Here is a 72089-nt window from a genome sequence, read left to right on the forward strand (position 1 = left end):
TTGTCTTATGATTGCTTGCTTGTTGTAATGTCAACCTATGCACATGTTATGTTTGATGAAGTGCTAAGCCTATGAATCCTTGCATTTTACCCATCTCTTATCTATTCAACAAGATTTGTAAGATATATAAACCAACTCGAGTCTTGTTAGACCATGCATAGAAGTGAATAGGAGGAAAGTAAGTCGACTTGTAGGTGTTGTACAATCTAATCGATTCGGCTCCGGGACCCAACTCTTCCTATGAACCGTAAGACATAAACCAACTCGGTTCCTCTACAACATTAATTGATTGCAACTTTGTAAACATGTTTGTATGATCAACAACCATGAATCCCCTATGACCCCATGATATCCTAGCACTTTTAATCATTTGTTTACATCTTCCTTTAATTGCTTGTTTTACTTTCCATTGCTTTTATTAGATTAGAATCTACAAACCCAAATCAATTGTGACACTAGCATAAATTGAGATAGATAGACTTAGAACCCAAAACACACCGTCTCGTGGATCGACCTCGACTTAACCACTAACTAGTTGTTTGTTGAGAATTATAAATGTGTTTGATTGAGAGCCCCAACGACACTCTCGTCAGAATGTTCGAGTCAAATTCCGATTCTGATTCATCAAACGACAATATTGTTGATCAAAATAGGCTTTCCGATTAGCAATGGGAAGCCGAAGCCAATGAAAGATCTAAGGTTATACAAAACCTTATAGCCCAACGTATGTGAATAACATTAATAGAAGAATTCGTCAACCAAATCCTCCTCCTAGACGTCGTAGGAGAAACATTGAGTGGAATCGTGAAGAAGGTCATAACCAATTGTAGAATGACTACTTTATGGATCCGATTTATCCCGAAGAGCTTTTTCGCCGCAGATTTCGCATGCACAAGCATTTATTCATGCGCATAGTTAATGCTCTATCCGCCAATGATCGCTTTTTCCAACAAAGAGCCGGCGGTAATGGGAGACCTAGTTTCTCACCATTACAGAGATATACGGTTACTTTAAGAGTTCTAGCATATAGTACGTCTACTGATTCAGTAGATGAATATTTGCATATAAGCCATACATCCGTAAGGGACTCTCTCAAATTGTTCGTCGAAGGTGTAATCAACTGCTTTGGGAACGAGTATCTACGCATGCCCAAACCTCAAGATTTAGGAAGGTTACTTCATATGGGGCAAGATCGTGGATTTCCTGGTATGTTGGGTAGCAGACTACATGCACTGGGAGTGGAAAAGTTGTCCCACAGCATGAGCGGGACAATATGCCGGGAGAAGTTCAAGGCCAACAGTCATTTTGGAAGCGGTCGCTTCATACGATTTATGGATATGGCATGCCTTCTTCGGTACACCAGGTTCGCTTAATGATATTAATGTTCTACAACGTTCTCCACTCTTTAATGACGTTTTAGAAGAATCTGCCCCACCTGTTAATTTTTTTATTAATGGTACGGAGTATAATATGTCATATTATCTTACTGATGGTATATATCCTGGTTGGACAACATTTGTTAAAACAATTAATGTGCCACAAATTCAAAAGCATAGGTTATTTGCAGCTCGACAAGAGAGTTGTCGAAAAGATGTGGAACGTGCCCTACAAGCTCGATTTCCGTTCATCAAACGCCTTGTCTTCTTTGGGATCGAGCTAATATGGGGAAGGTTCTTATGGCTTGTATTATTATGCATAATATGATAGTTGAAGATGAACGAGAAAGTTATCTTAACTATGAAAACATAATCGCAGAGTTCAAAGAAGATAATTCGACTTCAGCTAGTGATGATCCGTATGAATATCATCGTCTTAGAAGATCGCCTCAAGAACGATTCATAGAAATTCATGGCGAGATTCGTGATTGTGTCACTCATATCGCTCTGAAAAATGATCTCATTGAGCATATTTGGCAAACCTTCCGTAACTCGAATTAGTTTAGAATGCATTTTATTATTTCGTAGTATTTAATGTTTTTAATACCATGTATTTTTTAATTATGTATGCGGTTTTTGTATGTTGAATCATGTTTTCAATAAAGTTTATTTATTGTCAATAAAATTTTAACTCTTTTTTTTTTAAATGTACACTATAAAATTAATTTACTTAACATATTTGAGTAGTTATTATTTTATTAAAATGACAAAAATAACTTAATTGTAGTATGTGGTAAATGATTGGAAATAACATAATTGTAAAAGTAAGAGGGAGGTTTTGGTGGGGTAGTGAATGTGGTAAATGATTGGAAATGTTGAAAAGTGGAAAAATGATTGAGTTGGTGACCTAGGTCGTGGCTTTTTGCTTAGGAGGGTGAAAGTGTGTCAAGATTAATAAGGTATGATTAAGAGAAAAAAATTTGATGATCCAATTAAGTCGACCTTCTACTTGCGATGGTTTGAGTATGGCCGTATACCACTAGGAAGATACAAGTGGAGTAGTGGACACATTCAGAAATTGTTTTCTTCTTCTAACTAATGATGAGTATTTTATTGCCTAACCGTGCTTGTAATAACTTCTGTATTATATTATATGTGGCTATTTTAGCATTAAGGCACAAGTTGGTAAATTACAAACGTTAACAAATTCTTAGCCACATGGTTAGTTTCTCAATCGAATTAGTCTTGCAATAAAAGGGTATATTCGTCTATTCTTATAGACGGGTCAAATACAATGAAAGTGGTGATATTTTTTGTCGTTACCACCTTACTTGTTATTTATCCTATTAAAAAAGTGATATTTATTTGGCCCATCTTTTATTATAGACGAATAGAGTTCATCTATAATGAGAATTTGTGTTCTCAATAAGTGATGCTAACATTTTTAACCCTTTGGTTTTGTATTTCATGATCGTTTGGTGGTTGCTCGTCACATAATAATTTCGTACCTATTTACATAATAAATGTACCCATTTTATCTTTAATCATGATGATTTGTACATATTTTATTACATTTAGTACTACTTTTTCTTAAAATTATAAAATAATCTCTCAATTAACTTAATGAGAGACCGTCTCTCAGGAGACCTACTAACTAAAATTTGGGAGAGACGGTCTTTTAATAAGTTATTGAGAAACCAGTCTTCCGTACCCTTTTTATTTGTATTTCATGACCCTTAAGTTGTTGATCGTGACATAGTAATTTCGTACCTATTTACATAATAAATGTACCAATTTTATCTTTAATCATGATTTGTACCTATTTTATTACATTTAGTACTACTTTTTTCTTAAAATTGTAAAATAATCTCTCAATTAACTTACTGAGAGACCGTCTTTCAGGAGACCTACTAAAATTTGGGAAAGACAGTCTTTTAATAAGTTATTGAGAAATCAGTATTCCGTACCCTTTTTATTTGTATTTCATGACCGTTTGGTGGTTGATCGTGACATAATAATTTCGTACCTATTTACATAATAAATGTATTTATTTTATCTTTAATCATAATTTGTATCTATTTTATTACATTTAGTACTATTTTTTCTTAAAATTGTAAAATAGTCTCTCAATTAACTTACTGAGAAACCGTCTCTCAGAAAACCTAGTCACCCTGATATCAAACCCAAATACCCAATCATCATCCCCTTAAACTAAAAGAATAAGAAATCTCCAAATTTTCCCGCCTAAATGAATTTGGCTATAATTGGACTTTCTTTATATCAAATCTGTAATTGGACTTTTATTATATTATATCTGTAATTGGGTTTTCATTATATTTTTGTCTACAACTGGATTCTACTGAACTTTCCCTTTTCCACCGATTAATACAAAACATTAATAATTAATAATAATAAATTAAAATTGAGTTAAACATCAGGTTTTATAATTGTTACTACTTTGTATTATCTTTTTCTTTAATATTCCTATCAAAAAACCGCGCATTCGCGCGGGATCTATACTAGTATGTATTAAACATTTAATTTAATCATATGACAAATTGATATAATCTCAAAAATTCACAATAAAATAGGTCTTACGTTTGAATTTCTGATGATTTGTTTTACGTAATTTTCTCTACCCTCTATATTGGTACTCACTTGGTCCCTCCGTCCCAATTAATTGTTTTCTATTTTTATTTTAGAGGGTATCAATTAACTGTTATTTATTTCTATATTTAGTAAATTTAGACAAGTGGATAAGTGTATAATTCGGGTTTTTCTAATGGACACATGTTAAGGTGTTAATTAGGAAAAGATTTGTATGAATATATCATGAGAATTTGAAATGTGTTCTCATATTTGTCATACTTAAAAATTATGTATGTAAATATTTCTCATAGTATCAAACTATCATTTTAGATTAATTTGTAATAGGTAACAAATGATTAGGGATGTCAGCGGGGCGGGTATAAGTGGGTATCGCCCTGTATCCGCCCCAGTTGGGGCGGAGATGGGTAGAGCTTTGGCGGATGGTGGGGCGGGTGTGGGTACGAAAATTGTACCCGCCATGGGTCATGGGGCGGGGATGAATTTTGTATCTTACCCACCTAATACCCCGCCTACCCGCCAATCATTAAAAAAACTAGTAGGATTATGATAATTTTATAAATCTTATTTAGTTATAATTAAGATATAATGTTAATAATAACAACTATTTTATAAAGTTTTTTACTAACTTTTTTGGTGAAAAAATAAAATTATAAAGATAAATTAAAAAAATAGAAATTAATAATGATTAAACCAACTTTTACGAAAAAAAATTATAGATTATGGTGTACCGGGTTAATGGGTAAGCGGGGCGGGTACGGTTTTATATTTCCACCCGTTGGGGCGGGGATGGTTTTGCAAACTTGTACCCGCCACGGTGGTGGGGCGGGGATGGGTACGAGTTTTTCTTTGTGGGTACGGGTACGGAGGAGCCTATATCCACCACCGCCCCGCCCCAATGACATCCCTACAAATGATCAAGACGAATGGATATTATTTAAAGTATGACATACGGAGTATCTTTTAGTATAGAAAAAAAAAATTCGCGAATTTAAGGTGGTTATTTCAGAAAATATTTATCTAAACGAATAATTGAATACTAGTTTAGATCCCGTGCAATATATGCACGGTATTTATAAAATTTTACTTTTTAGTATACTCCGTATTATTTATGGATTTAAATTGATAATTCACTTATTTTTTATGTTTCTCATCACTTTATTTTAATTTGAGCAATAAAAATTAAAATTGTAAAAAGTCATAAAATGAATATTTTAATGAAATTTTTCTTTTTACCGAGAAATTAATGACGTTATTTTTAAAATATTTTTACTATTAACATTTTTTTGTGCAACTCCTTGTCATTAAAAATCAATGAATTTTTATGTACAATTATTTTTTTTAAAAAAAGTATATATTTTTTTATCATACAGTATAATAATGGAGATACATTTATGTATAATGTGAAATAATATAGAATGTTTGAAATATTAAATTTATTAAAAGATTGTGTCATTAAAAGATTGTGAGATAATATATACTAAAAATAGTACACTTTATTTTAGGAAATATTATTTAGGCGGGAAAATAAGAGTTTCGTCTATTCATTTTAGTAAATAAGGGATCCTCATTATTAATAACAAATTAAAATAGCATATTATATATAGCAAATTAATATGGCCCCTGTTTATTAGTCATTAGTCATTGGAATGGAATCACATTCTACGTGAACTACATCATTTCCGGTCCGTTCACTTAAGAGAATCCTCTCGTTATCATAATACCTAACTACTCAAAAATCAACTAAAATCATTTATACTAAAGTTATCTTTTAGCAAATATACTCATACTCATCATTTCATCAAGAGTCTAAGAAATGGACACCTGCATAAAATAAGTTAACGCAATATTTACCATCCAATTTATAGCCCACAGAAATAAAATAAACAAACTTTAATTAATAAAAAAAAAAGTGAAAAATAAATACCACAACTTTTCATACAACTTCACGGATGATATATGCTCATCCAACTTTATGTACCCATAGCCCATAGGAAAGCTAAAAGCCTAAAACTTTAAAAAAAAAAAAAAAAATATGTTGAATGCGTTTAGGTTATCCTCAACCGAAGAGATTTTATTTCAATGATTAAAATGGATGTACTAAAAATAGAAGACTCAAGTTTATATTTCTCATTTGTTCTATGTTATTGACCTTATACCTTATTTGACATATAAAATTAAAAAGATGGGGAAGCAAAATGTCTGTGGCCTTGACGGAAAAAATATATACATTACTAATAATGTCTATTTAAACAATTTAAAGATAAGTTAGACGTTTGAATATCAATTTTTTTTAAAAAAAAAAAATGATGCTTTGGAATCAAGAAATGATCAAAATATGGTTTCATTGTAACGAATTATTTAAAAAAAAAATGGAAATTTCCCAACCTTATTTAGGGAAAAAATCATTTACCTATGGAAATTTAGAATTTTTATTTACCGTGTCGGACATCGATGGAGCCAGAATTTAAAGTCAGTTGTTCAGCAGAAGCGAACGGATAATAGTAGTATAAAATAACCTTGAAAATATTAGCGAAAAACTTCAAAATTTTTGTATACCAGCGAAAGCGAGTACCCCTATACATTAATATCGACACACCACAAAATATTGATAATTATATGGATCATCAACTCGTTAGTAGTGCACCTTATGATCATGTTAATTAGACATTCAACGACTTTATTGCTATATAGGCAAGGTTGTCAGAATTGAGACCCTACTCGGAATCAAAGATGGGGTGAAGAATCAGATCGGAGGATTGAATCAAGGATCGTAAGATTGTAGAAATAGTTTGGATAAACAAGCTTTTGTAAAATTTTGGTATAAATTATGATGTAATGTTTAAAAACTATTTAATGACATAACAATCTGTATAATCATATCAATTTATTACATATACCTTTATTAGAGTTGTCAGTACAAAAGAACAACAACCTCACAAAATTAGAACACAAATAAGCCTTTTACGATGCTGAGTGATCCTACCAACGATCTTGTACATACGATACTTACAATCCTGCTGGTTTCTGAACGATCTTACCACCAAAACAACCCTCAAATTTGAATCGTCTTCCATTTGGATAGCGATTCTAACAACAATGGCTACAGGCCGGTGAGCAATTCCGCGGCTTTAAACCTTGAGCAAGTTTGCTTAAATCCATCTTACATCTACCCTTTTCGATAATAAGTTTTCAGTAAACCGATTTTAATACAATATTTATTTTTTCAAACCTTATTCTTGGAAATTTTAGAAATTGTATTATATTGTTAGTGTCTCTATCTTTGGTATCAACGCTCAACACACCAAAAATATCGACAATGACATGGATCATTAACTCATTAGTAGTGCACTTTATATGATCAAGTCATGGGTTGCTATAACAACATCCACATATTTGATGTTCATTGTCTCTTAGCCTTCTACATCTTATCCTACTATATATAAGCCTCATTTCATGACTCTTTATCTTATTATCAACATATACACTAAAAAGAATACACTCTATAAGCTAGGAATACACACTTTTAACACTTCTTGTGCATCAAGTTTCTCCATCCAAGCTAGGGTTTAACAAGTCATGGCTCCACCAAATGGAGAAGCAATAACTTTAACATCCTTCTCAAGCCCTTCACCCAAAACCTTCTCCAAACCACAAAGGCTATCCCAAGACAACCTCAAGAGATCGATCTCAGACATAGCTTACGAGTTGAGCAAAGGGATCGACACAGAGCTAGCAGAGGAGTCGAAACCACTCCCAGCTATCTCAGAAGCAGAAGACGCGAAGTGTGAGTGTTGTGGGATGAGCGAGGAGTACACACCCGAGTATATAAAGTGTGTGCGCGACAAGTTCTTAGGTAAATTGATATGTGGTTTATGCACAGAAGCAGTAAAAGGAGAAACGGAGAAAAATGGAGGACAGTGTAAGGAAGCCCTAGACACTCACATGAACCATTGTGTGAGGTTCAATAAGCTTGGGAGGGCATTCCCGGTATTATGCCAAGCCGAGGCTATGAAGGAGATGATGAAGAAAAGCTCTAAGGTTCGAGCCAAGTCGTTGAGCCCTCGAGAGATGAAGGGGTTGAAGATGGATGGCATTGCTAGGAGCTCGAGTTGCATGTCCTCCATGATGAGTAGTCTTGCTATACACGACTAACTTAATTATTTAGATCGGATTTCAATTGTTGTCTTGTGTTACATACTTGTATAATACAAAAATGTTAAGCTTAATGTAAATTATAGCTAAGGGATGACTTTTGGTTGTTGATACTATATATCCAAATCATTTTTAGCTTCTCTTTAAGGGTTTTTCTCTTGATTAACACAATTTCTTCTGTTTTACTCGACTTTGATGGTACCAAGTTTCAATATCACAATTTCACATATACTCCGTAGGTGTTATGTACTTATTTGTGATATATGAGTTTCAAACCCGGATTACGCATGCCTTTACATATACAATTTGTCAAATTAGGTACACTATTATGAGCACTGAGCAGCTATTGTACTCATGTAGGCCAGAAATTTGTATGTGAATTGTTATTAAAACTCAGTACTATAAGTTTATGCTCACTCTCACATTTAGTTTACTTTTTTAATTATATACACGTATTTTAGAATAAACACCCCTGACCTCTTAAGTAAGAATTTGGGAGAAAAATAGACGTGTATGCAGGTGTTGAAAATATAGTATCATTATAGGGGCGAAGATATAATTAGAGAATATTTGTTGTTGTGTCGTGGTATGGAGGCCACTGAATGAGAAACGAAATCGCCCCGACTACGGTACAAATCGATATAGGCGTCGTCCCCCAAGGTCACACAACACTCCTAAGAGTTGTGTACTCAACCATTAGGAGTTGGAACTCATATGGTATGCTCAAAATTATCATAGAGAAGTAGTAGAGATATGTGGAAGATGTATATGTCAAATGACTACACTTCTCATATTTATAGTGATTAATTAACATCATAATCACAAAGATAGTGGCATAACTCCACCATAAACATGGCAATAAACATGGAGTTAGTGGCTATAATTATGCAAGTAGTTGTGAGATGCTTTTACGAGGTAATGGAAGACATCTCTCTAATACAATGTATTTAGACGACATTGCTAGCCTTAGCATTACTTCCAACAATCCCCCACTAATGCAAAGGATAGACAAAAATTCTGAGCATATTAATAAGGATTGATGCTTAAGCATTAGTATAACACATAGTGAAATGGAACAATTCTTTCATCACCTAGAGAGTGAACGAATCTTGAACTCCTAGACTCCGGGGTAAATTCCAAACACATATCTCACCTTAAGTTCCAGACGAGTTCCGCGATACAATTCAACAAATTTATGGCCAAATGAACCTTGGGATTCTCACGAGTGCTCTAGAGAGATAGCCTATTCTCTCATAGAAGGAGGCCAATCCTTCACACTCACGTAGGTGATTCCAACAAGTCTATCTCCATATAAACCACTCACGCATGAGCTATAGAATCATTAAGAGCTTTAAGGCTCAACCTCTCAACATAGCGGTTAATCCATCAGGTCCTTCTCAATAAGACCACCCAAATAAAGGGATATAGATTCATTAAAAGCTCTAAGGCTCAACCTTTCAACATTGCGGTGAATCCATCAAGTCCTTCTCAATAGGACCACCCAAATAAAAGGTGTGGACAGCGGGCCGCCCACGGGGGCGCTTGGTGAAGGGGCTCGAAAACAAGCGTTTGCATTTGTATGGAGTCGCCACCAATTTTTATGGGAAATTGGAACCGTTCGAATACCTCGTGTCATGTCAAGACACAAAGTAGTGACATGAACACTAAGCAATCGTTACCCTTAGCATTCTATGTCTAGAATGACTCTCGTGGATGCCAATGAACACGGGTGCTCACGGAGATCTGGAGTAAGGGGTGAGAGTACGTATTAGGAAGCTCTTTTGATCGAACACCTAATCCCGCCCGCCTCGATAGCGGCCTCTACTAATGATTAGGGAAGTTATTCGTACTTGATATATCGTCGGCTATATGCATGTAATGCAACATCCATAGATTAATCCTAACATATGAGAATTTAACTAAGTCGGTTGACATGTAATTAGCATACAATTGGGTCGAAGTTGGAATTAATGCTCATTTACATGTGAAAACATACAAATGATGGAAGAAATACAATAACTATGAATTACAATAAAGAAAATTACATTAATTACAATGGATAGGCGATTTATGTCGAAAATACCGCTAAAACGGATGATTTGAGAAAAAGAAATAAAAGAAAAAAAACAAGAAATACGAACAAGTCGGAAGGTGATAATACGATTATTAGTTGATTAATACGTAACCTAGTTAAACTACGTCAAAGCAGAAAAGGAGTTCAGGGACAGAATTCACCCTGGAACAGGCGCAGCAGGCACTGCGCCCTTTGGAAGAGGCGCGGCGATTCTTTGCGTCTGTTCAAAGTGAGTGAGTTCTGGCGTGAAGCTGAAGCGCAAACCGTTAATGTCAATTGATGATTTTAATGGATTGATTACGATATTAGACTCGGATGAAAGTGATTAGCAGATTATTTACATATGATTAAGGTCACAAAACAGCAAAACATGGATGAGACGGAAACGAGACGGATTAATTATGTGAAGGGTCGATGTTAATGAATGATTAATTAAACTAACTAACTAAACGAATTACACTAAACATGATGAACGACGATGAATTAATGATCAAAACAGGTGAAAATATATCAACAATGAATTTAAACTCAATATGAACAATTGAATTCCTAAAACTCGAATTGAATTTAATGACGAAAACCCGCAAATATTGATTATTAGGGATTTGAGTCGGATTTATGACGATTTAAACATGTTAATGATGATGGTTAATACACATATGAATTATTATGATACTATCATGTGAACGAATTAACAGACTAACAAAACAAAAGAAATCAATTTGATACGAATTACAGAGGACGGAGGAAGAAGAAAAGAAGCAGGAACTGCGGCGGCCTCACGAAGAGCGCGGCAGCAGTGCTGCGCTCCTTCGAATAGGCGCGCAGCGGTTGCTGCGTCTTTTCTCGACGTCGTCTCACCGGAAATCCGCGAAAAAGGTTTTAAAGACGGTTTTAGAAATCGGTTTTAACGGTGATTTCGACATAAACCTTACAATTGTTATGCAATAATTAAAATACAATAAATAAAAGAGAGATTAATACACCCTCAGACTTACATGTTGACGGAACGAGAAGAACTAAGAAGATCGATTAGTGAATGCTCGACGCGAATGCAAGGAAAGAGTGCCCTCGAAAGAGGAAAACGATTAAAACAGATTGATTAATTAGATTGATTGAGTGTAGTGGTCAAATTGGTCGGTCATGCAACGGAGAGGCTGGTACCCGGAAAGATCCGAGCTTACGTGGTCGGAAGTCCAAGCACGTAGGCGCCAATTAGTAAGAACGAAGTCTAGAATGCAAAGGGAGAAGAGAAGGGCGGACACTCGCGTGAGAAATATGAGGAACGAAAGCTCCTATTTATACTAATCACGTGAAGGAGTAGGGTTTCGGAGACTCTTTGGAAGTGAATCTCGGAAAGATATGAAAAAGATACGTAAATCATGCAAAGAAGGGCTGGGAAGAGGCGCGGCGACCACTGCGTCTCTTGGAAGAGGCGCAAAGACTGCTTTGCGTCTATTCCCGGAGGTTTTCCTCGCTTAAGAAAGATTTCGCGTTTGAGTTATGGTAGGACGGAAATAATTTGATTATCTTTTGAATATTACGGGATATTATTTGCCAAAAGATAAAATTTGAGAAATATGGAATAGAAACATCTGGAACATTTCAGAACATTCGACTCGGGATTTAACAACTATCGAGAAAATGGAGACGGTTTTCGACCGGACTCCGAATGTACTCTAATTATGCCAAAACGACCGTATCGGCACGTAGATGACATTTAAGAGGTTGACATTAATATTTGAGCAATCACTTGACGATAATCTTACTGAATCTGTCACTAATCGTTCGCGAATCAAACATGCGGCCCAATCATCAGGGTGGTTTGCGAGGGGTGCGAAACGAGGTGTCTACTGAGCCCCCACTTTGGCGAGGCTTGGACAAGGCGAAAGTCAAAGTATAACCATCAGTTCAATCGAAGATTACAACCTGACGACTATGGCGGCGCGAGGCGCTCAAGGGGTCGAGCCAAGGACCTATCGTCGGGAACATTTTAGAGTCCGTCGACTATCGGGGAGGGTCGTTTAAAGTCCGTTAGACTACGTAAGGAGGCTCTTGACCATAAGAAGCGATCATACCTGAGATTTGATCGAACCTTGCGGGGAAATAAAAGAGATATTGAAAACAGCAGGACGTCGGTAGAAACTGCTGGGGATCCGCTTGCGTCGGTCTCAAGCGAACTCTGGCGAAATTTGGAGGTTGAATCTGCTTGCGTTGGCCTCAAGCGGACTCTTGGTTGGAGAACATGCCGACGACTAGGAACATCTTGATCGTCGTGGGGGAAAACCTTGAGTGAGCAGTACTGCAAAATACTACTGCGCTGGGGATAGACGACTAGGAACATCTTGATCGTCGTAGAAAGAAAGTCTTGAGTGAGCTGATCGCAAAATACTCTCTATTTGGACATAAAAATTGAGCAATCTTTGCGAAATATCTGCTGCGCGGGATAAAATGATCTTGGACAATCTTTGCGAAATCTTGTCGTATACTGGATAAAACGTGGGCCGGAACGAAAGAAAATCGTCGAAACGGACCCAAAATGATAAAAATGTCGTCGAGGGAGAGGCGCACCAAAGATGGGCCCACGAATAACGAACTCATAACGGATTTTTGAAAACCCGCAAGGAGGGAACAAAAGGAAGAGGCGCAGCAAGAGCTGCGTCTCTTGGAAGAGCGCAAAGACACTGCTTTGCGTCTGTTCCCAATTTGGCGGTCTCGCGTAAAAACGCGAAAGTCGGAAGGTTTATGTTCATTTTATTCGAAACATAAATCACTCCATTCTCTCTCAAATCTTCACCATTTTCGTCGAGGTTGGATTCAAAAGCTTGCTTAAAATATGACTAATCGAGGTATGTGCTTTAATCTTGCATTAATCTTCCATATTTGTCGAATTTTGAGCCACGAACATTAGGGTTTTCGACCCTTTTGATCGAAAATTTGGGGCTTTTCCCCCAAATGGATTTGTCTTGCCAAATTGATGCTAGAAATGGATAATAGGTAATGTTAGGAACATAACCATGTATTTACTTTGAATTTTCATCGAGTTTTGAGCCCTTGAGCGAATTTTGAGACGGTTTCACAGCTAGATCGTAAATTACTTCGAAAATGGCCTTAGGATTGCCCATTTGTGATGAAACTTGATATTTGGGATCCTTGGGTGATGGGTAAACTTTCTACCATCTTGGAATTTTGGTTTGTGACAACTTTTTCAGGACACTTTTTAGGGCATAACCGCCATTATAGCGAAATGCTGCCGAATTTTCGACTCGAACCCGAGACTAGGCCTTGACTTTGACTTGACTTGACTCGACTCATCACATGAGTGATTGAATTGGTGGGAACACGGCCAAGGATGGATTTTGATTTTCGAGAATTGCGACGAAAGATCATCGATTAACGAGAGCCATTTGTCTTTTCAGGAGGTTGAGGCGGCGGGCATCGAGCCCCCAGAGTATCCCGAGACCCTTGAGTACACTGACGCTACTGGGAGGACGACGATCTCCGAGTTGCGTGACTTTGACGTGGGTTTGTGACGGATCTTTGGCCTAGATGATGGCAAAAGACATCGATTCGGAGGGTGAGTTCCTATTTTGCATAGTTTTCGTGTAAGAACACATTTGATTGAATTTGTTCAATTTTGCTGAGAATTTTTTTTTGAAATGCAGGTCGCGCCATCTCGGTTCGTGGCATTATGGAGGGTGGCCAACCGGCTGCGAGCTACCGCCATCGAGGCACTCATCGGTGGTCGGGGTCGTCAGGTATGAACCTCACTTGACTTCTTTTGATCTTTGGTTTTTCAGTTTTGTTTGAATTGATTGACATGAGCCAATTTATTGTTGTCCACAGGCCGATCGTGAGCTGGAGCAAGAGTTGACCCAGTCTCGGGAGGAGACGGCTCGTTTGTCGAGGGAGCTCGAGTTTCGGGACGCCGAGATCGCCGCTCTTATGGCGAGGGTTGCCGAGCTGGAGGGTGCACAGCAGTAGTCTGCGTGGTTTTGATTTTGAACATTTTTGGACTTGTTTTGGGGCGCAAGCCCCCAGTTTACTTGGATTTGGGCTTGTTTGGGGCGAAGCCCCCCAGTTGTACATTTGGACTTGTTTGGGGCGAAGCCCCCAGTTTGCTTGTACATTTGCTTTTTTGTTGTATATACGACGGCCTGAGTGCCTTTTGCTGTTGGGTTGTGTTGGTTGTACCTGCAGGTTAGCTTTTGAACAGGTTTGGTAGACAACGGTTTATGCCGTCATTCTGCCGAAATTTACATAGAAAATCACGCAACACATACATTTTTATATACACATAGGGCCTTTAATTAGCGCAAAATGAGACTCAAAAGGAACGCGAAAATTCAAAAATTTTGCCGGAAATGACCGGACGGTAGGGAGGGTTACCCCCGAAAAAAAAAGAAAAAGAGAAATCTGTAAGTTAGAAAATGGAAAAAATTAAGAAAATGAAATGACTAAGTAAAATGTTGAAATAAAAAAGAATTAAAATGAAAACTAAAAGTGTGAGAAAAATGGCGGAAAATGTCGATGTCGCCTCGAAATGCGTGTCCGCGGATTAAGGAAACCTGAAGCATGGTAAATTTCTCGGATTTACCAAAATAAAATCCCGTAGGAATAGGAAGTTATTTGTTTATAGAATTAGGAAAGATCCAAACGCGGAAATCACAGTGAAGTGAGGGGGGGAAGGCGCGGCATGAGTGCGTCCCTTTGAAGAGGCGCAGCAGGTGCCGCGCCTGTTCCCAAGCAGGTCGGTTCTGACGGATTTTTGGAAACAGCAATTAGTATAAATAGAAGCGTCGACGAAGCTTTAAATCATATAATTCTTCCGTCTCTCCTTCGTCGCCTCACATAAAAACTCTCAATAAACTTTCAAGAGAAAATTATCATCATGAATACTTTGGAGATTCGCTTGAAGGAATGGACTAATGAGTTTTCGAACATTGAGAAGCACGATATGGGTGCTTATAACCATGGGTCTTTATTGAGTTTGAAACTCATTAAGGTTGTAAAACCGTTCTTGGATGCTTGTCTTGATTATTGGGACCCAAATTATCATGTTTTTGCGTTCCCAGGAGGTGATATTTGTCCTTTTAGGAGGAAATTGTCGCTATTGGCGGGTGGGACCCCGAACATTTACCTGCCATCCCTTCTACTGCTCAAGGGTATAAGAGCAAGTTTAGAGATTTGCTTGGACTTACTAGACTTGAGGTAGATCGCTTAGTTACCCCGAAAGGCGTGAGAATGTTGGACTTCATAGACCGATTCATCAACAGGGCCGACCCTACTGTTTCTTATGTTGCTAGGAGGAGAGCATTTGGCTTCTGTTTGCTTCATGTATATGTCTTCCAGGGACATGTTGATGAAGATGTGAGAGGCGATCCTCGTCTTCTGGGCCTCATTGAGCAAATGGAGCTGCGCAGGAGCCCAGCTTGTCTATGCCTAGGGGAGATCATTTTGGGTTTGGATAATAGGAAATCCAACCGTGATCTGCCGTTCTTGGGAAGTCCCGTTATCCTAACAGGTAAAGACACCCTTCTTTCTTTTTTTTTTTTTTTTTTTTTTTTTTTTTTTTTTTTTTTTTTTTTTTCGTTTTTTTTTTTTTTTTTTTTTTTTTTTTTTTTTTTTTTTTTTTTTTTTTTTTTTTTTTTTTTTTTTTTCGTTTTCCTTTTTTTTTTGGCGGGTGTCTAATACCTGTTTTTTGGTAGGTTTGGCTTATGGAACGGCTCCGATTGCTCGAGCCCCCAGTTCATGCACTTTCCTATCATGCCCGTATGATTTCGATGAGGACACGGCTGTACATGGTGGACTTCACCCGGGTCTGCGATTATTGGAAGAACAAGCTGAAGAATGATGATGGCCCGCTGATCAGGTGGGTCGTTCCGTGGTGGCACCTCAAGTCATCACTTTGGAGTGTCTTCTTTGGATCCTACTAGGTCCGTGCGCATTCCTGGATTGGAGTTTATGGTATGCATCTTCCCTGAGAGATTGATGAGACAAGTCGGGTTGAAGCAGATGATCCCTAGGCTTGACACCGTTCCGCAAACTGCTATGGCGCTTACTACAGAGAGCCGAAGAGAGTGGGCTATGAAGTGGGCCCAAAGAAACATGTGGTTCTTGAGCTTCTCCGCCAATGCCTTGTGGGTGTCGGACTCTTATCTGAGGTGGAGGAAGGCTGCAACTTCGGAAGAGCGCGAAAAATTGAGGAAGCGCGAGCCCGTTGACTACAAGGTGCGCGAGGGAGAGAAAGAGAAGGAGAAGCATCTGACAGAAGGAGAAGAAGAAGCCGGGTTCCAAGTCATTCATCCTTTGAAGAAATCGAAGACTACTCTGTCGCGAGAGATGGTGGTTGGCAAGAATGGAAGAGTCGGGCCTCGAGAAAGACCGTTGGTGATTAGGTCTGAAGTGGTGCAAGAGCGCCCGGCTCGAGGTCGTGACAAGAAATATGACAAGAACGACAAGGGCAAGGGAAAGATGGAGGAATAGCCCAAGTCTTATTTATTATTTAATTATTATTATTTATTGTTGTAATAAGAGAGGAGGGATTTTTAGAATCCTAGCCTAATCTATTTTTATTATTTGTCGTATTATTATTATTAGAAATTGAATGAAATAAAAAGGTTAAATGGTTATGAAACCGTTCTGATTTTCTTTGATTATTCTTGTCGAATTTCATATGCAATGCAAATGTCCTTCTATTTACATTTTAAATATAATGGTGGGTTGAATCCCGTGAAGGATTGCCTACGTATTCACTTAGAGAAAGCGAAATCAAACCCTTGCGCGTAGTTCGAGTAAATGTAAAAGAATAATTGTTCGAAGCAAGAGCTTGTAATGAACATAGAAAATAAGCATGAGCTTTTGCTTACTCGGGAGGTGCGAATTTAGTTTGTTTGACGATATGAGGATGACAAGTTTGCCAAGATGCAAGAGCATAGTGACATTCAAATGGGCCAGGGGCCGTTTATTTAGTGCCACAAGAGCGACACGTAGGTTTACGCGAGGCGCGTTTTTATCCTATTCTAGGCATGATATCGTTTCAGTTGGTCGAGATTTGTGGGGTTTGAAAACTCGTTCCCATCTAGGTCTGTGATTCTAACCGCACCCCCTGGGAGTATTGATTTGACTAGATATGGTCCGGCCCAATTAGGTTTGAATTTTCCCCTTGGGTCGACAGGTAAAAGAGCTCTGACCGATTTGAGTACTAAGTCTCCTTCTTTGATGTTTCTTGGCCTAACCCTTTTGTTGAAAGCTCGTTTGATACGTGCTTGATATGTTTGGACATTATGTAAGGCACGAAGCCTACGTTCATCCAGGAGGATGAGTTCTTCGTATCTATCCCTTTTCCAATCGGCTTCCGGGATTTGACTTTCTAGCGAGAATACGCGGTGATGGTATTTCTAGCTCATTTGGTTGTACGGCTTCCATGCCGTAAGTCAAATAGAAAGGAGTAGCCCCGGTGGGCGCCCTAGCGATGTACGATACCCCCACAAAGCGAAGGGTATTTTGCTTGGCCAATCTCTGTAATTGTCGGTCATTTTCTTGAGGATTGTGACGACATTTTTGTTAGCCGCTTCTACCGCGCCGTTAGTCTGTGGTCTATAGGGCGATGAGTGATGATGCTTGATCTTGTACTTGGCTAGCAATTGTTCGGTTTCGGCTTGGAAGTGGGACCCATTATCGCTAATGATTTCATGTGGGCAACCATATCGGCAGATGATGTTGTTTTGTATGAATTTGGCTACATTTTTGGCCGTAAGAGCAGTGTAGGAAGCCGCTTCTACCCACTTGGTGAAGTAGTCAATTGCCACTAAGATGAAACAGTGACCTCTGTTCGGTGGGGTTATTTTCCCAATTATGTCAATTCCCCATGCGGAGAATGGCCAAGGAGATGTCATCGTATAGAGCAACGAAGGAGGGACATGTTGTACGTTCGAAGATTTGTGATTATGGCAATGTCTCACATATTTGATGCAATCGGATTCCATTGTGGTCCAATAGTACCCTAGACGTGTGATTTTCTTTGCCATCATAGGTCCACTCATGTGAGGACCGCATTCTCCGTCGTGGACTTCTTCCATCACTTTTCGTGCCTGTGAATGATCAAGGCAACGTAGGACTACACCAAGAGGTGTTCTTTTGTACAATTCTCCTTGCATTAGGATGTATTGGGAAGCTAGTAGGCGTATAGCGCGTTGTCCCCTTTTGTCCATGTCTGGTGGATAGGTACCATTAAGCTTGAAGTTCAGGATTGCTTGGAACCAGGGTTCCTGTGCGATTTCTTCTTCATCGGTAATTTGATGGACATAAGCCGGCTCCGACCGTCGTTCGATACACAAAGGCATTTCCATCATGTAATCTGGCATGTTTATCAAAGATGCAAGTTTCGCAAGAGCGTCTGCAAATTGATTTTCTTCTCGAGGTAGGTGTAAGTAGGTTACGTGATCAAAGAATTGAGCGACTTGGTCTATTCTAGCCTGATAGGGTGCTAGGCTTTCACTTCGGATTTTCCAGGATCCTGTAACTTGGTTGATGATCAGTGATGAATCTCCGTGCACTCGGAGGTTTTTGATGCCTAAGCTTACTGCCGCTTGTAGTCCAATTAGACAAGCCTCATACTCTGCGGCGTTGTTCGTCACCTCGAAGTCGAGTTTGACAACAATCGGTGTATGCTCACCTTCAGGAGAAATGAGCAACACCCCTATCCCAAATCCTCTTAGGTTTGATGCTCCATCGAAGTATAGGTCCCAGGAGTCTACATCTGTTTGAAGTATATCCTCGTCGGGAAATGACCAAGTATCTATGGTTTGTGCGTCGTTGATGGGATTTTCTGCGAAGAATTCGGCGACGGTGCGACCCTTTATAACTTTCAGTGGCACATATTTGAGGTCAAATTCCGAGAGCATCATGGTCCATCTTGCCAGGCGTCCGTTGAGGACGGGTTTCTCGAAGAGGTATTTGACTGGATCCATTTTGGAGAATATCTTGACGGAGTAGCTAAGCATGTAGTGACGTAGCTTCTTCGTTGCCCACACAAGAGCGAGGCATGTCTTTTCGAGTTGTGAGTACTTGCACTCGTATTCCAAGAACTTCTTACTTAGGTAGTAAATAGCTCTTTCTTCACTTCCTACGGTTTGAGCTAACATGGCGCCCATGGCGGTTTCGGTTACCGTGAGATACAAACCAAGAGGTTGATCTTGTTGTGGTGGCATGAGCACTGGTGGTTTAGCCAATATCTCCTTGATTCTGTCGAACGCCTTTTGACAATCGTCGTCCCACATGGTGTGGTCTGTTTTCTTGAGTTTCTTGAAGATAGGCTCGCAAATCATCGTAAGTTTCGATATGAATCGACTTATGTATTGCACTTTTCCCAGGGAATCGACTTCCTTTCTGTTTGAGGTTGTGGCATTTCGATCAGAGCTTTGATTTTGGAAGGATCTATTTCTATGCCTCGTTGGCTAACGACGTATCCTAGGAGTTTGCCAGACGTCACCCCAAATGTGCATTTCTGAGGATTGAGTCTCATGTTGTACTTCCGTAGCCTTGCGAAGAACTTGCGAAGGTTCGCAATATGTCCCTCTCTTTCCTTAGATTTGACGATCATGTCATCTACATATACCTCGACTTCTTTATGCATCATGTCATGTAGGAGTGTAGTCGCGGTGCGTTGGTACGTAGCTCCGGCGTTGATCAATCCGAACGGCATTACTGTATAGCAATAGGTTCCCCATTGGGTGACGAACGCGGTCTTATGCATGTCTTCCATAGCCATTTTGATTTGGTTATAACCCGCATATCCATCCATGAAGGATAGTAATGCGTGGTCTGCAGTATTGTCCACTAATATGTCGATGTGAGGTAGAGGAAAGTCATCTTTTGGGCTTGCTTTGTTTAAGTCCCTAAAGTCAACACAAACTCGGATTCTCCCATCCTTTTTGGGTACGGGTACTATGTTAGCTACCCAGTCAGAATACTCGGAAACTTTGATGAACCCGGCTTTGAATTGTTTGTCAACTTCTTCCTTAATCTTTAGAGCCCACTCTGTTCTCATTCGTCGAAGCTTCTGTTTCACAGGTTTGAAACCTGGTTTAATCGGAATCCTATGTTCGGCGATGTCCCTGTCGATCCCTGGCATGTCTTTGTAGGACCAAGCGAAAACGTCTTTGAATTCATTTAGGAGGTCTATGAAATCGGCCCGTTCGGTAGAGCTCAAGGTAGTCCCTATCCTAAGTTCTTTGGGTTCTAGTTCAGTTCCTACATTGATGGGTTCGGTGTCCTCAATTACGGGTCCTCCTTCCCCTTCCTGTAGTATTTCTTTGGCTACGTAGGGAGGTATTTCGGTCAAGTCTGGGTCTTGGTCATCCTCAGTATCATCATAAACAGAATTGCACTCAAGATAACGCAAAGAGTAGCGAGAACCGATTTATTCATATTAAGATTCGAGTAAAGTTGAAACAAAGAAGCCAACTGATCCATGGTCGGTGGCGGTAAAGGGACGATGGTGGGGCATTTCCCGAACTACCGTGGCTACTTGAAAATAAGCTAGGAGAAACGAAGGGAGTGGGGATGACGACGGGAGTAGACTCTCTAATGACTTCTCTAGACTTTGACTCGACTCGACTCCGACTCGATTCCGATTCGAACTCGTCGTCTTCTCGGTTCTTCTTTGAACATCTCTCCTTCTCCGGTGGTGAGCTTGAAGAGTCTTCCTTGATTGTTGGTCCATTTGATTGATTTTCTCCATCCTTTCGCTTTGCTTTGTGTCGATTTCGTGATCAATGCGGTGGGGTTGAAGCGATCGTCTTGAAGTATCGTAGTAATGATCTCATCCTGCGCGGCCTTAACAAATCGGTCCTCTCCAAACAGGAGGCTCACAGCTTGCTCGTCTAAGCAAGGCGCTTGACGGGTTTTGACGGTAGGAACCGTTTCTGGAGGGATGAAGTAGCAATCGTGAAAGATCTCGATTCCGGCTAACTTCCTCTCGAGGTAATGCCAAGGTTCGGGAAATCCATGAAAGAGTTCCGAACTTCCTTCTTGAACGAAGTATCCATTCAAGGTAGGGAGATATGGCCTCATTTGGACTCCTACATACTTGCGATTTTGGACTTGGGCAAGCATTTCGAGAACTTCTTCTGTTGTGGGTTTGTACCCTAGTCCAAGTGGTATTCTTAATGAGTTGCCTTTCTTGTATGGCGCGAAGGTGTTCTTCCGAGTCGGGTTCAAAGGCATTCCAGAGAAGTATCCCTGATTTTTGAGTATGTGGTTGACTACCACGTTGGAATAGGGATTATAGTACAAGGGTGCCAACTCACTTTCTATGACATTTACACTTTGGAAGCCCCCAAGTTCGTATACGGGATCCGCAAGGACTTGATTATTTGATTGCTTCTCGATTATGGCCTTGATGGGTGATGAAGTGATCGTCACAACTTTGCCATTTAGTGGGATCTTGATCTTTTGATGAAGGGTGGATGTTACCGCTTTGGAAGCATGAATCCAAGGCCTTCCCAGAAGTATGTTGAATGAAGCTTCGATGTCCACTATTTGGAAGTTAACCTTTCGTTCGATTGGTCCCGTTGCTATGGTTAGGTTAGCAAGTCCTACCACTTTTCGTCGTGTACCGTCATATGCACGTACACCTTGATTTGTAGGGGTCCAGTCCGACTCTTTCATGCCTAGTTTGTATGCCGTTTTGAGGGGTATGACGTTGACCGCGGAGCCATCATCTACCAAGGTCATTGGCACATTTTTCTTTAGACAGATGACAGTAATGTATAGAGCAAGGTTGTGACTGGCGCCGAAAGGTGGCAAGTCTTCGTCTGAGAAAGTAATAGGATTACTTAGCTTGGGTGATTCTTGGAAGACCAAGTTGACTACATCTTCAGGAGTAGAGTTATGTGCTACATTTAATTTGGCCAAAGCTTGCAGTAAAGCTTGGCGGTGTGGAAACGAGCTTGCCACTAGTTGCCAGACTGAAAGATCAGCCTTGGTTCTTTGTAATTGCTTGAGCAAATGATCAGTGGGGTCGTCTTCGTTGTCATTTGGTGTGATGACATTGGTTGGACCGTTTTGAGTGGTGTTTTGATATGGGCGACCCGAACGAGTTAGGTGATCCACATCTTGGTCTTCACCATTTTGGACTATTTCCTTTACCAAAGAGTTTTCAATGAGATATTCGTCTTCATCGTCATCGGCCCAAACTCCATTGATTGCAGCTAGTTCTTTCATCCTCATGATGTCACTTTCTAGTTGTATGATTTGATCGACTAGTTTGTCGACCACGGCGACTACTTCTTGCATAGTGGCATTTGGAGAGAAGATCAATGGTACGCGCTCTTTAGGTGTTGCATTGGGATTGCGCAAGGTCGTTACCATGTTTTCTAGTTCCCACACTTGTCTATCTACACTCCTTGCCCATGCGATGAAGTCGGAAATGGTAGGGGAGATGGTAGAGTAGAGTCTTTCTTTCTCAATTGCATGAACTTCACTTTCGGTGGGAGAAATGAGGTGTGAGCAATCTAAGGTAGATTCGTCACTTGTAATCACTAGAACTCCAAGAGGATTCTGAGTGTTGTTGGGCTTACCTCCTGGCGGGATTGGAAGTCGACCATCTTCAATCATATCCTGTAGCACGTGTTTCAACTTGTAGCATTTTTCTGTGTCATGCCCCTTGCCCCTATGGTATTCACAGTAGGAATTTTCATCCCAGAATTTGGACTTCCTTTCGGGTTCGGGAGTAGGCCCAATGGGTTGGAGTTTACCTTGCTTCATTAGCCTTTTTAGAGCATTGGAGTATGTATCCCCAAGGTTTGTGAACTTCCTTGGTGGGCTAGTTTTCTTGGAAGGCTCGAGAAGGTTAACTTCGTCGGTCTTGCTAGTAGAGCCGTATGAACGACTTGTGGACCCTTGATATCCTCGACCCACCGTTTTGGACAAGAGTCCTTTGCGGATGTCATCTTCAATTCGTGTCCCTAGTACAGTTAAGTCTTTGAAGGTCTTGATGTTTTGATATCTCAAATGGTTGGCATATATGGGCTTGAGATTATCCACGAACTTTTCCACAAGAGTGGCCTCATCCGGGCGTTCAACTAGTTGAGTACTAGTCTTCCTCCACCTACTTAGGAAGTCGGTGAATCCTTCCTTATCATTTTGGGTAAGAACCTCTAGAGTGCGCATGTTGACTTGGATCTCAGCATTATCCGCATATTGTTTTGAGAACTCGATGGCGGCGTCCTCCCATGTAGCGACCTTTTTGTGATCTAAAGTGTAGAACCATTGCTTTGGGATGGTGTCAAGAGATGAAGGAAAGATCCTTAAGAACATCTCGGGTTTGATGCCTTTGATAGACATGTAGTCCTTGAAAGCTCGGATGTGGTTCAAAGGGTTCTCATGTCCTTTAAACTTAGGGATATCCGTCATGCTAAAGTTAGTGGGCAATTTGGAATTGACGGCTTCATACTTACGATTGTTCTCCCTGTAAATGTCATCCCCCTTAAGGTACATCAATTGCTCCTCTAGGTATTGGAGCCTTTTCTACTGCGGTTGTTCTAGGACAGGATTCTCATCTTTAGACTCGTCATCGGAGAATTGTAGCACTCCACCTTTAGGGGGAGGTAGCTTTCCCTCTACATCAAAGATACGGCCTTCGATAAGCTCAAGGCGGTCATAGGTTTGTTCTTGGGTAATTTGCATTTGGGCTATCGCGGCTAGGATTCGATCATTACTTTCTTGGATTTCTTTGGAGGTTCGTTTCATCACTTGACCAGGCATCTTGGAAACTGGATAAGAGATCGGCGACGAATCAAAACACGATCGACCATTCCATCACACTTGCTAAAAGAGGAAAAGACTTGACTCGTGAAGTGGGTGTGTGCCACTTGTGTTGAGTGAGTTTTGAAGAAAGACGAGGTCTTTGAAAATGTGTGTCCTAGCCAACTGTAGTGTAGTTGTAGGAGTGGACTCGAAGTGAGGTTTGAAATGGGCTTGTGGCCCGAATTTTGACTTGACAAACGGACAGAGTTTTGACCGGATTTTGTGCTAATTAAAGGCCCTGTTTCGAAATTCTTGATTGAAAACGGGTTTTGATTTTTTTGAAAATTCGTCATGGTTTTGTTTAGAAATGGTGATCACATAAGGTTTACACATTTATACAAGCATTATAACGGGATGCTGAGTGCATTTAGAGGGGTTTTGGTTTAAAGGGTGGGTTGCCATACCGAACCATCAAACCCGAAGTCTGTGGAGAGGCTCGTGCCAAACAAGAGTAAGGCCGATTCCTAGTCCATTTCCTCAAGTAGTGAAGGCCCTTGATACAAACAAGAGTAAGCATCATGGTATGGATGACGTCAATCGCTATCCATCTTTAGGCCCAAATAAGAATTAGGACCGTTTAGACGGGACGATTGGTCGAATGGGTTGGGTTGGGCCTAGGAAGGCCGATTTAAACGGTCTAGGAAGACCGAGTTATGAAAACCGACAATTGTCTTGTACAAACTATTCCCTAACCTTGTTCAAGTTTCACCCTTGCTACACGTAAGTGTATTATCCCCAGCGGAGTCGCCAAACTGTGGACAGCGGGCCGCCCACGGGGGCGCTTGGTGAAGGGGCTCGAAAACAAGCGTTTGCATTTGTATGGAGTCGCCACCAATTTTTATGGGAAATTGGAACCGTTCGAATACCTCGTGTCATGTCAAGACACAAAGTAGTGACATGAACACTAAGCAATCGTTACCCTTAGCATTCTATGTCTAGAATGACTCTCGTGGATGCCAATGAACACGGGTGCTCACGGAGATCTGGAGTAAGGGGTGAGGGTACGTATTAGGAAGCTCTTTTGATCGAACACCTAATCCCGCCCGCCTCGATAGCGGCCTCTACTAATGATTAGGGAAGTTATTCGTACTTGATATATCGTCGGCTATATGAATGCAATGCAACATCCATAGATTAATCCTAACATATGAGAATTTAACTAAGTCGGTTGACATGTAATTAGCATACAATTGGGTCGAAGTTGGAATTAATGCTCATTTACATGTGAAAACATACAAATGATGAAAGAAATACAATAACTATGAATTACAATAAAGAAAATTACATTAATTACAATGGATAGGCGATTTATGTCGAAAATACCGCTAAAACGGATGATTTGAGAAAAAGAAATAAAAGAAAAAAAACAAGAAATACGAACAAGTCGGAAGGTGATAATACGATTATTAGTTGATTAATACGTAACCTAGTTAAACTACGTCAAAGCAGAAAAGGAGTTCAGGGACAGAATTCACCCTGGAACAGGCGCAGCAGGCACTGCGCCCTTTGGAAGAGGCGCAGCGATTCTTTGCGTCTGTTTCAAGGGTGAGTTTGGCCGTGAAGCGAGGAATCGCAAACCGTTAATGTCAATTGATGATTTTAATGGATTGATTACGATATTAGACTCGGATGAAAGTGATTAGCAGATTATTTACATATGATTAAGGTCACAAAACAGCAAAACATGGATGAGACGGAAACGAGACGGATTAATTATGTGAAGGGTCGATGTTAATGAATGATTAATTAAACTAACTAACTAAACGAATTACACTAAACATGATGAACGACGATGAATTAATGATCAAAACAGGTGAAAATATATCAACAATGAATCCCAGAAACTCAATATGAACGAATTGAATTCCTAAAACTCGAATTGAATTTAATGACGAAAACCCGCAAATATTGATTATTAGGGATTTGAGTCGGATTTATGACGATTTAAACATGTTAATGATGATGGTTAATACACATATGAATTATTATGATACTATCATGTGAACGAATTAACAGACTAACAAAACAAAAGAAATCAATTTGATACGAATTACAGAGGACGGAGGAAGAAGAAAAGAAGCAGGAACTGCGGCAGCCTCACGAAGAGGCGCAGCAGGTGCTGCGCTCCTTCGAATAGGCGCAGCGGTTGCTGCGTCTTTTCTCGACGTCTGTCTACTGGAAATCCGCGAAAAAAGGTTTTAAAGACGGTTTTAGAAATCGGTTTTAACGGTGTTTTCGACATAAACCTTACAATTGTTATGCAATAATTAAAATACAATAAATAAAAGAGAGATTAATACACCCTCAGACTTACATGTTGACGGAACGAGAAGAACTAAGAAGATCGATTAGTGAATGCTCGACGCGAATGCAAGGAAATAGTGCCCTCGAAAGAGGAAAACGATTAAAACAGATTGATTAATTAGATTGATTGAGTGTAGTGGTCAAATTGGTCGGTCATGCAACGGAGAGGCTGGTACCCGGAAAGATCCGAGCTTACGTGGTCGGAAGTCCAAGCACGTAGGCGCCAATTAGTAAGAACGAAGTCTAGAATGCAAAGGGAGAAGAGAAGGGCGGACACTCGCGTGAGAAATATGAGGAACGAAAGCTCCTATTTATACTAATCACGTGAAGGAGTAGGGTTTCGGAGACTCTTTGGAAGTGAATCTCGGAAAGATATGAAAAAGATACGTAAATCATGCAAAGAAGGGCCTGGGAAGAGGCGCAGCAGCCACTGCGTCTCTTGGAAGAGGCGCAGACCTGCTGCGTCTATTCCCGAGGAGGTTTCCTCCTGCTTAAGAAAGATTTCCGCGTTTGAGTTATGGTAGGACGGAAATAATTTGATTATCTTTTGAATATTACGGGATATTATTTGCCAAAAGATAAAATTTGAGAAATATGGAATAGAAACATCCGGAACATTCCAGAACATTCTGACTCGGGATTTAACAGCTATCAGAAAATGGAGACGGTTTTCGACCCGGACTCCGAATGTACTCTAATTACTGCCAAAACGACCGTATCGGCACGTAGATGACATTTAAGAGGTTGACATTAATATTTGAGCAATCACTTGACGATAATCTTACGAACTGTCACTAATCGTTCCGCGAATCAAACATGCGGCCCAATCATCACCGGGTGGTTTGCGAGGGGTGCAGAAACGAGGTGTCTACAAAAGGATATAGATTCATTAAGAGAAATATCTCAACCTCCATCATTACGGTGATATCATCAAGTCCGTCTCACAAGGACCACCCAATTTTGGGCTATAAGACCATTAAGAGCTATATGCTCAACCTTCCAAAATAGTGTACATGTCATAGGAATGGGATGTGTACACAAGTATGAGTTATCTATGGCTTCGTTAGACCACCCTTGCATAACAAGTTCCGGTATCCACCACAAATTCCTCAACTAATAGGCTTTTGCCCCATTCCCCTCGACAATTCTAAGACTTCTTTCTTTCTTAGTCCATTAGCTTAAATATGCTTCACTCAAATTTCACCAAGATAATAATTTGGGAGCGTATTATTCTTAATCAATGACACGGCTATCGCAACCCTATCAAAGATAAAACCTAACGGTCTCAACTAAAATGTAGCAGAGGCAGTCGAGTATCGAATCCACAGGGAGGTAATGTAATTATAGCTGTCTAATTCTAATCCTATGGTAACAATTGGGGGGTTGTTTGAATTTGGTTCTAAACTACGAAGGTTGAAAGGAAGAGAAATAAAGTAAAGAGCAATAAAGGCAATAAAATATGATTGAACTATCAAGAGGAGAGGGACATGTCGGGAATTCGGTTCACTACGGTAGTCCTGTGACTCAGCTGTAAATGATTCAGACGAACTAATGTGAGACGGATGTTGAAAGGTCCTTTCGGTCCACTTTCTATCCTAAAATACCACTAACTTAACTTTCATCCTCGTTAGGGTAGTCTACTGTTTATAGCAGGCCTATTTAGTCCAATCTTTCGATCCAGGATTAATTTTAGCCAGATTAAAGGGTGACATAGAAGCGTGCACTCAACTAGGTCGGATAAATACAGTTAAATTGCTATAGTGACAGAGTCTCGTAATCAATTCGTCTAATTCATTCACTACATCGTCACATTTCTACCGCAGATCCCCTAATCCCAACATGAAGGGGGTTTAGCTACTCATATCGGTGATTAAACTAACAGCAATTAAATTCCCAGCAGAAAACATCATAAATAAACAATAAATTGCAATAAGGTAAATTAGGGCAAAAGAAATAATAACACAAACGAGAAATTAAAGCAACCAAATGATTAATTATTATTAAGAAGGAGAAAGGAATTACAATCCAAGCGAATCCGGCGTAAAGGACACAAAATCCGAGTGAAAATAATCCCGAAATAAAGTAACAGCGAAGAGGGAAAAAGCAACGTCGCAAGGTTTACAGTAGAGTGTTTGATAATATGAAAGATAATCCTAATTAACCTAGTAAAGCGTGCTTAAATAGCAAAGCAAAAGAGTTTAGCGAAATAAAACATCACGCGGGCTAATTAAAGCTCAAACCCATCAAAACCACTCGATCGAGTGGTTTGAAACCACTCGATCGACCAACTCCTCAGCCAAAACAGCTCGATCGACTGAAAAGTTACTCGATCGAGCAACAGCTCTTTCTGCAGCATAAGGATCGAGTACAAAGTACTCGATCGACCACTTCTTGGATGTAGAAACCACTCGATCGAGTGGAAAACAGCTCGATCGAGTGACTTGACTTCATTTCAGCTCAAGACCGCATCTAAGTGCCTCGTATTGCGTGCCACGACGCTTCCGAACACAGTATCTCACTCAGGAAAATCCCGTCTCCTCTAAATGCATGCAAAAAGGACGAAAAAGGGTACGATTCCACTACTTTCGCGTTCATTTCTACAAAATGGACAAAACGAACCAAAGTAGTCAATTCGGGGCAAAATATTATAAAAACAATATGAAAGTGCATAGAAATACGTGTTGAAATAGGCTAAAAAGACTATACATTAGGCACGTATCAATCAACTTTCTCAAATCTGCATAAAATGTGTAAATCTACAAGTCATTATACACATTATTTTAGCATTATTAAGTTGATGTTAGCATTATGCTAAAGATAAACATTAGGCAAAACTTCATGCCCCCACAATTAAGTAGTAGCTAATAATAGCTTCACAATAGACAAGGTTATAATAGTCTTCTCAATAGACTTAAAACAAGATCACCATTAAAGGTGAAAATGTATAGTACTCACCATAAATCTCACCTTGTCGATCGTCATTACCTTTTGGTCGATCCAATATCTTTCTAGATATCCAACATAGTGCAATTCTTAATATTGCACCTTAGGCACTTCACCAAATGTGAATGATTACTTTGGTAATGAATACACAAACAAAATGTACTTAGCTGCATAAGCTACATTGAAGCAACTATAATTATACATATTAGACTTCTCACAATAGTCAAAACATGTTCTCTTATAACTCATTAGCATCATTGTTCTAATTAAATATAGAGCTCCACTCTCATGTCGTTTAAAAGAACAAATAATCTTCTTTATTATTTTCTCTTTCTAATAAATTGACATAGAATAAAGCATACACGTAGTGTTTGTGATTTTGCACCCAAAATCATATTATTTACTAAAAGCTCTATATACATCATAATTCTTATATTAGAAAACAATGATTCTCGATGATTGTTTCACTTATATTTACTCTTTGCAAATCCACAATATTTTACAAAAAGAAATTGACTTCTTACAAATATAAAATCAATTATCATAATCTCATATAGTATGGTGTAAGCAAAGTGTAACATAAATAATTGAACCTTACGCAACCATTATTTATTGACATAGCCATTATCCAACAAATTAATACTTCTAATTTTGGTTCAATTAGTCACGTATAAAATATGCGATTATCATTTTCTCTACACCCCCACAATCAAAGATATACATACTCTTCACAAATTATAAGATATCAACTCTAAACTTGATGAATAAATTTATCAAATAAGTTGAACGTCTTCCCCCACATGTTGTCACGGCGCCACAAATTAGTGACAAACATAATCGTTCAAAATATACACATTATTCATTCATTCATCATCTCAACTTTTAGATATCACATGATCATTGACAAATAATATTCTCCATAATCTACTTTTATTAAGCTTTGACAAATAATCATTTTCAATTTTTGTCACACATGTCCAAGATACTATATCAATTTAAAACAAAATATTTAATCCCCACATTTGGTTCATGACTCAAATATCAATTTTAGTTTGTCTCATAATCAAAACTAAATAACCAATCCAAATGTATGAAATATTTTGCTTGATAAACATATTGTACACATAACAATATCTTGGACACTTAATCATTCTAGCTACTTGTCAATCAAAAATCTTGGAACAATTTCATTCACATGTTCTTGAAATCAATTATCAAAGAGTAATTTTGCCAAGATTATAGACATATCATACCAAATAAAGTAGTAGCTTAAACATACGAACGATTAAGGCATATATAATTTGACCAAACCTTCATATTTATCATCATAAATATTTTAAAGGAAAGTTTCGAGAACATACCTTAACCACAAGAATGGAATTGAGCAATAAAATTATAGATAATACCATTCTTTTATAAGTCTTCATAAAAACTTTCAGCATACTACCATGGCATTGTTGTCCATTTTAACGATGGTAGATGACCGAATCTGCTCACGGCTTCAACTACAAAGTTGTAGCCCTTCTTCTTAGCTTTCCAACGCCATCTTACACGCCTCAAAGAAAGCTCCAGAGACCGAGTTATGGCCAAAATACCAAACTGTTGTCTCACCCTCCGCGGCCTGACTCTTATACACGAAGAACAATATTTTTGGCCAATAGAAATAATTCCAATGACAAAAATAATGAACACAACAACAATAATAGCGATAAAATTTCGTTTCTCAATTGTGGGAAATATAGTATCACTATAGGGGCGAAGATATAATTAGAGAATATTTGTTGTTGTGGCGTGGTATGGAGGCCACTGAATGAGAAACGAAATCGACCCGACTACGGTACAAATCGATATAGGCGTCGTCCCCCAAGGTCACACAACACTCCTAAGAGTTGTGTACTCAACCATTAGGAGTTGGAACTCATATGGTATGCTCAAAATTATCATAGAGAAGTAGTAGAGATATGTGGAAGATGTATATGTCAAATGACTACACTTCTCATATTTATAGTGATTAATTAACATCATAATCACAAAGATAGTGGCATAACTCCACCATAAACATGGCAATAAACATGGAGTTAGTGGCTATAATTATGCAAGTAATTGTGAGATGCTTTTACGAGGTAATGGAAGACATCTCTCTAATACAATGTATTTAGACGACATTGCTAGCCTTAGCATTACTTCCAACAGCAGGAGAGTACATGGTAAGCAAATGGTGAACTTTTTATGCTGTCGAACGTCTCCAACAAATTACCTTTAGAAAGGAATGAGTAAAGTATGAACCTTATTATTTAAAATCGGCTGAAAACCGGTGCTCGTAACAATGGTACTCAGAACTAAGCTGATAACTCGTCAGCCGTCAGCGGCAAATCTACTCTTAACCATTGTTGTCAGAATTTCGATTCTATGATTCAGCGATTTTACGATCTAAAAACGCTCGACCAATCCAAGATCTTATGATTCTATTATGGTTGTAGAATCTTACGATCCTATTCATTTGAAAATTCTAGAGGTTGAATCATAATACGATCCTACGATCCGATTCAATTTTACGGTCTACTCCATCGAACAAAAGTAGAATCTCGATCTTAACAACATGGCTCTTTAACACCCCTTAAATCAACCAGTGCTCGTAACAAATAAAAAAACAGAGAAAGCGAGAGAAGTTTGCCTTTAAAATAAACAGGAAAGCAGTTTTCAGGTTCATGTATGTCTGCCTAGCTGCATCTTGCACGATAAAGTTAACCAAGGTTGAATGTTGCCAGATCCCAACCAACAAGGCAACAAGGGACAAAAGATCATATTAGTATCACATACTAGCCTAAATAAGTACTTGCACTCCCTACTAGACTCGGTACAAGAGTCGGCAGACTATTAAACAAACGACCAGTTCATAAACATAAAACAGATGCAATGCGCGTTTTCATCTTCGTTCAGCACCTTCCAAGCCACTGCTCTTTCATATGATACTGGACGACCCATGCTTGAGAGGCATATACCGCCTTGAAGACATGCAAACCCCTGAAAATGTGTCGTAAACATTCAGTTTTGGTGAGTAACCGACAAAAAGAGACTGTAAACATGTTAGACCAACCCATAACTACCCAATTATCATATTAGACCGTCTCATATGAGAATTTGAATAATTGAATAATAATTGAATAATGAATATGTAAGGTATGGGTTGGTACTTGGTATCATACAACTCACTGAAGAACATTTTAAGAGGTGACACAATTTTACAAACCTGTTGTAGAATCTGTGGAAATTCCGTGCAGAGAGTTTTTCGACCATGGTCATCCAGAATCTTCTCTAGGGTTATGTCTTGTAGGGCAACCAAGGTCGTTTCAAGCATGTCAAGACCTGCCTGATTTCCAAAGGTGAAAACGGGCAGAGTCTGCGAAGGTAAACAACACCAATCAAGCAATGATATTAGTGAGGTAAAAACAAATTCATAACAATACATACCAGACAACAATTTCAGGATGTATGTTATCTGTCATTAACATATAAATTACCCAAGTGAAAGTAAAGGCTAGAAGTACATGTTTGAAAGACATGGTTTCTTCTATAACCAGAGACATTGAGTTCTATTTTCTAAAAATCCCTGATACCACATTGAGTCATTGACTAGAATAACACCGCTTTTGGGTGTGGCCTTCATGGCATTCATGGTCGGTCTCATAACAACAACAACAACAACAACAACAACAGAGCCTTAATCCCAAAATGATTTGGGGTTGGCTGACATGAATCATCCTTTAGAACCGTCCATGGGTGAACGCACACCTCAAAATGCGAAAAAGGAGCGAAACAGAATACAAAGTCAAGGTAAACTTATAGGTTTTAAAATCGAATTCCGGATTTCATTTATAAAAACTTAAAATTTAAATCGAGAATAAAGATTACAACGATTTTGAAAACCGAAGTAGAATTTAAGGATCTGGAATACCTTAAAAGTAAACGAAGTAAAATATATAAGAAAGTGGTTGGTAAAAAGGTGTAATAAAGGAGAGAAGAACAAATAATTTTTTTAAAAAATTAAATAAAAACAAAATCTGTCCAATAACATCAAAAACTAAAAATCTACATGTATCCTTTCCCTCCATTGTGCCCTCTCCGTCACCATCCTCTCCTCAAGCCCCAGAAATCTCATATCGTGCTCTTATCACTCTCAACCATGTCTCTCTCGGTCTCCCTCAACCCCTAGGGACCTTTTTAGTTCTCCAAGTCTCCAGACTCCTAACTGGAGCGTCCATAGGTCTCCTTCTCACATGGTCAAACCATCTTAGTCGATTTTCCATCATCTTGTCCTCTATTGGCGCCACTTTTACCTTTTCCCTAATCACCTCATTCCTTAATCGATCTTTCCTTGTATGGTCGCACATCCACCTCAACATACGCATCTCCGCCACACTCATCTTTTGAACATGACAATGTTTCACGGCCCAACACTCGGAACCGTAAAGTAAGGCAGGCCTAATTGTCCTGCGATAAAATTTTCCCTTTAATCCTTGGGGCATATCTTTATCGCATAAAAACCCTGAAGCACTCTTCCATTTCAACCATCCCGCTTTAATTCTGTGAGCCACATCACCATCTAACTCCCCATCTTTTTGAATAATAGATCCTAGATATCTGAAGAAATCCGACCCCTCAACAACAGTTGCAAAAGTTTTGTGATGTCCAACTTAAACAAGTCGCACTTTATGGACATGAATTCAAAAGCTTTGTTCGAGTTGTGGAGGCAGACTTCGGGAGCTCACAATTTAGTATGAACTATGAACAGATCTAATGAAATGTGTCTTTAGTTGAATTGGATGGAAATGTGATTCATACAATTGAAGGAGTTTAGTTGAAGTGGAAAAGTGTCACATGTGAGCACAGCATTGCCCAAAGAATGAAAATAAATTCTATAACACGACTATTAAATGGCACCGGGTGTCCAAACGTGAAACAATGGTATATAGATAAGAGTAACGTGGCAAACACACGTATGTGTGGCCATTACAAAATGATTGGTTCAGAAATGAAAATAAGTTACGCCAACACTCCCAAAGACATATATGACTGAAGTATAAGAATCAAATATAAGACCATATATTATGTACCACCTCAAAGATAGAGTAATGGATGAAAAAGGAAAATGCACAAAGGAAGAAAGATAGACTTGACGTAGTTTACCTTTAAAGAACAACACAGGATAGCATCCGAGTGTTGCCAAAGACTCTTGAGAACAGCATCACCACCTTCACCAGCTGATTTGAGTAGCTCCACGCCTAAGAAGCATCTATACATAAAAGACAAACCCACTCAGCTACACCATAAAGTGTCTACCCTGATATACATTTGTAAATTATGATTTATGATAATCTACCAAAGAAATGCAAATGAATTATTGAACTAGATATCACTAATCATTCTAGGTTAAATTCAGCACAAAATCAATTAATGTTAAAACTTAAAACTGTTGGAGAAGATGTTACAACTGCTGGTTGAAGAAAGCTTTGTATAATTTCCTGCATTGCAAATATGATTCCAGCTTTATGCAAGATCTCATTACGTTATTATATGTTTTTCTTCTCAAAGTAATGTCACGGAATACAGGTGTTCTTTTTACATAACTTAATTGACACTGACAATCTTATCATTGACAATGATCTTTTTCAATTACTATGATACACGTGACTCGTGAGTTGCTGGGAAAAAAAAAAGAGTATGGAAAAAACTAGGAGCAAACCTGTAACTCTGGCAGATCCAACGAGCTAAAGTGTGAGCTTCCGGATTGCCAACAGATGACCTAAGTCCAACTTGAGAACCCATGTGAGGCGAGAGTGCCAAAGCCACCCTCTGAACTGAAGATATAATGCTTCGGACATACTGTCGAGCCATAGAGGCCATATTGTCTTGCAGATGACTCTCAAATGCGAACTGGAAGGCTATAGTCATCACAGACCTCATATTACCACCTGAAGCAGATTGATCTGATGAAGATTTATTTCCAGACAGACCGCCAACATCCAGAGCAGAAGCAAGATCCAAGGTCCGATTTGGGCTTGAGGACTCCTGATATAGTTGAATGACACAACAAATTAAAAATTGAAGTCAAAATTTGATTCATCTCAGATCATCACAGCACTAAAACTGACACGGACAAGATTAACAGATCACAAATTATTGTGTCGGTCTCATAATAATATTATCAAATAAGTAAATAACTATATAAGTGACTCATTTCAGATTAAATAGGTTAGTTATTGCTTTGGTTAGTGGATTAATAGGTATCTGAGTGGGTTTTATAGTGAAATGGGCTGGTCTCATACTAAATTAACATACCGTCTTTTAAAAGTTTAACTGAAGACAGATACATATAAAAGGGAAAACCTTTGCAGAATCAAGGGGGATAATGCGGAAGCCAGATGGTAGAAGAGGAGCATCATCAGCAAACGAAGCATCAATTGGAGCAAATATAAGTTCTGCACACGTGCCAACAGCATTCTCATCCATTCCACTACATAACTGTCAAGAGAGAGAGAGAAAGATACTTAGATTTTAACCCGCACCTTTAAGAAAAGATTTCAAATTCATAATATGGTGATTGGTGAAACAGAATGACATGCATCCCAAAACGTCAAAAATCAAATATACAGATAGACTACTGACTAAATATATTCAAAGGTTGATGTCATATATCCTAACCCTAAATTCGCAGGCCAGCTCGGGCCATTTTGGTCATTGTCACAATATACGGGTTCATTCTGGCAAGGCTTCGCATGTCGAGTTTGCAGTACAGGTCAATATATACAGGTCCAGTGACAATTTGCAACCATACATTTTTAGCCCTAAAAAGAGAGAACATTACAGATAAGCACGCTTACTTGTAACAGGAACATGTCTCGTGGCATCATAGCATCTTCAGGACAACTGACAAGACCTTCCAGCTTGATTACCTCCAACAGCTAATGGTAAGGGAAGTATTTAGAATCAAAGGTAAAAAAAATTCAGATACTAATAGATGAAAAACATTTGTTACAACTACTACCTCTTCATGTTCAATGGTATGAGCCAACGGAAGTATGACTTGATTACCAAAACCTCCAACTCGTATTCCAGGAAGGCTACAAGGACTAATTTTTGCAGTTGCAGCTAAGTAGCCATCGATATTGCTGTCAGCCCACTCTGATCTGTGTTCCCTGAGGAATCTAAGAAGTACTGCTGGGGGAACGTTCTGGAGATTTGATAGTATATTAGTGCCAAGATCTTATCAGAAGTTAGAAACAAAATTCAAAATAAAATGAAAGGACTATATAAAAGTTAAAATTCTAGCACTTGGTCCTTGTCTGTTAATAAGAAAGTCATCTGACTTGCAATCAGAGAGTAGACACAAGTGAAAGAGGGGATCCACAAGGGTGTACTAAGGGGTTACCAATGAAGGTCTTGGGTACCCCCGCCTCAATGACTTAAACAGCTAACAGAAAAGGTAACATGTTTTAGGGAGGAAAAAAAAGATTCAGTGCATTTATGAAGACGTTAAAAGAAAAGAGGTTGGTATTCTCAGAGGACCTAGCCAATACTTCCGACCATTCCAACCCCCATAGATCATTTAGCATTTAGATTTTATAAACGCAAAGGTGCTTCTTCATCAGAAACTCAAACTAGCCAAGTACTATTACAAGTTTACAACATATCCTTACAAGTAGCACAACATCTGTCCTTGTCCCCAAATTATGGTTAATAATGCTGAAGTGGCTTGTGTCAAAGTACACAGAAATTCGTCATCCTTAAACTAAATACATTATTGCCTCGCTCCTACCACAATGAAGCGACATATAGAAAAATTCCTGCTGTAAATTACCTTGCCCACCATATATTCATCTTCAAAGGAGATTGAAACTAAGAAGCCATTTACGAGGATACATGTGACATTACCATATGAAATGGATGATCTGAGCCCTCAGCAAGGGACAGTAGATAATAACCAGAGACGTCCATTCAAAGAGAGAGGTTGATACCCCTGATGCACCAAGTTCCAGATAACCAGCATGTAATCTAGATATATAAAGACAATACAGAAGTCCGTAACAAATCCAACAAGCAGACGCACACTCTGTTCCTTTGGTCTACTTTGCATGATTGCTTCCACTAAGAGATAGTATGAAGTACGCTGATTACTAACTTCAAATCATCTTCACTTCCCTTTGTAACCAAAAATCAAAAGTGAGCTCCTTTTCTCCACTTCTCAGCCCATGGTCTATGGTTTGATAGATATTGTGCCCGTTTATAAGAACGCTAAAATGTCACGACTGTCCACAGTAATCGCACATCTAACTCTCTTACATGACGTACCACACTTTTCATGAGTTCCAGCTGGAATTCAGAACTTCCAATCGTACATTGCAAGAGAACATGCGGACACACGGGGAGGCAAAGATATCCCAAACAGGCAAACAGTCCAGAATACCAATTAAAAAAGGTTATCATTCATCAACAAACTAAGCTCCTACCAAACAACGACAACCCAGCTTCCGTGGGGTTGATGCTAAAGTTATATTTGGCGTAACCTTCTGAGATATAACGACATAATTACCTTAGTGCCTTAAAAGAGGAGGCAGCATGCAGCCTTATGCCCTTATCTCTAGTCTTTATAGGTTGTTTAGGATGGCCATAAGGAAAATTGCGTACAGAATTACATCAACCGGCTTATACTTAACAGGAAAATAAGCCAAACAGTTTACTTAGCCATTTTCCCTTGACCCATGGGAAATACGCTTAACGGGAAAAAGGATAAAGCACACATTCGGCAATTGAAAAATGCCTGTTTGTAACAATTTGAAATAAAAACGTCTTGTTTCCGAGAAAATCAAATTTACCTGTAAAAGCATAGATGCTTTAGCACACAAGACAGTGTTGCTCACAGCTGGAAATCCATTAGCATATGTAAGGTTCAGGGACATCAGTTTGTCAGGTGATGAGTTTACAAGAATGGTGACATCATCGATGCCATCATTTCCAATCGTTGACCATCCTTCATCAGTAAACCCATTTAGTGCCTCGTTGAAACCTCTGGTAAGTTCAATAATTACATCAAGTGGTAAGACATCAATGGAATAATATTGCCAATGTGATGGCTAAAGCAAAACATATTCTCACCTACTCAACCTCTGGCTGAGAACACGCAGAGCTGCAGGTCGCCTGCCCCAGTTGGACACAGTAGGTTGGGAGATTTCTTGAGCAATCTGTCTCAATAGACGCAGTGCCTACAGTCCGAAGAGAACAATGTGAGAGAAACATCGAGTAAACCTGACTCTGAACTTCTGCAAGTGCTTTTGATTATCACAATGAACAATTCAATTGTTTGTTACTCTCTAATAACATCTCATAGAGCTACGAGAAACCTTAGAAATTTCCATTGTTTGGTTAGTAACCTGGGTTGGAGGGAAATGGAGGGATGTATTTTTCTTCCTATTAACAATTTAAATCTTTCTAAACAAAGGAAAGATTTGAAAGGCAAAACTACCCCCTCATCTTACTTTTTTTCCCCTTCCCACCCAAAACCTCCTTTCCTTCCCACCTCAATTTGTATCCAAACAAAGGGTTACAAGAAAACACAAGGATATAGAGAACATCTTACCGCCATGGTTGTTTTCTGGGCTACTACAGTTGATGATTCATACAAAGGGCGCAAAACCTCTGGCACGCTCCATGGCTGTTTTATAGATGGACGAGCTATACCTGATTAGTAAATGATTGCATTACCTAGCATCTTATAAACAAGAATTCTAAAATTCTAAATCTTCTACCTCAAGGTCCATATGGTCAACAATGTGTATTATTGAGCCACCCCCTTCACAAGGCCTTATAAGATATCCACTTGGCAGCATCTCTGCTCTAACAAAGTTCTGCACAGCAGGCATGCTTGGACCATTCTGAGTATTGTTAAGTGACCTTTCACAGACCTATAAATGAAAGCACATAAAAGAACATTGACTAGGTTAGGTCAGCGCATTAGAGTTAACAGAAGTCAAAAAGTTAAGAAGAAGAGAAAACCTACCACCAAACTACCATCTTCCATAACAGAGGTATACCGAAGCAACCAGAAATCACGGGCAGGAGCCAATGTTGTTGGGGCATAAAGCTGAAAATGACCATATATTTCAATTTAGATGCCACACATACACTATACATGAAAAGGAGAGTAGTCATTAACATAAATAATTTTGAAGGACAAATGACTAAATGGGTAACTGATCAGGCTAACCTGCATGTAAAGCAGCTCAATGGTTCCACCATTTGCAGTGGGCAGCACGTTAAGCACATCCACAGCTCGGCAATCGCGGAACCACGACGGCCTATCCTTGAGGATTTCTGCGACCTGTATCATAATTTGTTTGTCATTTCAGTTTCAAGTGACATGAAAACAGAACAGAATGAATCTTTTAAGACAGCAAAACGAACACATACCCGTGTAGGTTCAAGACCCACAAGGCCGCAGGCTCGTGCTGCCACTCCAGTGCAACCATAAGAAATAGCAACGATTCCAATGGAATCCGGACCAGGCTACACATATCAGCAGACAAATTAGCCATAATTCCGCCCAATATTTCGCCAATAATTTTGCATGAATAAACATTATTACTGCCAAATTAACACTATGTCAGAATTTCATGTTATTTCAAAAATCAGTTAGTCTAGGAGGAGACTGTCGCGCATATGAGACCAAACAAAATACACATATATTCCCCTCTGGCTAATATGATTAACGAGCTGGCTGCTGGTCTCACATTATGAAACAGTCTCATGTAAGTTTTTATCTACTAAAATTCGTATGCATCAGTATTAGAAATACATAAACTCCACATAATCTTTTCCACAAGTTCTAACCTTTTTCCTACTTTAGAAAAAGTTAATGAAAATCTCCACTTTCTAATTATATGATTAATTAAGTCAATTACTAGCAAGCAATGGACCACATAGCAGTTCTTTATAAGTTAGGGGATCAATAAAGAATATAATGTACCTTCATTCCAGGCATTTGGACCCACTCTACAGCAGTTCCAGTAGCCTTTGAAAGAAACTCTGCTAAAGTTTCTTCTGCAATGGACAAAAGTCTGGGAAGAATGGTAAAAGAAAAGCACAAAGTCATGAGCCACACACACCCAACAAATAAGTTCACAGTGAACGATGTCTTTTGGAAAATGACACAACAATCAAATTATTCCTCCACTAAATTACCCTGCAGGACTAGCATCTCTTGGAGGATGTTGTGGTGTCACATGCTGACCACTCGTCACCACTGATTCACAGCTTGTGTCTTTACTAGCAATCCCAGCCTAAACACCATAAAAAAAACATATATAAAAATTAGCATAATTAATACTCCCTCCCATTCAATTAATTGTTTACAGTTCATTAAAATACTTCTCACAAAAGAATAGTAACGTAAACAGCTAGTTGAATGGGAGGGAGTACTTCTCTAAATCTTCTTTAAACTTGTACACTTCTTTACTTGCAATTTTTTTCTATTGCCAAACTATTTATCAAGAAACTTGGTTTTTGTCCAAATTCAAAGTATAATGATCTTAATATCAAGTTTAAGGAACTTTTTTTATCAATTACTCTATACTTCGTACTTTGATCAAATAGTTCAGCACATAACAGAAAAGAATAATAGATCTGTTTCAGCCGTGGGATCGGAAAGCAAAAACATATGGACACATTTTAGTAAAGAGTTAGGTCATAAGACTCATAAACCCATTTTAATATTTAATTATTTTACAACATCTAAGAAAGAACTTTCGGCTTTCTGCACTAGCTATCCCAGCCTAAACATTATAAAACAAACAACATACACCGAAATTAGTATAGTTTATACTTCTTAATCCCACCTTACAACTTCCTACTTCTTAAATCATTTTTTGTTTTTTATGTTGTAGAATGAAGTAACTGTAATAGCCACACTAATAAGAACCGGGCGTTTACTATCATGGACTTTGGAATTTTATTTTATTTCAAAGTATGATGTTCTTTTTAACAAGTTTAAGGAATCTTTTAAATCAATTACATCGCTCAATTGTTCAGTAAATAATTTATAGATTGTTGGGTATTGCCGAGGTTGCTACAAACCATGTAAGAAAATCAAACCTACTATAATTATCACTTTATTTTAGACAACCATACAAAAATACTTTATTTTAGGCAACCTTAAGAAGATAAGTTATATTCCTGGGTTGTGCACATTTTTAGTCCCAAGTTCCAACATAAGTTGCTCTCTATGTTTTCGGGTTAGAAAGTAGATAAACTATGATAACTTGGAGTACTGAAGTATATTTAACCACTTCATCAGAGTAAAACTTTATCAAAGTAATTAAAAAAAGGCTCACTTTTTGAGTTTGCTGGCGAAAGTAGCCATTCTCATACACAAGGTGAGAAACTTGCTTCTGCAACCTATCATTTTCCTCCATTAAAAGCTTATTCATTGCGGTCAGCTTCCTATTCACAGCTTGAAGCCGTGATGCCTCTTTCCTCTGTTTCTCCCTACATCTGCCTCACATTATAGCACAAATATTAAATCTCCCGAACAAAATAGTCTTGGCAAACGTTTTAGAAGACGTAAATATCTTAGACTCCATCTCAACTATTCTCAAGTTGTGGACATTGCACAGTTGTAAGTTCGAAGTGGACTGGGAGGAGAAATTTAATGGAAAATGATGGGAAATTTCGAAATTTTTCACCTCCCATAAAATCTTGAATTCCACATTTTGACTCCTACATAATTGTACTCCCAAGCTTTACAGTGATCTTACTATTTCACATAATGTGGTGTACATTTATAAACTCTCACCAAGAATATGTTGAAAAAAATATAAATGAGACGGAGTACTAAAAAAACAGTTTGTAAGGCGGTTTTACACTATTATTTGGTAAAACGGATACCACTAACATGTAAATGACCCATATATGCTGAAAGGTGATTGTCAAAAGGTTCCGTTTTACAATATTCTTGTGTAAGGCCGTCTTACACAAAAAATGTGTAAAAAAAAACAATTACATAAAGTTATTTTTCAAAAAGAAAAAATGATTTATAATGTAGAAAACTATAGTGTCATTTTGAAGATTGCGTAAAATCAAATTAAAAGATCATTGTTAAGAATCAAGAGGAGCGAGTATACTTTATGACAACAACATACATTGACATAATAATTTCATAGAAAAGGATCACATGAACATATACAGAATACAGAGGCAGCCTCACCAGTGAAAATTATGGATTTCTAGTTAAATTTTTAGACTTTTCTCAAGGTTACTCCATTAAAATACTAATTTGCACTCTAAAATTTTCGATCTATAATAAGCCTCCTAACTTCGAATCTTGGTTCCGCCACTAAACAAATACAAATTCAATCCATACATAAAGCTGAAATATGTTAAGATAAAATGATGAAGATTACTACCTTCTATTTTGAAACCAGACTTTGATCTGCTTAGGCTCAATGTTAGACAGTATAGGGCATTCCCTAATTAGCTGCTGACGACGAATCGAACTCGGTTTAGGACATTCATGATACACCCTCTCAAGGGCTTCAACCTGCTCAGGTGTATACCTTACATACTTACCATTATCATCCTTGCAGGACATTGCCATCCTTCAATATTTCACAACTTTCACCTAAAAAGTGTCTTTTTTCCCACTTTCTCAGACACAATTCCTCAGACACAATATTTCACAACTTTCACTTCTCAGACACAATTCCTCAAACACCTGATATGCAACTTAACAACTTCACTAAAAACTTGGATAAAAATGTGTTTTTTTCACTGTTTTTTTGGGGATTTTTGTATGGTAGGGAAATATGGAGACAATGTTAACTATTTACTGCTAACATAAGATGAAGCAGTGTTAAACACAAGGTAAAAGATTGTTTTTCACCAATATTTTGAGATCAGAGCTAAAACTATGAATAGACTAAACAACTAAACAGTGCCCAAGTACATATTTCTCAGAAATACTACAACAGTAATACAGCTAATGATCTAAAACCTCCATAAATAGTTAAAAATCCAACCTTTTTACTACCCTTTCACTTTCACCTCCATAACTAGAAAACCCATTTATTATCTAACTGGGTAAATGAAAAAAAACTGGGTATTGCATAAATTGAAGGTAAACCAAGGGATTGAAGAAGGGTTTTTAAAGATCTAGTGGTTACATCAAAAAAGTTAACAACTTTAATGGGTTTTGTGATAGGCTGAAATTGGGAAATAAAGTAAAAATTTAGGGATACTTTTGCAGTAAATTTTGTTGTTAGTAGCATCTTATAGTACTAGTACTAACTGGTATGCTGCCATTTCTGGAACTTCATTGCATTAACCAGATATTTGACTTGATCGAACGAACAAAAAAATGGACTGAAACACTGCATTGATGTCGGAAAGAGAGTAAAAACTATAAAGTGGATGAGAGATAATGGCGTTAAATTGGAAAAGTTACTTTAACTTCCAAGTGATACAACTATACATATCATAGAACATGGACTCATTTGAGTCATTGTATTGGACCGTCTTGTTTCGACGTTCACTTAGTCTGAAACTTAAAACGGACATATTATTTTATTGTTAAATGTAATCATAATGGTACAGTTAGTGATTAAAGTATATAACTTATTTCTCAATCACTAAAACTTGGGAGAGACGGTCTCTCACTAAGTTATTGAGAGACCGATCTTTCGTAACCTTTTATTTGTATTTCTCTAAACCCCGTCTTATGGTTGAGACTCAACTATTATATTCCACTTCGTGAGTTATTGGAGCCTGCCAGCCTTATAACCTGACACTGGCTCTAATACCATGTTAGATGAACCATCTCAACCAAAATTTTAAGATGATGTTTGAGGTCCAACTATTATATTTATATCCTATACGCCCCCTCACTCGAATGTCCATTGGACTTGAAGAGTTGTTAGTGCACAGACTCCCCCATATCATATGCTGAAATTCCACTTCGTGAGTTATTGGAGGCTGTCAGGATGTGAACCCGTGACCTTAGATCACACTAACTCTGATACCATATTAGATGAATGTAACACCCCACTTTTTAAAGTAGCCATTATAAATACAAAAGGGGTGTACAAACTGTACCATTAGATATTATACAACGGAACCTTACAGTGATATAAATAAACTATTTTATAAAGACATTACTGCCGTACTTTCCCTAAAGAAAATACAAGGCTAATTTACAATATGGTACAAGTTTGTCTTATTACATAATTATCTCCGAAAAGTAAAAACTGTCAACATCGTCAAAACTCACCTCTTCATATTCCCAGCACAGAAACCTGAAAAAAATTTATAAACATAACGGGATCAGCCAACCACAGGCTGAGTATGACTCCAGTTGCCTCCACCGGCCTTATGTCAATTCTTTATTCAAAAATAAATTTTGGTCCCTCGTACCACACAGTATCATACTTACTAACTTAACAGTGTATAACAACTTTAACTTACCAGAGACATAATATTCAAACTCCTTTCGTCTTATCCTACTACTACATATACACCTTATATTAAAGACGGTATACCATTACTGAAGAGATATAGACATTACTTTTTTTCTCATGGGTCAACACTCCCTTTTTACTATGAGCCAACGCCCTGGAGCTAACGCTCCCTTTTTAATATGGGCCAACGCCCTGGATCCAACGTCTCTAGTACCAACGTTGCCCCTTTGTATATATGGAGCCAACGCTCCTACTGTGTACACAGTTTTCATTCCCCTGTAATGTCATCTCAAACCAATAATCATTTCTCGAATGCTACAATTGGCCAATTATGCAATATGACGACAATAACCTTATCTAAGTTATATATCCATAAGACGGTAACTAAAATAACATGTGAGCAGTATAACATTCATAAGATGAAATTAACAATAAAACCAATATAACCAATTATTTCTAATCTCTTATTTCAAAGGTAAACAATAAATTATATCGACAAAGGGTCCTGAAATCATAACTTAATAGGTATATAAGATAATCCGATGAAAAATCAACACCCTTGTTTTCCTTACTTTATCTCTCGTTTTGCGTAAAATGAGATTTTGATTTCTTTCAATTTTTTTTTTATATATATACATGCATAAAGACGGTGGAAGTATTCTTGAGGTGACACCCACCCAAGGCATGGGGTGAGTCACAATCTCACGTGTAAATCCTCCAATTTTCCTTTTTTTTTTTTTTTTTTTTTTTTTACACATACGAAAAATATTACGGTTTACGATAAAAACTAGTCTCAGCTCATATATACCTAGTAAACTTCTTAAAATGGAGCCGTTTTTACTTATATAGAAATATATAGGTACTAGTTTAGTCTATAAAATCTATAATAGTTTCACTCTTTATATAATTATAATATAACCTATGAATATTATACTCGGGTTATTACATTATACCCTCCTAAAAAGAAGTTTCGTCCTGAAACTTAACATACCTTATCTAATGGAACAGCTGGGGATACTTGCTTCTCATTTCTAGCTCGGTTTCCCAGGTTGCCTCGGTATCATCATGGTGCGACCATAGAATTTTAACCATTGGAATAACTTTGTTACGAAGAACTTTCTCTTTTCGATCCAATATTTGAACCGGTTGTTCCTCGTAAGTAAGGTTTTCTCTGACTTGTATCGGTGGCATCTTGATAACATGACTAGCGTCAGGAATATACTTCCTCAAAAGTGAAATGTGAAACACGTCATGGATCCTTGATAGTTCAACGGGCAGAAAAAGTCGATATGCTAAATCCCCAATTCTTTCAACTATTTCAAATGGTCCTATATACCTTGGACTTAGCTTTCTCTGCTTCCCAAATCTTATTATTCCTTTGGTAGGTGACACTTTAAGAAACACAAAATCGCCCTCCTGAAATTCTACTACTCGTCTTTTCAAGTCAGCATAGCTCTTTTGTCGACTTTGTGACGTCCGCATTCTTTCTCGTATAAGTCTTACTTTATCTGTGGTCTCTTGGGTCAGATCCGGTCCGATGATTCCGGATTCATCAATGTCACTCCAACACAATGGCGTCCTGCACTTTTGTCCATACAAAGCCTCATAGGGTGCCATACCTATGCTGGCGTGATAGCTGTTATTATAAGAAAATTCTATTAACGGTAAATGTTGCTCCCAAGATCCTAGAAAATCCAAAATACATGACCTCAATAAATCCTCCAAGGTTTGGATGGTTCGTTCCGTTTGACCATCAGTTTGGGGGTGAAAAGCAGTACTGAAGTTAAGTTGAGATCCCAAAGCTGCTTGAAAACTCTTCCAAAACTTGGCTAAGAAGTTGGTATCTCTGTCAGATATAATGGTTTTGGGAACTCCATGCAGTCTAACTATTTCCTTTATGTACTTCTTAGCTAACTGTTCCGAGTTCCATGAAGTCTTTGTTGCTAAAAAGTGTGCACATTTGGTTAATCGGTCGATAACCACCCAAATCTCATTCATCCCTTGAGTTGTTACGGGCAGTCCTGTTACAAAATCCATGACAATTGATTCCCATTTCCATGTAGGAATATCTAAGGGTTGTAAAAGTCTTCCTGGTCTTTGATGTTCGATTTTTACTCGCTGACAAGTCAAACATTTTGAAACAAATTCCGCCACCTCTTGTTTCATATTACTCCACCAAAAATTTTCTCGAATGTCCTTGTACATCTTATTTCCTCTAGGATGAATTGAATATCGGGAATTGTGGGCTTCATCCATGATTCTTTTCTTGAGAGTTGCCACGTTGGGTACACACAACCGTTTCTGAAACCAAAGCGATCCATCGTCCTGGATTAGAAAACTTGGTGTTTTTCCTATTAGTATATCCTTCCGAATTTTCTCTAATTGCGGATCCTTTCTCTTTTCTTCCTTTATCTCATCACTTAAGGTTGAGGTTACTTTTAGAGCCGCCAAATGCCCGATTAGATCTCCCATAACCATTTCAATATCTAATTTGGTTATGTCATTTTGGATATGGGGTTGCTTTACCGTAAGCATATTCATAGTGGAAATTGACTTTCGACACAGCGCATCGGCTACCACATTAGCTTTTCCCGGGTGATATTGAATATCCAAATCATAGTCCTTAAGAAACTCAAGCCATCTACGCTGTCTCATATTTGTCTCTTTTTGGGTAAAAAGGTATTTTAGGCTTTTATGATCAGTATATACCCGACATGAAATTCCATAAAGATAATGTCTCCAAATTTTCAAAGCGAAAACGACTGCAACAAGCTCCAAATCATGAGTGGGATAATTTTGTTCAAGGGTTTTCAATTGCCTAGAAGCATAAGCAATTACCTTTCCGTCTTGCATTAGAACACAACCTAGTCCTTGTTTGGAAGTATCACTGTATACTTCCAAGTCATCAGTGCCATTCGGTAGGGTAAGTACAGGTGCAGAAGTGAGTCTATTTTTCACTTCACCGAATGCTCGATCACATTTTTCACTCCACTCAAATCTCATACTTTTCCTGATTAGGTTCGTAAGGGGTTGAACAATTTTCGAGAAATCCTTTACAAACCGACGATAGTATCCCGCTAATCCTAAAAAGCTGCGGACTTCCGCTACATTCTTAAGAATAGGCCAATTTGTAATTGTATAAATCTTTTGAGGATCCACCTTTATCCCTTCCGCTGATATAACATGACCTAAGAAACTTATTTCTCCTAACCAAAATGCACATTTCGAGAACTTGGCATATAATTGGTTTTTTCCTTAAAGTTTCCAAGACTGTTCGCAAATGGTTAGCATGATCTTCTTCATTATTAGAGTATATTAGAATATAATCGATAAAAATGATGACAAACTTATCCAAGTAAGACCTGAATACCCTATTCATTAGGTCCATAAAAACTGTTGGAGCATTAGTGAGTCCAAAAGGTAAAACTGTGAACTCGTAGTGTCCATAAGGAGTTCTGAAAGCGGTTTTTTGGAATATCCTCCGATTTTATCCTTAATTGATGATATCCCGAACGTTGCAACTGGTCAAAAAGGTCATCTATACGAGGTATAAGATATTTATTCTTTATAGTGACCTTATTAAGTTCTCTGTAATCTATGCAAAATCTCAAACTTCCATCTTTCTTTTTGACAAACAGTACCGGTGCTCCCCAAGGTGATGTACTAGGTTTTATGTATCCCTTTTCCAACAATTCATATAGTTGTTCCTTTAATTCCTTTAGTTCTGCAGGGGCCATTCTATAAGGAGCCTTAGAAATTGGTGTACTTCCATGTACTAATTCAATCGAAAACTCTATTTCACGGTGTGGGGGCATTTCGGGGATGTCTTCGGGGAAAACATCTGAAAATTCGTTGACAACTACGATATTTGTTATAGTTAGCTCAGACTCAGATGGGTTTGAAATGTCACATAAGTAGCCTTCACACCCTTGGCGTAACAACTTTAGAGCTTTTAACAACGATATGATCTATTCCCCTTATGGGCCTGATTACTTCGAAAAAGTATTTTCTCTCCATCTGTTCTCATAATTGTCACTGATTTCTCATGACAGTCTACTATCACATGATTCTTCCTAAGCCAATCCATTCCCAACACAATATCAAAATCTTGAAGGTTAAACTGGATAAGATCGGCTAGGAAGCGATTCCCTTCTATTATCAAAACACAGTCTCTAAATAGTGTGGTACATGATACTATTTCCCTTGTGGGTAGACCAATTGGGAGTCTTAGTTCTTGGTTTTGGGGTTTTAAATGCAACCTTTTACTTAGAGAATGTGATACAAATGAATATGATGCTCCAGTATCAAACAAAACATTAACAGGAGTAGAGTTGAGAAAAATGTTACCCGTAACCACGTCGTAAGAAGACTCCACCTCCTGGGAATTTATTACATACACCCTTCCTCGAGTTGGACCCGATTTTTGAGCTTGATGTCCTTGCGGTTTTTTAGGTATACGTGCATTGGAAGTAGTGGCACTACCCGAATTAAATAGTTTTCAATTGTGGACAATCGATCTTTCTATGGTGTGGGCTTCCACATTCGTAACAGCGCGAAGTAGGATATCTGCATTGAGTAACATGATGATTATTGCGACTGCATCTTACACAGAAAAAATCCTTGTTTCTCTCCTGGAACCGATTAAATGAGTTTCTTCCAAACCCCAAATTTTGTTGTTTATAAAAATTCCCTCCAGTGGCTCTATCTTTCCCAAACTTCCTTTTATTTCCAACGTGTTCATCCTCTTTTTCTTTCATTATTCTTTCTGCATTCGTGGCCTTATCATACATATCTTGATAATTTAAACAAGTATGGGTGGATAGTCTATCACGAAGATCCCACTTTAGTCCTTTCTCAAAACGGTTCATTCTCAACTCTTTAGTTGCTACCATATGCGGAGCAAATCGAGATAACTCCATGAATTTTGACGCGTACGCAGTAACAGACAGTGACCCTTGTACCAAATTATTAAATTCATCCTCTTTCTGTCTCCTATGCGACGGAGGATAAAATTTCTACCTCATAAGTTCCTTAAACATAGCCCAGTCAAATCCTTCTTCATAAATTCTTTCTTGTACGGTTTCCCACCATAATTCGGCTTGTCCTACCAAATAATACACCTTAAATCCTACCCTCTATGTCTCCGGACACCGTATTGCTTCAAAAAGCGTATCAAAACTTCTTAACCAATTTTCAAATTCTACAGGGTCCGACTTTCCATCATATGTTTTAGGATTATAACATGCCATCTTCTTAAAGAATTTAGCACTATTTTCCTCATTATGGGAATTGTTGTTCCTTATAGCATCAGCCACAATTGCCGCGAAATTACTTATATCTGTGTGCTCATTGGGGGTAGGTTGGTTAATATCGATAATGTTAAATTGAGACATCTTATAAGACACAAAGAGTAAGTCGTCACATATCTAGTTATTATATATATATATATATATATATATATATATAGAGGAAGGATCAAGTGAGTCCACCTTAAGTCATTAAGTCCATAAGTCCCATTTATAGCCCTTAGATTGTGAGGATGAATGGCTAAGATTACACCAAAAAGCAACTTATAACATTAAAATAATATGTAGACTAATTACCTCTCTCCTTAGGCTATTAGACTTCTTGTTCATTCCGCATGTATGTTTCCCCTCGAGTCACTTGCACGTTATTCAACTTCCCTCCACTTGATCATACAACCTCCTCATAATTTCAAAAAACCGTCCTTCCTTATTCCTGTCTTTCATTTCACATTTCTTCATTTCTTTTCTATTCCTTACTGTTCCATTCTCTTGCTTACCAAATACAACAAATCCATTTCTTTTCTGTATTCTATCGCATTCAAACCTTTGTAGTTCCTATCTTTGTTTCTTTATCTCAGTTTGAAGGTAATTTATTGATCATCCTTTATTCTTTTCTTTGTTTAAATTTTTTTATTTTGCAATTTATGCTTTGATCGTAATTGTTTTATTGCGTGTTTCAATTTTATTGTGTGTTTCAATTTCTGTGATTTTATTGTGTGTTTGAATATTTAATTAAATTCACAGTGTAAATCTGAATTGATGGGTAGTGACAATGTATTTGTTAGGGTTTTAATCGAGCCTGTTTTTGGGGATTGTAAATGTGATGTAATTGGGACTGTGAATGTGAGGACAGCCGAAGTGTAAATGTGAGGATAGGAGAAGTGTAAATGTGAACAATCAGAAAGTGTAAATGTGAGGATAGGAGAAGTGTAAATGTTATCAAATAAAGCGTAAATCTGACTCAATTGGAAGTGTAAATGTGAAGATATTCAAAGTGTAAATGTGATGATAGAGTAAGTGTAAACGTGAACACTAAAACTGTATATCTGACTAAATTGGAAGTGTAAATGTGAAGATCTTTGGAAGTGTAAATGTGAGGATAGAGTAAGTGTAAATGTGAACAAATAAAGGGTAAATCTGACTAAAGTGGAAGTGTAAATGTGAAGATATTCAAAGTGTAAATGTGATGATAGAGTAAGTGTAAACGTGAACACTAAAACTGTATATCTGACTAAATTGGAAGTGTAAATGTGAAGATACTGGAAGTGTAAATGTGAGGATAGAGTAAGTGTAAATGTGAACAAATAAAGGGTAAATCTGACTAAAGTGGAAGTGTAAATGTGAAGATAATGAAAGTGTAAATGTGAGTGCAGGAGAAGTGTAAATGTGAATAAATAAAGGGTAAATCTGACTAAATTGGAAGTGTAAATGTGAAGATACTGGAAGTGTAAATGTGAGGATAGAGTAAGTGTAAATGTGAATAAATAAAGGGTAAATCTGACTAAATTGGAAGTGTAAATGTGAAGATCTTTGGAAGTGTAAATGTGAGGATAGAGTAAGTGTAAATGTGAACAAATAAAGGGTAAATCTGACTAAAGTGGAAGTGTAAATGTGAAGATAATGGAAGTGTAAATGTGAGTGTAGGAGAAGTGTAAATGTGAATAAATAAAGGGTAAATCTGACTAAAGTGGAAGTGTAAATGTGAAGATACTGGAAGTGTAAATGTGAGGATAGAGTAAGTGTAAATGTGAACAAATAAAGGGTAAATCTGACTAAAGTGGAAGTGTAAATGTGAAGATAATGAAAGTGTAAATGTGAGTGTAGGAGAAGTGTAAATGTGAATAAATAAAGGGTAAATCTGACTAAAGTGGAAGTGTAAATGTGAAGATATTGGAAGTGTAAATGTGAGGATAGAGTAAGTGTAAATGTAAATGTGTAGACTGTTATAGGTTGACTGACATCTTGTGCATTTCTTATGTACTTTTTGTTCTGATTCGGATGGTATCGATGGAGAAGTACTGGAGGTGAACAACAACCGAGAAGTTACCCCTCTTGTTTTCGTCAAGTGTCGCCCAACCGGCTTCACAAGCTTATTGGTAAGCTTAACATTGCCCAACGAGCTTTGTATGAGAGGATTGGATTTGGGGTCTGCTTCATCTTAAACTCGAAGTTTCGCTTTTCACATGTTCTGAATTTCTTGAGGCTTTTAGCGATGGTTCTCATGTTTTCAGGGCGTCGGAGTTGAAGGAGTTTATGGTTACTAAGTACGATGTCTATGACTGTTTCATGTTACCTGTTGGTGAGAGAGAGATGGAAATAGTACCCTCTTTGGACACATGCCTGGTGCTAAAGATGAAAAATATGTGCGCATAAAACAAGTGTGGCGCAAAAAGTTCAAAGTGAAATCAAATTCCGATTCTATTCCTTTAGGAGACGTCTTCAATTATATTGAGTCAGAGCAATTCAAAGATGGAGGCGATGAATTCGCACTTTGTTTGTGCTTCTTAGCATTTCATCATTCCTTGCGCCGACATTGAACAACGGCATTGAAATCAAACTTTTGAAAGTGGTTGAAGATGTGAGTGCCATACGGAGTATGATTTGGTGCTCGTATGTATTGGAATGTCTAGCTAATCTTTGCCGTAGAGGCTCGCAATGTGCGATCACATCCGCTTGGTTGTATCCCTTTCCTTATGATTACTTATTTTCAGCGGTATGATTACCGTGGCAAGAGTTTGAGATGGCCTTCCACTTATTCAAAGATTGGGATCGAAAACTCTATCGAAGAGGTTAAAGGATGAGTTGGACGTGGGTCCACTGGGTCGCCTAACTTTGTCGAAGGTGATGTACCCGCGATGTCAAAACAAGACCCCTGATGAGAAGGACACGGTAATACGATGTTGGCTATATTTGGCGTGCCCAAGGCGCCATTGGCAAGCCCCACGCCTCTTCTGATTTCAACGTCGGGTACATCACCCGATAAGAAGTTTATTTAGATTGAACTCCCTCCCGGTGTTGAAGATGACGATGAGTTGAAAGCTAGGGCTGTAGATGTAAGATTTATGTTATGAATGTTTAATTAATCGCATATTTTTATTTAATATATATATATATATTGAGCAGGTATATTTTGTGTATCTAGAGTCTTAAATCTTTTTTGTTACCAATCGTAGGGTGTACACGAGCCGTACTTGAAGATTCAAAGGAACGTTGTGGCCTTCTATTCTGGTATACGGATGCGAAATTTGAAATGCTTAAGAAATTTACAACAGGTGCTACTTCTTCAATCGATCTTGTTCCTTCACAAGCGACGCAAGCTTTTTTTGAAGGAGCAAAGGTGAAGGAATATGTTGAAGAAGTTGGAAATTTAGCTTCCCAAATGAAAAAGTATAATGATAACGCTCCCTCATTGTCAGATGTTGGGAAGGTGGCCAAGAAAAAAACAAAGGCAAGCAAGAAAAAAAAGACGAAGGCTCCTAAGTTCGAGTTTACGCCTACCGTAGAGCCTGTATCACTTGCAGAAGATTCTGATTTACATGATAAAGCGGTGATGCGGCGATGTCGAGGTAATGGAGACCGCCGATTTCTACAACACCGCTGAACTTAACGAAGCCTGTCGACGAGAGGAAGAGGAATGCGGGCTAGATTTAACCGACGACTTGACTCAATACACTGATCGGCAGATTCTAGAGAAAATTTATAGCCCGGATGAAGTTGAAGAAGCGTACACAAAGTCCTCATTGAACGAGGAGCGGGGAAAGTTTGGGAGGGGAAGTGCGACACTAGTGGTGGCCCGAGAAAACGAAGATGTTGTCCGAAGTGTAAGTCGAAGCAACGAATAAGGGTGATGCGGATGTGGTAGGTCGATCAATGAAGATGGTTCATCTTGATTCAACTAAAATTTATTTCGATTCACTTGATATTGATAATGCTGCAAGGTTTGGCAGATGTGGGGGATGGTGGCGGTGAAGCGGCAGAGGGTCGCGTACTGAGATAGGTGAGGATGAGATTGTGCGGGGTATGGATATGGAGTGGCTCAAGAACAGGGGCACTGTTTTCGCGAAGGGGAGCCGTCTTTTTCAAAAGTAGCAAACAAGGTGGGTGCGGATGTGGTAGTCCGTCAATCGAAGATGGATCATCTTCATTTGAGTTGAAATTTATAGCGACGGTGATATCGATAACGCGCCCTGAAAAAGTTGTCGACAGGCGGTGACATTGAAGTGGCACGGGGTGGTGCTTGTGACCCGATCCGGGATGAGGCATGCGGGGCATGGACATGGAGCGTCCCAAGAGCGGGGGACTGCCGCGGGCCCGAACCACTCGTGGTTGGACTAGTGCCTGGTGAGGTTGTGGATGTTAGCGGTGCACCGGAGTGGAACGACCCGTTGACCGACGCGAGAAGTCGGTGGTACGAAAGCACAGGATGGTGAGCCTGGCGTTGTTTCGACCACGGTGCGTGAAGATGCATCGCAAGAAGGTTTAGAGATTGGTAGTGGCATGGTCAACGAGGAAGGTGAGGGCCCTACTGAACAACCTGGTTGCCCTGGTTCATTTCAGAATGATGACAAGCCCATGGATGTTGCGGAGGGTTGAGATAAGGTTATTATTGAAGCACCCTCCTCCGAGTTTAAGTTGCCGGAATTTCAGTGTACGTTTATATCTCTTTGCAGAGCTAGCCGAGGCGTTTAAGGGGGTTCCGGTGAGGATTTTGGAACGACCGATGTGGCAGCCCTTCTCAACCAGCCGTTCCGCCGATGGTCGGGAAATTTATGTCCCCGTAGTAATATGGATCACCACCCTTTCCTATTTCATTCACCCGAGCCCTTACAGTGCATGGAAGTGGTCCCCGAGAATCGACTTGCACCATGGATTGTGGGGAACCCATGCCCGAGCGGGGCTTTATTCTGTAGACTGCAATTTGAATAAGAATTTATTTAGGGGTGTTTTTAAGGAAAGGAAATACGTCCTGGACTACGTATTTAACAAATCAGAAGCTTGGTTGAAAGGGTGAGTCGATTAATTTCTATGTTAAACATATTAATACTTATATGTTGTCGTAACCATGTTTGCCTTATATAAATCAAATTTTTTTTGTAGGGAAGAATTGGCGTTTTTTGGACTTTTTCTTCGTGTCACGGGAAGACATGTTAACCCTTGAACCTGGACAGGAAGTTATGAATTTTGTAATCGATTGTTGGTGCCTACTAATCAATAAGATGATGTACGACCAAACCGCACGATTGCATCCTCTCGTTGTTTCTTCGGGCTTAGTCATCATCAGATTTTTGCCCTATCCTCACTCAATGCAATTTTTATAGTTCCAATTTAATTGATTAGTAAGTGTCTAAATTTAATAGCGCTGCCGTTTGTTTGAACAGAGCCCCGCAGCCTTTGGAAATTTGGAAAGCCAAGAAGAAAGGCATTGTTCTTGACAAAAAGGACGAAACTGGGTGGGTGGGATGCTTGGATTCAATCTGTTTGTCTCCATTTCAACTTGGATCTGATATGGTAAGTGTAAATGTGACCTATTGTGAAGTGTAAATGTCATCACACCGAAAGTGTATATGTGATTTTCACAGAAAGTGTAAATGCCTGGATGTGATTAAGAAGAAAGTGTAAATGTCATGGAACATGAAGTGTAAATGTGATACGTAGTGAAGTGTAAATGTTATGATGTATAGTGTAAATGTGATTATATAGAAAGTGTAAATATATTGACATAGCGAGTGTAAAGGTGACTAAATAGAAAGTGTAAATGTCAAGACACACATAAAGTGTAAATGTGAAAATATGTAAAGTGTAAATGTCATGATGTATGTATTGTGGAAATGTGAACATATAGAAAGTGTAAATGTGATGACATAGGGAGTGTAAAGGTGACTAAACAGGAAGTGTAAATGTGGTCGCATTTAAAGTGTAAATGTGAATATGGAAAGTGTAAATGTCAGCACTTTGGAAGTGTAAATGTGAGATATAGTGAAGTGTAAAAGCTATGAGACGGGTAGTGTAAAGGTGACTAAATACGAAGTGTAAATGTCATGACATATGTAGTGTAAATGTGAATATGGAAAGTGTAAATGTCAGCACTTTGGAAGTGTAAATGTGAGATATAGTGAAGTGTAAAAGCTATGAGACGGGTAGTGTAAAGGTGACTAAATACGAAGTGTAAATGTCATGACATATGTAGTGTAAATGTGAATATATGGAAAGAAGAAAGGCATTGTTCTTGACAAAAAGGACGAAATCTGGGCTGGGTGGGATGCTTGGATTCAATCCTGTTTGTCTCCATTTCAACTTGGATCTGATATGGTAAGTGTAAATGTGACCTATTGTGAAGTGTAAATGTCATCACACCGAAAGTGTATATGTGATTTTCACAGAAAGTGTAAATGCCTGGATGTGATTAAGAAGAAAGTGTAAATGTCATGGAACATGAAGTGTAAATGTGATACGTAGTGAAGTGTAAATGTTATGATGTATAGTGTAAATGTGATTATATAGAAAGTGTAAATATATTGACATAGCGAGTGTAAAGGTGACTAAATAGAAAGTGTAAATGTCAAGACACATAAAGTGTAAATGTGAAAATATGTAAAGTGTAAATGTCATGATGTATGTATTGTGGAAATGTGAACATATAGAAAGTGTAAATGTGATGACATAGGGAGTGTAAAGGTGACTAAACAGGAAGTGTAAATGTGGTCGCATTTAAAGTGTAAATGTGAATATGGAAAGTGTAAATGTCAGCACTTTGGAAGTGTAAATGTGAGATATAGTGAAGTGTAAAAGCTATGAGACGGGTAGTGTAAAGGTGACTAAATACGAAGTGTAAATGTCATGACATATGTAGTGTAAATGTGAATATGGAAAGTGTAAATGTCAGCACTTTGGAAGTGTAAATGTGAGATATAGTGAAGTGTAAAAGCTATGAGACGGGTAGTGTAAAGGTGACTAAATACGAAGTGTAAATGTCATGACATATGTAGTGTAAATGTGAATATGGAAAGTGTAAATGTCAGCACTTTGGAAGTGTAAATGTGAGATATAGTGAAGTGTAAAAGCTATGAGACGGGTAGTGTAAAGGTGACTAAATACGAAGTGTAAATGTCATGACATATGTAGTGTAAATGTGAATATATGGAAAGTGTAAATGTCATGACACAGGATTTGTAAATGTGACGAATTATTGAAAAAGTAAATCTGAATTTTTTTTCTGAGTGTATCTTTTATGTCTTTGTTGTCACACCCGCCAGGTCTTCATCCCGATCTTATCTGGCAATAATGATCATTACTTTGTGCATGCATAAACTTCGTTTCCGAGCAGATAGAGTATTTGGACAACCGTCGATACGACGATGATTTTGAGAAGCTTCCATATTTTGGAATTTCCCGCATTGCGGTAATAATTATAAATAGCATTCCGTAATTTGTTCTTGATGTTGATGTATTCTCGGAATTGTAAACACTGTTTTTCAATTGACGTTTTTTTAATTCCTTTTACGGTGTGATTTAATGGGTGCGTATCCGGAGTCTAAAGGGTTTGTCGAGGATCAAAGGTTCTTTGGGTTCAAATTTGTGAATGTCGAATTTAAATGGCAAGGCACGGGTTATTTCGCGTTTGATTGCGGGGTGTACATGATGATACACATCGCTTTTCAATGGGAAGCTATTTGACTGCGCCTTAGGTGAGATGGACGTTCTGAACCTCGTCCGGGCTGAAGTGGTGTCGATTCTTATCCTGAGTGACCATAACAAAGTGAGGGAGAGCGTTCGCTCAAGGATAACCCAATTCAGAGATAAGTATGGTCAAGGTCCGAACCCATTTGGAAAACCTGGTGTCCAATGTTGCATGAAGCGGAGTCCGGACGATGAGGAAGAGATTACGTACGATAAACGACCTCGTGTTGCGTCCCACCCCTAAACGCGTAGAAGGAAGCCCGTGGTCAATCCCCGTAGCCATACAGCGGGTGAAGCGACCCGCCGTTGTTCAAGCGTCGTCCGCGATCGTCGGGTAGCCAACCGTTGTCACCAGACGGAGCCGTCCCCGGGGCGGGGGATGGCAGGTTGCTCTATTGATCGTGGGGTGCTTTGCAGTACGCAAACTCTTGTTGTCTCGACCTTCTTACGGAACAATCAAAGTCTGGTCAGGGGTATTCGATCACGTCGAAAGCATGCGGTGGACTATTGCCTGTTAGACGACTACAACTTTGAAAATTCGTTAGTTCTGCTGTCTCTTATAAAGCGCCAATTCGTTACGATATTTAATTTGTAACTACTTCTCAATTTCTTACTATTATACGTGTGTTTTATTGCAGTGAATCAATCTCTTGGTACAAAGAGGCATGCGACGCTGCGCCGGTCCGACATCATGACCATGCTTCCCGAGGTTGTAATGTCGCTTTGTTGTCATTGAGTCGTGGGTCGTTTTTCTTTGAACCATTTGGAGTCCTGCCGAACACTTACTTCCTAGGATGGCCTTCTTTGGGATACGTCATATGGTACACCGTCCCCCCCCTCCTCCCGGCGCCGCACAAAGCCTCAAAGTTATACATTAGTTCTTTCTTTTATTATGAAGTCTCACTCACTCCCCTGAACAGGAATGTATCATGCAGCTTATGGATATACGTGAAGCAGGCTCACAGTCTAATGACATCACCGATCGGCCGTATCACATTTGGGATACCTTCATCCAGGATCGTGATAAAACTTTCAACTTTGAATGCCGAGTTTATCTTCGTACTGTCAACATTGGTGGTCACTTTGCATGCGTGTGTATAAATTTTGGACAACAAACTGTGGATCTCCTTGACTACCAACATCATGCCAATCGGGATCGATCCGAGATGTGCAATGTTACTCGCCAAGTGGCATCGGTGTTAGCGATTATTTGGACGTCGAACGGACGGGGGATATGAGATTACTAGCTTTGAGCATCGGCAAATCCCGTTCAGGCGCCAAACACCCCTTCCTAACATAACAGAATCGGGGTTTTCGTATGATGTATATCTTTGATGTACGAGGGTCTACCTTTTGAGCATCCGGACTTGGAGAGGAAGAGGAATCGACGGTACTTGGTAGTCGAGTTGGTGGCGACGCTTGTTCTAGCTGACATAAATGTCAACAGAGACATTTTTGAAGCAAAGTTGAATGGGTTTATCATTTGGAAAAGAAGATTTATGGGCCAAGTTACAAAAGAAGCGCAAAATTAAAAATTTGTGTTGTCGAAAAAGTGAACAATTTGTGGACATTTTTTTTTTAAAATGTATTTTGTTTGGCACTCTTGAACTTAGTAAATAATGTTTTGCAAGTGTAAGCTTTACAGTAATGAAGTGTAATTGTAAATTACACTAATGAAGCTTTACAGTAATGAAGTGTAATTGTTGGCATTTATAGTCATAGTTTATTCAAAGTGTAAATGTGACTAAATTGCAAGTGTAACTGTTATCACACTTGTAATTTAGTCACATTTACACTTTAAGTGTAAATGTTAACACACTTAAAGTGTAAATGTTAACACTGTCAGTGTCAACTTTAACATACTGAAAGTTTGAATATAAACACACTGAATTTAAATTGAATGCAGTGTAAATGTGGTGACATGGGAAGTGTAAATGTGGTGACAGCCCAAGTGTAAATGTGAACAAAAAAAGTGTAACTAACAACAAATAGGAAGTGTAAATTTGAATATAGGAGAAGTATAAATGTGAGGATATAGTATGTGTAAATGTGAAGTTCTTTGGAAGTGTAAATGTCTTGACATGGGAAGTGTAAATGTTAACACTGAGTAAATTGGAAGTGTAAATGTGAGGATATAGTATGTGTAAATGTTAACACTGAGTAAATTGGAAGTGTAAATGTGAGGATATAGTATGTGTAAATGTGAAGATATTCAAAGTGTAAATGTGAGGATATAGTATGTGCAAATGTGAAGTTCTTTGGAAGTGTAAATGTCTTGACATGGGAAGTGTAAATGTTAACACCGAGTAAATTGGAAGTGTAAATGTGAAGATATTCAAAGTGTAAATGTGAGGATATAGTATGTGTAAATGTGAAGTTCTTTGGAAGTGTAAATGTCTTTGACATGGGAAGTGTAAATGTTAACACCAGTTATTTGAAAATAAGTGTAACTGTTACTTGAAATAACATAAGTAATCCAAAATAAGTTCAAGTAACACAATGTTTGGCTATCTAATAAAACAGAGAGATTTTGGTCTTATGCCAGTGTAACTCTAATGTTGGTGTTACTAAAAGTTACACCAACTGCATTTCAAAGTTCGCCATGAGACCAATTCCTTATCGCTCGCTCCAGTTATAGCACATCAAAGTTTTAAGTTACACACTCAAAATATATAAAGCAACACTTGTCACGATCGACGTCTATTCTTCTCCCGACTCCAGCTCTTCCTCCTCCTCTCCTTCATCCTCTTCTGGTTCAGACGACCCTTCGCACAATGGTGTGTGTCTTTGAGAAGGGGTTAGGCGATTTCTCTTGTCGTGATTTGCCATTCTCTTGCAATTCTTACACTTACGTTTGGGTTTCCTAGCCAACACCATTGCTTTTGTTTTGTCGACAAAGCAATCTTTTTCCGGTCCCCTTGTTTTTCGAATTCTTTGGTGGCAATATCGTGACTACCTCACATGCCGTACAATTCATAAATTTCTCCATTTGTTGATTTTTATTCAACACTTCCTCTAATGGTGAGAGGGACTGTCTAAATGATCTAATTACAGTGGAAAAGCTGTCAACATCAGCTATTCCTTTGTCTCGAAGGAGTCCTCTGACTTCATGAACTTCGACCACATTATTGACATTGCAATTTGTTTTTCATCGATGACTTGCATGTTTTCTGTTCCTTCACCATTAGATGTGAAAATCCTTAATCGGAGATACTCTTTCATCCATCTATTCAGAACATAATCTTACGGTATAGTCTTTATCCCACTTCTTTGAAAAAATCCATATTATATGGCGGCATAGGATTAGGTTCTTTCAAACATCGTACAACCTGCACTTGCTCTACGTGTACCTTCGTCATCGAGATAAAGCTATCATGTAAGTGTGAACGTTAAAAACAGTGAGACTTATGTAAAGTGTAAATGTATTGAATTGTAAAGTGTAAATGTGAAGTCATTAGAAGTGTAAATGTAATGATCTAAAGTGTAAATGTCATGAATTGTAAAGTGTAAATGCTAAGTAATTAGAAGTGTAAATGTAATCTAATAGGAAGTGTAAATGTTAAGGTATTAGAAGTGTAAATGTAATGAACTAAAGTGTAAATGTCATGAATTGTAAAGTGTAAATGCTAAGTAATTGGAAGTGTAAATGTAATCTAATAGGAAGTGTAAATGTTAAGGTATCAGAAGTGTAAATGTTAAGTTATAGGGGATTTACATGTGTAAATGTCATATGATGTAAAGTGTAAATGTCATCAATTGTAAAGTGTAAATGTTAAGTTAATAGAAGTGTATATGCAAACTAATAGGAAGTGTAAATGTAAACTAATGGGAAGTGTAAATGTTAAGTTAATAGAAGTGTATATGCAAACTAATAGGAAGTGTAAATGTAAACTAATGGGAAGTGTAAATGTTAAGTTATTAGAAGTGTAAATGTTAAGTTATAGGAAGTGTAAATGTTAAGTTATAGGAATTTAAAAGAGGTAAAAACAGAAAGTGTAAATGTCATAGGAAGTGTAAACTACACATCTTTGTACACAACTTCAAAATTCTTCTTTTCGGTTGAATCTTTGACAATAGTTATCTCTATTTCGCCTCTCTCGGTGAAACCTCTGTTCTACATGTATCAATTGAGAAGAAGGCTTCTTGTTTGAATGTGTTGAAAGCTGAATATGTGTACACCTTTGCAGCATGAATCTCTAATGCCAGATGTGTTGACGCTTTGCGGGACGAGTGCTTATCCATGTTGTCAAGTGCTTTTGTGTATGTCTTTGTTGGTCCATAGCGCTCTCAAAACGCATCCAAAACTCAACCAATGTTCCTGACTTGTGTTCAAACCTCTTGAAAAAGCTATTTTCGCTCTCTGATCTTTGAGTTGTCCTCATAATTGACGCCATCCTCAAGTCTCTGCAATGCGCCATCACCCACTGTCCCCTTATAGCATATGTATCTGCAAACCAATCATTTACGCCAACACCATGATCTTGAACTATTTGCTCCCAGAGACCATCAAATTCTGCTGCCTCAAGCTCATCGTCCCATATAATGTCATCAATTTTCTGAGATGAAGTCATTATAGTCGCTTCTCGATACGCCAAACTTATTTGGCATTTTGTTCATTATATGCCACATACAGAAGCGATGGCGCGCTGTCTTGAAAACAAGAGGGACAGATTTGATAATACCTGGGTCCTGATCTGTAATTATGTACTCGGGTTCCTTACCTCCCATTGCTATTAAAAACCGGCTGAAAACCCAATTAAACGACTCATAATCTTCCCTTGCAATTAGAGCCCCACAGAACGTCACAGATCGTTTATGGTGGTCAACACCTGTGAATGGTGTGAATACCATAGAATACTTATTGGTGGAGTAAGTTGGGTCGAATGACACCGCATCACCAAAAATTTTGTAATTATCTCGGGCGTACCGTCTCGCCCATATGGCCCTACGTAGGTCGCCATCATCATCGTCAAGGTCATAGTCAAAGTAGAAACCTATTCTTGTTTCAGTCATTTCCTTGAAATGGTCAACAAACAACTGACCATCCCGTTCGTGAATGAAACATTTAACATCCCTATGGAAGTTCTTAAAATCATTTAAGCTTGCTCCAATGTTTTCGTATCCATTCACTTGTTCTTTGCAGATTCTGTATGTTTTTGTTGCTCCTATCTTCAGCTGCCAATTAATCATTAACAGATACGTCAGATAAAAATAACATGAATGGAATTATTTATTTAGTATAGAGACTGATTATGTATTACAAACCCTTGAGTTTGACACGATTATCATCTTGTGATAATCTGTTATGTTACGCGACAATTTCTGGAACTGTCTGTCCTGAAGTGAGATAAGCTCGTGATTGTGACCCTCGTGGAACCGGTCAATTACTAAAACACCATTCTTCATATATAGTCGTATCCTCGCTTTACACCCAACTCTAGTGACCCTGAATATCCTCTTTGAATTCTCCCCATCCAGTCCGCCATCCTGATCTTTTCTGGGCTTCTTGTGAGCGAAACCTTCTCGATTGCAGACAACGAGCTTTGACTTGATCTCACCGCCACGCCATTTTTTTGTTGTGTACCTACGTACATCAAACCCACAAGCAATGGCGTATATCTTATAAAAAGTCACTGCATCCTCAACACCCCCAAACTCCTGGCCGATGTACGGTGTAAACCTCTTCTCCACCTCCTTACACAGCTCTTGCCTGTCAGGTTGAACCCCATTCTGTTTTACCAAGTCTGTAAATGTGCACAGAGTGTAAGTGTAAATGTAAATGTTCTCAGATATGAAGTGTAAATTTTCTGTTGTAAAAGTGTAAATGTCATCAAAAGTGTAAATGTCAGAACTATAGTAAAAATAAACATCCAAAAGTGTAAGTGTAAATGTCAGTAGAAACAAAGTGAAAATGTCTTTTTTCGAAAGTGTAAATGTCATCAAAAGTGTAAATGTCAAAACTATAGTAAAAGTAAACATCCAAATGTGTAAGTGTAAATGTCAGTAGAAACAAAGTGTAAATGTGCTGTAATGTCATGTGTAAATGTCAGCAAAAGTGTAAATGTCAAAACTATAGTAAAAGTAAACATCCAAAAGTGTAAGTGTAAATGTCAGTAGAAACAAAGTGTAAATGTGCTGTAATGTCATGTGTAAATGTCAGCAAAAGTGTAAATGTCAGCAGAAATGCAGTGTAAATGTTATGCTTTAAAAGTGTAAATGTCAACAAAAGTGGAAATGTCAACATAAATATAACAATAAAAATGCAAATGTTATGAATTGTAAAGTGTAAATGCTAAGTAATTAGAAGTGTAATTGTTAAGTTATAGGGGATTCAAGTGAAAATGTATTATGATGTAAAGTGTGCGATTATGAAAGACGGGAAAAGTGTAAACGTGAGCAAGAATGCGGTGTAAATGTGAGACTTTAAAAGTGTAAATGTCAATAAAAGTGCAAATGTTGTCAGAATGCTAACTCACATAAAAAATATACCAATTAAAATGCAAAGTTGACTATAACAATAAAAAAGTGTAAATTTAAAAGTACAAGGAAAGTGTAAACGTGAGCAATAATGCAGTGTAAATGTGAGGCTTTAAAAGTGTAAATGTCAATAAAAGTGTAAATGTTGTCAGAATGCTAACTCACATAAAAAATATAACAATTAAAATGCAAAGTTGACTATAACAATAAAAAAGTGTAAATTTAAAAGTACAGGAAAAGTGTAAACGTGAGCAATAATGCAGTGTAAATGTGAGGCTTTAAAAGTGTAAATGTCAATAAAAGTGTAAATGTTGTCAGAATGCTAACTCACATAAAAAATATAACAATAAAAATGCAAAGTTGACTATAACAATAAAAAAGTGTAAATTTAAAAGTACAGGAAAAGTGTAAACGTGAGCAATAATGCAGTGTAAATGTGACACTTTAAAAGTGTAAATGTCAATAAAAGTGTAAATGTTGTCAGAATGCTAACTCACATAAAAAATATAACAATAAAAAGTGTAAATGTAAAACTACAACTAAAATGTTCATGTAAATGTTGTCAGGATGCGTTCATGCAAATTTAAACCCAGCAGGAAGATTTAACTCTAACAATGTTCATTTCAAACCCAGTAACAAATAATCAAAACAAGAATGAACAAATTCAATGACATGCAAATATGCAAAACTGTAATGTTTACCTTCATCCTTCCTATTCAACTGAAAAATATGAAAATGTGACTGAAAACAATTAATAAAATGAAGAAATACCATTGATGCCATCTATTATTTGCATGTTTACGCTGATTTGGAGGATTTAGAGAGAACTTTATCTTCGTTTGGAGATGAAAGAACCCAGTTTTAGAGAGAAGAAAGAAAGAAAAAAGATGAAATTAAGTGTGTTGAGGAAGGAAGAATGTGGGAAGTGGAAACATAGTACAAAGGATATATGTTTTTGTCATTTGAAATAATCATTGGTAAGAACAATTCGCAGGAATTGTTGTCCTCTCTCATAGCCATGCTTTTCCCTTTTTTTTTTTTGGCCTACATTTTGTAAATAATCTCCACCATAGATGTTGTCCATCTAAGGGTCCTTATAAGGACTTAAGGACTTAAGTGAGGTAAGGGACTCATTAGATCTTACCTCTATATATATATATATATATATATATATATATATATATAGATATATATATATATATATATATATATATATATATATATATAGAGAGAGAGAGAGAGAGGAGTTCTAATGAGTCCTCCTCTCAAATTGAGTCCATAAGTCCCTCTAAGGGCCTTTGGATGGACTCAATGAATGGTTGAGATGCATTTGATTAAGGGCTATTAAAAAGAAAAGGAAAAAAATGTGGATGGTTGGATTGAGATGGGTGGTTGAGATTGAAAATTACCAAAAAAAATTACCACTAATAAAATTTCTATACACTAATTAATTTTTCTTTCTCTCTCTAGCCCCTAATTAATCGAGTTTTGAGTTTGATTTGAAGTGTAAATGTAATGTTGTATGAGTTTTACAAGTGTAAATGTGATGTTTTACGAGTGTAAATGTAACATTTTAAGAGTGTAAATTTGATTTTTGTGACGGAAATTTTGAATTTATATAATTTTAACATTTTACAAGTGTAAATGTGATGTTTTTACGAGTGTAAATGTAACATTTTAAGAGTGTAAATTTGATTTTTGTGACGGAAATTTTGAATTTATATAATTTTAACATTTTACAAGTGTAAATTTGATGTTTTACGAGTGTAAATGTAACATTTTAAGAGTGTAAATTTGATTTTTTGTGACGGAAATTTTGAATTTATATAATTTTAACATTTTACAAGTGTAAATTTGATGTTTTACGAGTGTAAATGTAACATTTTAAGAGTGTAAATTTGATTTTTTGTGACGGAAATTTTGAATTTATATAATTTTAACATTTTACAAGTGTAAATGTGATGTTTTTACGAGTGTAAATGTAACATTTTAAGAGTGTAAATTTGATTTTTTGTGACGGAAATTTTGAATTTATATAATTTTAACATTTTACAAGTGTAAATTTGATGTTTTACGAGTGTAAATGTAACATTTCAAGAGTGTAAATTTGATTTTTTGTGACGGAAATTTTGAATTTATATAATTTTAACATTTTACAAGTGTAAATGTGATGTTTTACGAGTATAAATGTAACATTTTAAGAGTGTAAATTTGATTTTTTGTGACGGAAATTTTGAATTTATATAATTTTAACATTTTACAAGTGTAAATTTGATGTTTTACGAGTGTAAATGTAACATTTTAAGAGTGTAAATTTGATTTTTTTGTGACGGAAATTTTGAATTTTTATAATTTTAACATTTTACAAGTGTAAATTTGATGTTTTACGAGTGTAAATGTAACATTTAAGAGTGTAAATTTGATTTTTTGTGACGGAAATTTAGAATTTATATAACTTTAACATTTTACGAGTGTAAACTTGATGTTTTAGGAGTGTAAATGTAATATTTTAAGAGTGTAAATTTAATTTTTGGTGACGGAAATTTTGAATTTTTATAATTTTAACATTTAACGAGTGTAAATGTGATGTTTTACAAGTGTAAATGTAGTATTTTAAGTGTAAATTTGAAGGTCTGCGAGTGTAAATCTGAAGGTTTAAGAGTGTAACTTTGGTCTTTTGAGTGTAACTTTGGTCCTTTACAAGTGTAACTTTGGTCTTTTGCGAGTAAAATTTTAGTCCGACTACCAACAAACACCACCAACGTCGTCTTCCACCACCAACTCATATCCACAAAAACTATGAATGCAAATTTATATAATTTTAACGAGTGTAAATGAAAAAAGTGTAAATGTGAGGAAATACAAGTGTAAATTTAAAGAAATATGAGTGTAAATGTGAGAAAATATTTAAAGAAATATGAGTGTAAATGTGAGTGTAAATGTGAGAAAATACAAGTGTAAATTTAAAGAATTATGAGTGTAAATATGAGGAAATACAAGTGTAAATTTAAAGAAATATGAGTGTAAATGTGAGGAAATACAAGTGTAAATTTAAAGAAATATGGGTGTAAATGTGAGGACATACACGTGTAAATTTAAAACAACAAAAAAAAAACGCAATATTTGCGATTGAAAATATAAGTGTAAATGTAAAGAAGTACGATTGTAAATGTAAAAAAATATGAGTATAATAAATATATTTAGTAGATCTAAGAATAAAAATCATGATAATACGATTTTTTTTCTTTCAAAAATCTACTATATATTTATTAGATCTACGAATAATATCAACAAAAAATACTTAAAAAAATCACCTCCTCATTTGTGTTAAAAAAAAAACAGATTTGCAAACAAAAAAAAAAGACAAAAACAATTCGAAATCAGAAAGAAAAAAAAAAGGAAAAACAATTAAAAACTCATAAATCAGTAAACAAAAAACATAGAAACAAACCAAGATTATAAAAACAAAAAAAATCAGTAAACAATGCATTAATGGTGAGGAGGCGTTTAGTAGATTTGTAAAAAATCAGTCAACAATGCCAGATCTGGAGGGAGGTAGGTGAGGAGGCGCTTTGTTGCGCCGTAGGGCGAGGTGAGGTGGTTGTCGTGGCTCTAGTGGTGGTGGGGATGCGAGGCAGTGATGGCGGTGTGTCGTGGTGGTGATGCGAGGCAGGAGGAGGGACGACGGTGTGTCGGGTGGTGATGGTGTGTCGTGGCCGTCGGTGATGGGTCGTTGTCGGTGGTGGTGGATCTGAAAAGATGGGTTGTTCTTGGTGGTGAGTGTGGCATTGTTGTTGTTGTCGTCGTTGTCAGAGTGGGGCGTTCGTGGTGGAGGGGTTGCGGGGTGTGGTGGATCTGGAAACTTTTTTTTTTGGGTGGTATTTGTTTTGGTAGTGTTTTTTTTTGGGTGGGTGGTGGTGGCGGGGTTGTGAGAGGGTGAGATTTTTTTATTTTTGGTTTTGAATTATTTGGGTTTTTAGAGAGATGAGAGGGAGAATATTTGTGAGATGAGAGAGAAGTGGATGGGAAAATAATTGATATATAGTGAATTAATTTTTAATTAGGTGGATTAGTGAGTTAGAGAGAGAGTGTGTCTTACATTAGCATTAATCCCTTCTTTTTACACTAATCCCCCTTTTTTCCTTTCAATCTCAACCCCTCATCCCATCTTTTCAATGGTCCTAATGAGGACTTATGGACTCAAGGATTTTAGGTGGACTCACTTGATCCTTCTTCTCTCTCTCTCTCTCTCTCTCTCTCTCTCTCTATATATATATATATATATATATATATATATATATATATATATATATATATATATATATATATATAGAGAGAGAAAGGATCAACTAAGGTCCTTATATATAATAAGTCCATAAGTCCTAATGTGGACGGTTGGATCAATCAAACCAATGGCCAAGATTTTGTCAATCAAACCCCACTAAACCCCATTAAACTAATATTTTTGATTTACCTCTCTCCTCTTACCCACTAACCCATGCATGCTACACTTTTTGTCCATCAGTCTATGATCATTTCCCTCCTCATTTTCTAGACAATTCAAAACAACTTGCGGGTATTTGTGTTTTCCCTCTATTTCTTGTCATTTCGTCTTCCTTTTCTTTCTTCGCAATTCGATAACTCCATTTTCATCATTACCAATTAAGTCCATCCTAACAAACGCCATTTTCATCACAACAAATTAATACCAACTCGCGTGCAAACTACTTTGTCTCCATTTTTTTATAAGGTATTTTCTCCATTCCTTATTTAGTGATTTGTAGTTTGTTTTTTGTTAATTATTGCCTTTGTTAAACTATCATAAAAAGAGTTCATTTGATTTTTCAATCTGCAATTATGGGTTTCTTTGATGTTTATTTGTTCAATTGTTAATTATGGTTGTGCGAGAACAAATTCGAGGTCATTTGATAATTAACAATGGTTTTTGCCAAGAAAAATGCCAAGAAATCTTCCAAGAAATCTAAATCGAAGGTAAAAAATCTCGTCTTGTTGGTATAACTCTTATAGAATGATTTGTAACTTCAATTAAATATCTGTATAACTCTAATCCCAATTGTTGGTCATCTGAGATGGATGTTGTAGAAAGTATTGACACGGGAGTTGATATCCAGGTTAAAAGTTTTGATTTTGATTTATACGTTACTAGATGTCTAACTCTGCTTACTAGATGTATAACTTTAGTACTCAATATGTATAACTCACGGTTAATTAATTTAAAACTACGGTTAATAGATGTATAACTTTAGTACGCAATATGTATAACTCGGTCCCTAGATGTATAACTCGGGTTCTAGATGTATAGCTCTTCGATTCGTGACCAACTCCTTCTTCATAATGTCAAACTCTAATTGTTATATGTATGACTATACTTCTAATTAGTTTCCATACATAGAGTTATACAATATATGCCTACTGATTATACAATTTATACTGGAGTTATTCATTATCTTGTATATGTTTTCTGATTATACATTGTATGGCCGAGTTATACATTCTATGACTAGAGTTATACATTACATGGCCAGAGTTATACTTTCTATTGCTAGAGTTATACATTTTATCGCAGATCATTTGTTGTATAACTCGATTACATGTTGAATAACCATTGTCATAATGTATAACGGAGTTATACAATGTATGGTGAGTTAGACATTCTATGACTAGAGTTATACATTACATGGCCAGAGTTATACTTTCTATTGCTAGAGTTATACATTTTATCGCGATTATTTGTTGTATAACTCGATTACATGTTGAATAACTGTCTTTGTCATAATGTATAAAGCGGAGTTATACAATGTATGGCGAGTTAGACATTCTATGTCTAGAGTTATACATTACATGGCCACAGTTATACTTTCTATTGCTAGAGTTATACATTTTAATAATAGAGTTATACATTAATGGCTCGAGTTACACATATAATTTTACACATTATATAATCTGAATCCCTTTTTATTTGTCGCTCTGAGATGGATGATGCACCAATAAATGCGAGAAGGAGCTGATTCCCAGGTTCAAAGTTTGAGCTTTTTATAACTGTTGTCATTTGTTGTATAACTCTGATTACATTTTGAATAACTTTTCTTTGTCAGAATGTATAACTCTTGATATTTTTCGATTAACTCTATTATCAGAATGTATAACTTTACTTATATTTTGTATAACTCTATTATCAGAATGTATAACTTTACTTATATTTTGTATAACTCTAAGTATCTATTGTATTACTTTAATTCACAGTATGTCTATTTCTTTGTTCCAAATATCTATAATTGCAACTACGATCTGTATAATTTTGTGTGTTGTCTTTGCTTTTCCCAGGATGGTTGAGGCCAAGCCAAGGGTAAAGAGGGTGCATGATACCACGGTTTCGTGTCGACCTCAAAGACTTGTTTCTCTCATTGAAAAGCTTAATGAGGATCGGTGTCATTGTTAAGAAAATTGGGTTTGGTGGCCTTTTGGAGCTCAAGATTAGCGACTTCCCACTTGCACACGTTACTGTTCTTGGAATCCTTCTCGACAACTCATATGTGTTCGGGGCTTCGCGGAAGAAGGAGTTTATGATCGTAAGCATGACGTGCATGACTGTTTCTTGTTACCTTTTGGACCCAACCCTCTCCCTTTGGTGCTGTGAGCTCGAGAAGGGGTCCACCGACCCCGAGAATAAGGAGTGAAGGACAAATGGCGGAAGCGTACGGGGTGGCCAAAGGGAATAGTGCAATACCCTTAGGGAAAGTTCACAAGCAACACGGAGTACGAGGAGGCGGACGATCAATTTTTCTTAGGTTATTTGTTTTGTTCGTATGTCTTCATTCCTCGCACCCACCCCAAACAACGGGATAGATTGGAAGCTGTTAAGGGCTGTAGAAGATCCTAAAGCCATCCCGCATTTTGACTGGTGCTCTTATATTTTGGACATGACGGTGAAAGCGGGGTCAGACTTTAAAAAGGGGGTAACAATGTTGAATGGGTGTATCCCCTTCCTCATGATAAGCTACTTTCAGCGATATGATTACAGGGGTAAGCCTTGTAATCATGATCTTCCTTTGATTAAACATTGGGATGAAGCTTCGCTTGTAGAGAGGGTAAAATTTAAGGTGGGTCAAGGGGGATTGGGTACTTTAACCTTGTCTAAGACCAGGTATCCGAGGTGCCTTCAAGACCCCTCTTATGGAAGGAGGGTGGACAGTAGCAGCCTCAGCGACCCGCGTGAACCCAAACTACTGTTGCTAACAGCCCCCCAACCCCCTCAACCCTGCCCAACTTCTGAGAAGAAGTTCATTCAGATAGAACTACCAGCAGGGGTCGAGGATGACCAGGAATTGAAAGCTAGGGTCATTTGTCGATGTAAGTGCAAACTATTATATATTTGCAGATGGATTCGATTCAATTTGAACGTACCCATATATTATAATATAACTAACTTACTGTACTTCTTGGATGCAGGGTACTCACGAGCTTTATCTGCAAATGCAAAGGAACGCTATTGTGTTCTATTCATGGTACGCAGATGCAACCGCACGGATCAAAGCTGTAACTAGTGATCCGACGGGCCTAAATGCTAGTCAGGCCTCTCAAGAATTCTTTGAGGGTGAAAAGATTCAAAAGTACGTCGCTGAAGTGAGCAGTTGCGAGAAAGGTGAAGGTTTCGTGGGTAACGCCCCCGCACTTGGAGAGGTAGTTGCGAGCATCCAAAAAATCTGTCGGAATCAATGCTTCTACGCGTAAAATCAGTGAAGTTCTTGAGAGTCTCGGCAATGATGGGGGTGGATGGGGTGGTAACCCCCGTGTTGAGCCGCGTCGAGAGTCTGTCAAAGGCGACACGCCAACGAAA

The 72089-nt window shown here is 37.8% G+C and overlaps 4 protein-coding genes across 4 annotated transcripts; 2 read left to right on the plus strand and 2 right to left on the minus strand.

Moving 5' to 3' along the window:
* Nucleotides 1-842: 842 nt before the first annotated feature.
* LOC141649657 (uncharacterized) lies at nt 843-1373 on the plus strand. Its single transcript, XM_074458342.1, has one exon. It carries the CDS (start codon nt 843-845, stop codon nt 1371-1373), a length of 531 nt encoding a protein of 176 aa, XP_074314443.1.
* A 6107-nt stretch (nt 1374-7480) lies between these two features.
* On the plus strand, nt 7481-8280 carry LOC141646274 (uncharacterized). The gene has a single exon (XM_074454225.1). It carries the CDS (start codon nt 7563-7565, stop codon nt 8136-8138), a length of 576 nt encoding a protein of 191 aa, XP_074310326.1. The 5' UTR covers nt 7481-7562; the 3' UTR covers nt 8139-8280.
* Nucleotides 8281-31928: 23648 nt separating this feature from the next.
* Nucleotides 31929-43765, minus strand: LOC141647999 (homeobox-leucine zipper protein ATHB-15-like). Its single transcript, XM_074456408.1, has 18 exons — nt 42726-43765; nt 41655-41814; nt 40507-40604; nt 40292-40382; nt 39736-39831; nt 39533-39646; nt 39326-39409; nt 39075-39230; nt 38906-38980; nt 38425-38531; nt 38145-38337; nt 36317-36502; nt 36153-36233; nt 35659-35793; nt 35015-35340; nt 34459-34564; nt 32522-32671; nt 31929-32295 (listed from the first exon to the last, which is right to left on the minus strand). The coding sequence occupies exons 1-18, from the start codon at nt 42914-42916 to the stop codon at nt 32149-32151; spliced, it is 2496 nt and encodes an 831-aa protein (XP_074312509.1). The 5' UTR covers nt 42917-43765; the 3' UTR covers nt 31929-32148.
* Nucleotides 43766-60829: 17064 nt separating this feature from the next.
* LOC141649658 (protein FAR1-RELATED SEQUENCE 5-like) lies at nt 60830-63694 on the minus strand. The gene is made up of 4 exons (XM_074458343.1): nt 63020-63694; nt 62437-62929; nt 62090-62333; nt 60830-60980 (listed from the first exon to the last, which is right to left on the minus strand). Exons 1-4 carry the CDS (start codon nt 63692-63694, stop codon nt 60830-60832), a joined length of 1563 nt encoding a protein of 520 aa, XP_074314444.1.
* Between the last annotated feature and the right edge of the window lie 8395 nt (nt 63695-72089).

This window comes from Silene latifolia, chromosome 3, assembly GCF_048544455.1.
Source record: "Silene latifolia isolate original U9 population chromosome 3, ASM4854445v1, whole genome shotgun sequence".
NCBI lineage: Eukaryota > Viridiplantae > Streptophyta > Magnoliopsida > Caryophyllales > Caryophyllaceae > Silene > Silene latifolia.

Bases quoted from the DNA above. Each gene is read 5' to 3' on its own strand.
- LOC141649658 (XM_074458343.1), bottom strand. From the start codon at position 63,694: ATGACATTTACACTTTCGAAAAAAGACATTTTCACTTTGTTTCTACTG. The intron at 62,334-62,436 runs GTATTATCAAAT...CGTATCGAGAAG, and splicing joins AATTACAGATCAGGACCCAG to CGACTATAATGACTTCATCT. The intron at 60,981-62,089 runs GTTTGAACACAA...TGTTCTGAATAG, and splicing joins GAAAATAGCTTTTTCAAGAG to ATGGATGAAAGAGTATCTCC.
- LOC141646274 (XM_074454225.1), top strand. From the start codon at position 7,563: ATGGCTCCACCAAATGGAGAAGCAATAACTTTAACATCCTTCTCAAGC.
- LOC141647999 (XM_074456408.1), bottom strand. From the start codon at position 42,916: ATGGCAATGTCCTGCAAGGATGATAATGGTAAGTATGTAAGGTATACA. The intron at 39,647-39,735 runs GTATGTGTTCGT...ATTATGATACAG, and splicing joins TGGGTCTTGAACCTACACGG to GTCGCAGAAATCCTCAAGGA. The intron at 34,565-35,014 runs GTTTGCTCCTAG...TTTTATGTATAG, and splicing joins TGGATCTGCCAGAGTTACAG to ATGCTTCTTAGGCGTGGAGC.
- LOC141649657 (XM_074458342.1), top strand. From the start codon at position 843: ATGGATCCGATTTATCCCGAAGAGCTTTTTCGCCGCAGATTTCGCATG.